General features: G+C 42.6%; 7 protein-coding genes across 14 annotated transcripts in view; 5 read left to right on the top strand and 2 right to left on the bottom strand.

Annotated features, from left to right (window-relative positions):
* LOC106593489 (saxiphilin-like) overlaps positions 1-313 on the top strand; it is a 1,959-nt gene extending 1,646 nt beyond the window's left edge. Inside the window, exons 4-5 of the mRNA XM_014184818.2 lie at positions 14-101; positions 177-313. Coding sequence (XP_014040293.1) covers positions 14-101; positions 177-189 — 101 coding nt within the window. The 3' untranslated portion in view covers positions 190-313. The remainder of the gene's footprint in view (positions 1-13; positions 102-176) is intronic.
* An 11,622-nt stretch (positions 314-11,935) lies between these two features.
* Positions 11,936-54,193, top strand: LOC106578178 (equistatin-like). Of its 4 annotated transcripts, none has more exons than XM_045701667.1 (5): positions 11,936-12,044; positions 52,175-52,238; positions 52,931-53,053; positions 53,145-53,240; positions 53,960-54,193. In XM_045701667.1, exons 2-4 carry the CDS (start codon positions 52,187-52,189, stop codon positions 53,222-53,224), a joined length of 255 nt encoding a protein of 84 aa, XP_045557623.1. In that variant the 5' UTR covers positions 11,936-12,044; positions 52,175-52,186; the 3' UTR covers positions 53,225-53,240; positions 53,960-54,193. The 4 variants fall into 4 exon arrangements, 3 of the variants coding, with proteins under 3 accessions (XP_045557623.1, XP_045557624.1, XP_014012288.1); XM_045701668.1 differs by lacking the exon at positions 11,936-12,044 and adding an exon at positions 47,980-48,098; XR_006760561.1 differs by lacking the exons at positions 11,936-12,044; positions 53,960-54,193 and adding exons at positions 48,080-48,098; positions 53,368-53,435.
* On the top strand, positions 13,273-16,546 carry LOC106593063 (equistatin-like). 2 transcript variants are annotated; one of them, XM_045701666.1, is made up of 5 exons: positions 13,273-13,322; positions 14,627-14,690; positions 15,366-15,488; positions 15,578-15,673; positions 15,800-15,852. In XM_045701666.1, the coding sequence occupies exons 2-4, from the start codon at positions 14,639-14,641 to the stop codon at positions 15,655-15,657; spliced, it is 255 nt and encodes an 84-aa protein (XP_045557622.1). In that variant the 5' UTR covers positions 13,273-13,322; positions 14,627-14,638; the 3' UTR covers positions 15,658-15,673; positions 15,800-15,852. The 2 variants fall into 2 exon arrangements, with proteins under 2 accessions (XP_045557622.1, XP_045557621.1); XM_045701665.1 differs by lacking the exon at positions 15,800-15,852 and adding an exon at positions 16,369-16,546 and having other exon boundaries at positions 13,274-13,322.
* Positions 19,926-22,704, bottom strand: LOC106593060 (ladderlectin-like). 2 transcript variants are annotated; one of them, XM_014184406.1, is made up of 6 exons: positions 22,625-22,704; positions 21,922-21,987; positions 21,691-21,791; positions 21,091-21,267; positions 20,299-20,407; positions 19,926-20,151 (listed from the first exon to the last, which is right to left on the bottom strand). In XM_014184406.1, exons 1-6 carry the CDS (start codon positions 22,626-22,628, stop codon positions 20,060-20,062), a joined length of 549 nt encoding a protein of 182 aa, XP_014039881.1. In that variant the 5' UTR covers positions 22,629-22,704; the 3' UTR covers positions 19,926-20,059. The 2 variants fall into 2 exon arrangements, with proteins under 2 accessions (XP_014039881.1, XP_014039880.1); XM_014184405.2 differs by having other exon boundaries at positions 22,513-22,692.
* Positions 27,167-29,176, top strand: LOC106593062 (saxiphilin-like). Its single transcript, XM_014184407.2, has 5 exons — positions 27,167-27,286; positions 27,843-27,907; positions 28,538-28,669; positions 28,872-28,959; positions 29,035-29,176. Exons 2-5 carry the CDS (start codon positions 27,856-27,858, stop codon positions 29,045-29,047), a joined length of 285 nt encoding a protein of 94 aa, XP_014039882.1. The 5' UTR covers positions 27,167-27,286; positions 27,843-27,855; the 3' UTR covers positions 29,048-29,176.
* LOC123723957 (saxiphilin-like) lies at positions 41,352-43,348 on the top strand. The gene is made up of 5 exons (XM_045701664.1): positions 41,352-41,474; positions 42,002-42,066; positions 42,697-42,828; positions 43,031-43,118; positions 43,193-43,348. The coding sequence occupies exons 2-5, from the start codon at positions 42,015-42,017 to the stop codon at positions 43,203-43,205; spliced, it is 285 nt and encodes a 94-aa protein (XP_045557620.1). The 5' UTR covers positions 41,352-41,474; positions 42,002-42,014; the 3' UTR covers positions 43,206-43,348.
* A 3,303-nt stretch (positions 54,194-57,496) lies between the features above and the next one.
* Positions 57,497-60,759, bottom strand: LOC106578173 (ladderlectin). Of its 3 annotated transcripts, none has more exons than XM_014156803.2 (6): positions 60,660-60,759; positions 59,255-59,322; positions 59,036-59,136; positions 58,484-58,666; positions 57,967-58,080; positions 57,497-57,833 (listed from the first exon to the last, which is right to left on the bottom strand). In XM_014156803.2, exons 2-6 carry the CDS (start codon positions 59,310-59,312, stop codon positions 57,774-57,776), a joined length of 516 nt encoding a protein of 171 aa, XP_014012278.1. In that variant the 5' UTR covers positions 59,313-59,322; positions 60,660-60,759; the 3' UTR covers positions 57,497-57,773. The 3 variants fall into 3 exon arrangements, with proteins under 3 accessions (XP_014012278.1, XP_014012277.1, XP_014012279.1); XM_014156802.2 differs by having other exon boundaries at positions 57,972-58,080; XM_014156804.2 differs by lacking the exon at positions 59,255-59,322 and having other exon boundaries at positions 57,972-58,080; positions 60,660-60,757.
* Positions 60,760-69,457: the final 8,698 nt, after the last annotated feature.

Here is a 69,457-nt window from a genome sequence, read left to right as displayed (position 1 = left end):
CCACTTCTGGTAGGTTCCTCTTGGTGTGTTACCAGAACTGGACAAAAGATCCCGGGTACTGAGACTCCACCAGGCACTGCTTCTGTCAAATGTGCATGCAGGTACACTCATTCACTAAATGTTCATTCTTTGCAGCTTGTTCTGAGTGTTAATATTTGTTTTTTGTTTAATTATAGTGGCGCTCGCTGATGAGAGGCATTGGAACCAAGACGTTGAGAAGACTTTGCAAAAACATTGGAATTACTTTGATGCTTGTCTTTACAGTACTATGGGCGTTGATTCACATTCTATATGAATAAATCCAGAGCTAAAATTGTTGCTTCACTTCCTTTATTGTTGGTGTGATATGCTGAACCAGTCCATTTCTGGGAAATGGAAGGAATAAGGCTATGGTGACCGTATTACCACCACACCTGTGGTCATGAAGGCAGTCAATTCCATGTGACCACTTAGTCATGGTAATTAGGCTTTTCCAAGCTATGATGCTGCTGATGGTCATTAGTAGCCTACTATACTTGATAACTGCCTGGTACTCAGCACTTCATTGCACTCTAATCAATGTAATTGCAAATCAACTATTGGTCACATACACGTGATTAGCAGATGTGGGTGGGCTTCTAGCTAAGACAGTGCAGTAATATCTAAAAAGGAATAAATTAAGACTATGGAAGAGAAGTCAGAGCAGAATGGCTCAAGATACAGTGTACATGTGAGATGAGGAATGGCAGATATGTAAATTATATGGAAGTGGCCAGTGATTCCTAGTCGCTGCCTATAGGCAGCAGCCTCTAAAGTGCTAGTGATGGCTGTTTAACAGTGTGAAGGCCTTGAGAGGGTAGCTATTAAATCTCTCGGTCCTGGCTTTGATGCACCTGTACTGACTGCCTTCTAGATGATAACGGGGTGAACAGGCAGTGGCTCGGGTGGTTGTCCCTGATCTTTTTGGCCTGCCGGTGACATTGGGTGCTGTAGGTTTCCTGGAGGGGGGATAGTTTGCCCCCGGTAATTCCTGGGGCAGACCGCACCACCCTCTGACGAGTGTTGGCGGCAATACAGCCTGACAGGATGCTTTCAACTGCATCTGTAAAAAGCCACATTTCTTTAGCCAGAAGGTTGACGAAGCTCTGTTGTACCTTCACCACACTGTGTGGGTGGTCCATTTCAGTTTGTCAGTGACGTGTACGCCAAGGAACTTGAAGCTTTCAACCTTCTCCACTGCGTTCCCGTCAATGTAGATAAGGGGGTGTACCCTCTGCTGTTTCCAGTCCACGATCATGTCCTTTTGTTGACATTGAGTGAGAGGTTGTTTTCCAGGCACCACACTCCCAGAGCCCTCCTCCCTGTAGGCTGTCTCATCGTTGGCAATCAAGCCTTTTAGTGTTGTCTGCAAACTTGATTGTGTTGGAGGCGTGCTTGGTCATGGTTGTACAGGCTGGGGCCCCAGTGTTGAGAATCAGCAGAGTGGAGGTGATGTTTCCTACCTTCACCACCTGGGGCGGCCCGTCAGGAAGTCCAGGACCCAGTTGCACAGGGCGGGGTTCAGACCCTGGGCCTCGAGCTTAATGATGAGCTTGGAGGGTACTATGGAGGTTGAATGATGAGCTATAGTCAATAAACAGCATTCTTACATAGGTATTCCACTTGTCCAGATGGGATAGTGCAGAGTGATGGCGATTGCATCGTATGTGGATCTATTGGGGCGATAAGCAAATTGAAGTGGGTGTAGGGTGGCAGGTAAGTTAGAGGTGACATGATCCTTGACTAGTCTCTCAAAGCTCTTCATGATGATCGAGGTGAGTGCTACGGGTCAGTAGTCATTAAGTTCAGTTACCTTTGCCTTCTTGGCTACAGGAACAATGGTAGCCATCTTGAAGCATGTGGGGACAGCAGACTGGGATAGGGAGAGATTGAATATGCCCGTAAATACACCAGCCAGCTGGTCTGCGCATGCTCTGAGTACGCGGCTTGGGATGTCATCTGGACCGGCAGCCTTGCGAGGGGTTAACACGTTTAAGTTTAAATGTTTTACTCACGTCGGGCATGGCGGAGATCCCACAGTCCTTGGTAGCGGGCCGTGTCGGTGGCACTGTTATCCTCAAAGCGTGCAAAGAATGTGTTTAGCCTGTCCGGAATCAAGATGTTGATCTCGGCAACTTGGCTGGTTTTCCTTTTGTAGTCCGTCATCGTCTGTAGTCCCCGCCACATGCGTCTCGTGTCTGAGCCGTTGAATTTCGATTCCACTTTATCTCTACTGAAGTTTAGCTTGTTTGATTGTCTTGAGGAGTGAATAACTATGCTGTTTATATTCTGCCATATTACCAGTTACCTTGCCATTGTTATATGAGGTGGTTCGTGCTTTCAGTTTCACACGAATGATACCATCTGTCCACGGTTTCTGGTCAGGGTAGGTTTTAATAGTCAGTGGGTACTACATCTCCTACACACTTCCTTATGAACTCAGTCACTGTATCTGTGTATGCATCTAGATGATGATTATTTTATTTTTTTGGAACATGTCCACGTGATCAAAACAATACTGAAGCGTGGATTCCAATCGGTCAGACCAGCGATGAACAGTACGAAGCACGGGCACTTCCAGTTTGAGTTTCTACCTATAGGATGGCAGGATCAAGATGGATTGTGGTCAGAATTGCCGAAAGGAGGGCGGGGAGGGCCTTTTAAGCATCCCGGAAGTTTAAATAGCAATGGCCGACTGTCTTATTTGCGCGAGTTGGACAGTCAATATGTTGATAGAATTTTGGCAGCCTAGTCCTCAGATTTGCTTTGTTAAAGTCCCCAGCTACAATAAATACAGCCTCAGGATATGTGGTTTCCATTTCGCATAAAGTCCAATGGAGTTCTGAGGGCCGTTGAGGTTTCGGCTTGAGGTGGGATGGAATCGGCCGTGGCGATGATGGAGGAGAATTCTCTTGGGAGATAATATGGTTGGCAATTAATTGTGACGTATTCTAGGTCGGGTGAACAAAACGACTTGAGTTCCTGTATGTTCCTAGAATTACACCATGAGTCATTAATCATGAAACACCCCCTTCTGCTTCCCCGAGAGATATTTATTCCTGTCTGTGCAATGTACTGAGAATCCTGCTGGCTTTACTGACTCCGACAGAGTATCCCGAGAGGCATGTTTCCGTGAAACAAAGTATGTTACAGGCCCCGATTTCTCGCTGGAAAGAAATCCTTGCTCTAAGCTCATCAACTTTCTTAACCAAAGACTGAACATTGGCGAGTAATATACTCGGAAGCGGTGGGTGGTGTGTCCGCCTCCTAAGTCGAACCAGCAGGCCGCCTCGAGTGCCTCTCCTCCGCCGGTGACGTTTTGGGTCGGCCTCTGGAATAAATTAAATTGCTCTGGGGAGAGTGAACAAAGGATCTGCTCCAGGGAAGTCATTTTCCTGGTCGTAATGTTGCTAGTTCTGCTGAGTTACCGCCACTCTAATATGCAATAGTTCTTCCCGGCTGTATGTAATGACACAAAACATTTCCTGAACTAATAATGTAAAAAATAGTACACAAAGAAACAAAATACTGCAAAGTTTTCTAAGAGCTAGTTGTGATTCTGTCATCTGTCGTCATCATCTTCTTTTTTTATTAGATTTTTTTTATTGAATATTCGAAACATACAATATACTTGCAGTGAAGCCGCTCAACAACTACATCATACCAGTCATCCAACAGATTCCCATTCAGAGCGACACACAGAATCATCCAGGGTCAATTACCTGTTCAAGGGCATGTTGACCGATCTACCACCAGGCCAAAAAACGTGAACCCTGAACCCTCCAAGATCCCCCCACAGTCCCCCAATAGCTGTCCCTCAACCATTCGAGACCCCTCCCACAGTCCCCCCAAGGATGAAAAATAAAAAATACAATTAATTCCATTCACCAGCCCCAAGAACCCCCCAATGCACCAACAACCAAGAGAATGAAAGAGAAAAAAGGAAGACAGGAGAAAACAGCAAAAACAATGCAAATATAAAACAAAGGACATCAAGGACAACTAAAATTATAACAGCAATTCCAACTGTATATGTTTGTGTGCATGTCTGGCACTATTACATCTATGTGTGTGTTCTTATATGTGTTTATTTGAATGAGAGTGTGTGTATATGCATGTGTACAAACACCTGCACGGCGTCAGCCTCAGCAAACAGGCATTAGTTGGAAAAACACTGCCACTTAGTGTCATTCAAATGTACTTTTTATGATGTTTTATCTGGACTTTTTAAATATTTTTTTTTGTACTTGTTTCTTTGACCATCATTCTATCTCTCACACAGCAACTCCACTCCCACTTGTCTCCAGTTCCACATACCAACCCTCAGCTTCCCTCAGCGCATCCCATCTATCTCTGTTGGCCACCTACTTCGGGTGTATTTTATTTATATATTTATTTATTTTATTTCACCTTTATTTAACCAGGTAGGCAAGTTGAGAACAAGTTCTCATTTACAATTGCGACCTGGCCAAGATAAAGCAAAGCAGTTCGACAACATACAAAAACACAGAGTTACACATGTAGTAAAACAACATACAATCAATGATACAGTAGAAAAAATAAGACTATATACAATGTGAGCAAATGATGTGAGATAAGGGAGGTAAAGGCAAAAAATATATATAATAATAAAATAAAAAAGGCCATGGTGGCAGAGTAAATACAGTATAGCAAGTAAAACACTGGAATGGTAGATTTGTTATTTGAAGAAAGTTCAAAGTTAAAATATAAATAATATGGTGCAAAGGAGCAAAATAAATTAAATAAATAAATACAGTGGGGAAGAGGTAGTAGTTTGGGCTAAATTATAGATGGGCTATGTACAGGTGCAGTGATCTGTGAGCTGCTCTGACAGCTGGTGCTTAAAGCTAGTGAGGGAGATAAGTGTTTCCAGTTTCAGAGATTTTTGTAGTTCGTTCCAGTCATTGGCAGCAGAGAACTGGAAGGAGAGACGACCAAAGGAGGAGTTGGCTTTAGGGGTGACCAGAGAGATATACCTGCTGGAGCGCGTGCTACAGGTGGGTGCTGCTATGGTGACCAGTGAGCGGAGATAAAGGGGGACTTTACCTAGCAGGGTCTTGTAAATGACCTGGAGCCAATGTGTTTGGCGACGATTATGAAGCGAAGGCCAGCCAACGAGAGCGTACAGGTCGCAATGGTGGGTAGTATATGGGGCTTTGGTGACAAAACAGATGGCACTGTGATAGACTGCATCCAGCTCGTTGAGTAGGGTATTGGATGCTATTTTGTAAATGACATCGCCGAAGTCGAGGATTGGTAGGATGGTCAGTTTTACGAGGGTATGTTTGGCAGCATGAGTGAAGGATGCTTTGTTGCGAAATAGGAAGCCAATTCTAGATTTAACTTTGGATTGGAGATGTTTGATGTGAGTCTGGAAGGAGATTTTACAGTCTAACCAGACACCTAGGTATTTGTAGTTGTCCACAAATTCTAAGACAGAACCGTCCAGAGAAGTGATGCTGGACAGGCGGGCAGGTGCAGGCAGCGATCGGTTGAAGAGCATGCATTTAGTTTTACTTGTATTTAGGAGCAGTTGGAGACCACGGAAGGAGAGTTGTATGGCATTGAAGCTCGTCTGGAGGGTTGTTAACACAGTGTCCAAAGAAGGGCCAGAAGTATACAGAATGGTGTCGTCTGCGTAGAGGTGGATCAGAGATTCACCAGCAGCAAGAGCGACATCATTGATGTATACAGAGAAAAGAGTTGGCCCAAGAATTGAACCCTGTGGTACCCCCATAGAGACTGCCAGAGGTCCGGACAGCAGGCCCTCCGATTTGACACACTGAACTCTATCAGAGAAGTAGTTGGTGAACCAAGCGAAGCAATCGTTTGAGAAGCCAAGGCTACTAAGTCTGCCGATGAGGATGTGGTGATTAAAAGTCGTGCTATAAATTCTCAGACAACCCAAAGATTCCTTGATGCCCTTCCAGACTGCCTCTGCCTACCCAAGGACGTCAGAGGACAAAAATCAGTTAACCACCTAACCGAGGAACTCAATTTAACCTTGCGCAATACCCTAGATGCAGTTGCACCCCTAAAAACTAAAAACATCTGTCATAAGAAACTAGCTCCCTGGTATACAGAAAATACACGAGGTCTGAAGCAAGCTTCCAGAAAATTGGAACGGAAATGGCGCCACACCAAACTGGAAGTCTTCCGACTAGCTTGGAAAGACAGTACCGTGCAGTATCGAAGAGCCCTCACTGCTGCTCGATCATCCTATTTTTCCAACTTAATTGAGGAAAATAAGAACAATCCGAAATTTATTTTTGATACTGTCGCAAAGCTAACTAAAAAGCAGCCTTTGCAAATGGAGGATGGCTTTCACTTCAGCAGTAATAAATGTATGAACTTCTTTGAGGAAAAGATCATGATCATTAGAAAGCAAATTACAGACTCCTCTTTAAATCTGGGTATTCCTCCAAAGCTCCATTGTCCTGAGTCTACACAACTCTGCCAGGACCTAGGATCAAGGGAGATACTAAAGTGTTTTAGTACTATATCTCTTGACACAATGATGAAAATAATCATGGCCTCCAAACCCTCAAGCTGCATACTGGACCCTATTCCAACTAAACTACTGAAAGAGCTGCTTCCTGTGCTTGGCCCCCCTATGTTGAACATAATAAACGGCTCTCTATCCACCGGATGTGCACCAAGCTCACTAAAAGTGGCAGTAATAAAGCCTCTCTTGAAAAAGCCGAATCTTGATCCAGAAATTATAAAAAACTATCGGCCTATATAGAATCTTCCATTCCTCTCAAAAATTTTAGAAAAAGCTGTTGCACAGCAACTCAATGCCTTCGTGAAGACAAACAATGTATATGAAACGCTTCAGTCTGGTTTTAGGCCCCATCATAGCACTGAGGCTGCACTTGTGAAGGTGGTAAATGACTTTTTAATGACGTCAGACCGAGGCTCTGCATCTGTCCTCGTGCTCCTAGATCTTAGTGCCGCTTTTGATACCATCGATCACCACATTCTTTTGGAGAGATTGGAAACCCAAATTGGTCTACATGGACAAGTTCTGGCCTGGTTTAGATCTTATCTGTCGGAAAGATATCAGTTTGTCTCTGTGAATGGTTTGTCCTCTGACAAATCAATTGTACATTTCGGTGTTCCTCAAGGTTCCGTTTTAGGACCACTATTGTTTTCACTATATATTTTACCTCTAGGGGATGTCATTCGAAAACATAATGTTAAATTTCACTGCTATGCGGACGACACACAGCTGTACATTTCAATGAAACATGGTGAAGCCCCAAAATTGCCCTCGCTAGAAGCCTGTGTTTCAGACATAAAGAAGTGGATGGCTGCAAACTTTCTACTTTTAAACTCGGACAAAACAGAGATGCTTGTTCTAGGTCCCAAGAAACAAAGAGATCTTCTGTTGAATCTGACAATTAATCTGGATGGTTGTACAGTCGTCTCAAATAAAACTGTGAAGGACCTCGGCGTTACTCTGGACCCTGATCTCTCTTTTGAAGAACATATCAAGACTGTTTCAAGGACAGCTTTTTTCCATCTACGTAATATTGCAAAAATCTGAAACTTTCTGTCCAAAAATGACGCAGAAAAATTGATCCATGCTTTTGTTACTTCTAGGCTGGGCTACTGCAATGCTCTACTTTCCGGCTACCCGGATAAAGCACTAAACAAACTTCAGTTAGTGCTAAATACGGCTGCTAGAATCCTGACTAGAACCCAAAAATGTGATCATATTACTCCAGTGCTAGCCTCCCTTCCTGTTAAGGCAAGGGCTGATTTCAAGGTTTTACTGCTAACCTACAAAGCATTACATGGGCTTGCTCCTACCTATCTTCCCGATTTGGTCCTGCCGTACACGTACGCTACGGTCACAAGACGCAGGCCTCCTAATTGTCCCTAGAATTTCTAAGCAAACGGCTGGAGGTAGGGCTTTCTCCTATAGAGCTCAATTTTTATGGAATGGTCTGCCTACCAATGTGAGAGACGCAGACTCAGTCTCAACCTTTAAGTCTTTACTGAAGACTTATCTCTTCAGTAGGTCCTATGATTAAGTATAGTCTGGCCCAGGGGTGTGAAGGTGAACGGAAAGGCTGGAGCAACGAACCGCCCTTGCTGTCTCTGCCTTGCCGGTTCCCCTATTTCCACTGGGATTCTCTGCCTCTAACCCTTTTACAGGGGCTGAGTCACTGGCTTACTGGTGTTCTTCCATGCCGTCCATGGGAGGGGTGCGTCACTTGAGTGGGTTGAGTCACTGACGTGGTCTTCCTGTCTGGGTTGGCGCCCCCCCTTGGGTTGTGCCATGGCGGTGATTGTTGTGGGCTATACTCGGCCTTGTCTTAGGACGGTAAGTTGGTGGTTGGAGACATCCCTCTAGTGGTGTGGGGGCTGTGCTTTGGCAAAGTGGGTGGGGTTATATCCTGCCTGTTTGGCCCTGTCCGGGGGTATCATCGGATGGGGCCACAGTGTCTTCTGATCCCTCCTGTCTCAGCCTCCAGTATTTATGCTGCAGTAGTTTATGTGTCGGGCGGCTAGGGTCAGTCTGTTACATCTGGAGTATTTCTCTTGTCTTATCCGGTGTCCTGTGTGAATTTAAATATGCTATGGAACCCTGACCTGTTCACTGGACGTGCTTGTTGCACCCTCGACAACTACTATAATTATTATTTGACCATGCTGGTCATTTATGAACATTTTAACATTTTAACATCTTGACCATGTTCTGTTATAATATCCACCCTGCACAGCCAGAAGAGGACTGGCCACCCCTCATAGCCTGGTTCCTCTCTAGGTTTCTTCCTAGGTTTTTGGCCTTTCTAGGGAGGTTTTCCTAGGGAGTTTTTCCTAGCCACCGTGCTTCTTTCACATGCTTTGCTTGCTGTTTGGGGTTTTAAGCTGGGTTTCTGTACAGCACTTTGAGATATCAGCTGATGTACGAAGGGCTATATAAATACATTTGATTTGATATGCTAGCTTGAAAAATGGGTGTCTGATTATTTCTGGCTGGGTACTCTGCTGACATAATCTAATGTTTTGCTTTTGTCGTAAAGCCTTTTTGAAATCGGACAGTGTGGTTAGATTAACGAGAGTCTTGTCTTTAAAATGCTGTAAAATAGTCATATGTTTGAGTAATTGAAGTAATAGCATTTCTAAGGTATTTGAATAACGCGCCACGTGATTCCACTGGCTGTTGAGTAGGTGGGACGCAAGCGTCCCACCTAGCCCATAGAGGTTAAATTTAAGGTCTAACACTGGGCTAGCAACACCATAACGCTACACAAGCTAGGATGAACAGGATATTATGCCACTATGCAGGAAATTAAAACCCTGTAAATGTTTCAATAGCAGGAACGTACTTTAGCCAACCAACAACAATACCAGTAAAGGAACTGGGACAGCACAAATGCAGAACAAACCCAGGTAGAACAAGCTGCTTTTATACCAGAAGAACGGAAGAGGAATTGATGATTAGCAGAGTGAGTTCAGGTGTGGTGAGTTAGCAGGAGAGGGGCGTGTCCAGAGGGTAATTGGGAGTTTGTGGAATTAGCATTAGCCTTTAAAACAAGTGCACTACATTTGTCCAGGGCAACATATTCACTATGGGCTCTGGTCAAAAGTAGTGAATTTCATAGGGAATAGAGGGCTATTTGGGATACAATCACATGTCAGTATTCTGCCATGGCCAGCGAAGAGCCGGGTCTCAATCCTATTGAGCACGTCTGGGACCTGTTGGATCGGAGGGTGAGGTCTAGGGCCATTCCCCCCAGAAATGTCCGGAATCTTGCGAGTGCTTTGGTGGGGTAACATCTCACAGCAAGAACGAGCAAATCTGCTGCAGTCCATGAGGAGGAGATGCACTGCATTTCTTAATGCAGCTGGTGGCCACACCAGATACTGACTGTTTCTTTTGACCCCCCCTTTGTTCAGGGACACATTATTCCATTTCTGCTAGTCACATGTCTGTGGAACTTGTTCCGTTTATGTCTCTGTTGCTGAATCTTATGTTCATACAAATATTTACACATGTTGAGTTTGCTGAAAATAAACCGCATTTGACAGTGAGCGGACGTTTCTTTTTTTGCTGAGTTTATATGTAACATGTTTTTAACGTGTCCATTTCTGGTAGGTTACTGTTGGTGTGTGACCGCTACTGGACAGAAGATCCAGGGTACTAATACTCCACCAAGATCAACTGTTTCACCTAAGTACACACACACATTCACTCATTCACTAAATGTTAATTCTTTACAGCAGATTCTGAATGCTGTTTCTGTCTGTAATTGTAGATGTGAGCGTAGATGAAAACCGTTGGAAAGAAGATGTTGAAAAGACTGACAGTTGTCTTTACTGTACTACAGGAACTGATTCACATTCCATAAAAATAAATGAAGAAATCCAGAGATTAAACTGTCCATTTTATCACGACCGTCGTAGATAGTGGACCAGTGGGTTGAGTGCTCATTTTTACAAAAAACCGTATGGACAAACAGGATTGCAGGCTAAACACAAAGCTATGCAACCACAACTACCCACAATACCCCATTCTAAATTACCCCTATACATAGGACCTTCAATCAGAGGCAATGAGGAACAGCTGCCTCTAATTGAAGGTCAAATCAAAACTGCACATAGAACTATATCACCTAGATCTAACCTACACACAACCCGACAACACCGAAACACTCTAAACAAATACCCTCTCTACTTTGACACATAAACCACCAAACCCCGAAACACTCTAAACAAATACCCTCTACATAAACACATAATCTAATAAACCCCTAAACACTCTAAACAAATACCCTCTGCCACGTCCTGACCAAACTACAATAACAAATAACCCCTTTACTGGTCAGGACGTGACATCTTTATTGTCGGTTTGATATGCTGAACAATTTATCTGAACCCATCCATTTCTGGGAAATGAAGGAAGGAGTAGGACTCTTTTAAATTACATTTTTAAGACAACATATTTTGCCACAGGGGTACAATAAGAACCATCTTACACAATAATCCTATTGCAAGATATACCCTACATAGTACACTTCTTTTGACCAGGGCCTATAGGGTCACAACTAGTCCACTATGTAGGGAACAGGGTTCTATTTGGGACATAACTCATCCATTGTCGTGTTCTTCCAGAAATACAGAAAGTCACCTTGATGACAAGGTTTGGTGAAAGAGAGGCTTGACCCTCACAAAGGAAAGGCACGCTAGCTATTCACCCTCTCCCACCCTCACAAAGGAATGCTGCTGGTCCTACGGCATTTCAGGAATCACAGAAGCAAGTATCCCTGGTGCACTGTTGAAATATTTAGCCATTTTAAACTATTTGTTTTTCAATGAAAACTCTACCTTTTTGTAATCATCTCAATGGATTTCATGTGTTTTAAACATGAGCTTGTCCAAGGTGTTGACACTTGACGACAGTGCTATTCATTGGAGCTCTACGATCAGATGCCCAACATTCTGGGGCAAAAGGTCAATAAGACAGACAGCAGGGTTGGCAGTTAATTAAAATGAATGTAACATTCCAGAGCTTATAGTTAAAGTTGCATCTAAAGTCTATCTGGTGACATCACAATGATGACAAAAGGTTTTCCTGCTCATTATTTATCTCATTCTGAAATGTCATTGTGTTTCCAAGACATTATAATGCACTTCAGACTACATCTTCCTCAGCTTCAATTAGGTAGAATTAAGTATCTTCATAACCATATTGTGACCCAATATGCAACACATGAATGTGTTACAAAAGTTGAATACCTTCACTTTGAATTGACCCCAACCCTGTCAAACAGGTAGATATCGGACATGTCTAGCAGGTTTTGGGCTGCACAGAAAGTATGCGGAGGTTTGAAGGATGAGAGATAGATTGAGAAAAATAGAGGGAGGAGTCTGACTGGACGGGTCCTTAAAAAGGAGAGGAGGGAGAGGTAGAACTCAACTCACAAGCAGGACAGAGAGAGACCCAGTGGAGACCTTTGAAGAAGTGAAGCTACAACTGAAGACTTCAGGAGGTGAGATTTTTACATCTCTTCATCTAATACTGTCCTTGTCTGCGTCCCAACTGACCTCCTATTCCCTATGTAGTGAGCTACTTTAGACAAGGGTCCATATTACCTTTGTGGCCCTGAGCTATTCTCTATTTAGTTCACTGTGGGTCCCGGTCCAAAGTAGTGCACTACATAGGGGATAAGAAGCCATTTGGGAAGCATCCATGTGTCTGTGTGCTAGGAGAATCTATTGTCTGTGGTTGAAGAGATGATACCTGGGATGACCAGGACCGAGTTGAGAAAATGCTGCCTTAACAGTTGCATCATTTTTGCAGCTAACACAGGGTTTCCTTAACCTCTCTGTCACGGATCCCTCCGGTACTGTTGCTCTTTCTGTGCACCAGTTTCGGAGTTCTACATCACCGGCCTCTAGGAACTGAACTGTCATTACTCACACCTGGTCCCCATATTCTCCCCTGATTAGTAATTGTATAAGTTTGCCCTTTGTTCTCAATTGATTTATTGTTCCAATGTCCATTGGTAGTTGGTCGTGTGAGTACCTGTGCCTTGTTGTGTTAGCTTTGTGCATAGATGATTACGAGTCTCGTCCCGTGTATTTATTCGAGGTACTCAGGTTTCAGCCCTGTGTTTTGTATACGTGTTTGTTTGGATATAAAAAAAAATATTGCATGCAGTGGGCATAATAAAAGTTAAAATAAAACACTTTGCTTTTATAATTAAAGGGTTGAATCTTTATAGTTATGTGATGACATCACGTACCCCAACAAACAACGACTAATCAGACTCAATTCTCGCTAACTGTACTCAATCTGCTTTCAACTTCAAACGACACTTTTGTTTCCGCCATCTCCACCATCCTCCGCACAAAAATTGAGAGGGAGGGGTCTGACTGGATGGGTCCTTAAAAAGGAGAGGAGGGAGACTTAGAACTCAACTCACAGGCAGGATTTCAGAAAGTGAGATTTCAACATCTGTTCATCTAATACTGTATGTGACCGTATCTCGAATAGCCCTCAATTGCCTATGAAGTGCACTACTTTTGACCAGAGCCCATAGTGAATATGTGGCCCTGCACTTGTTTTGAAGGATAATGCTAATTCCACAAACTCCCAATTACCCTCTGGACACGCCCCTCTCCTGCTAACTCACCACACCTGAACTCACTCTGCTAATCACCAATTCCTCTTCCATTCCTTTGGTATATAAGCAGCTTGTTTTGTCTGGGGTTGCTCAGAGTTTGTGGTGTCCCCGTTCCTTTATTGGGCCTGTTGGTTGGCTAAAGTAAGTTCCTGCTATTGAAACGGCTCTATGATTTTCATTTCCTGCATTGTGGCATAATATCCTGTTCATCCTAACTTGTGTATTGTTATGGTGTTGCTAGTCCAGTATTAAACCTTTAATTTAAGTGTAAGGAAATTGTTACAGCTTGTGAGATGAGACAAGATACAATGATGTTACCTGCTAGCAGAATGTGTCTTACATCTATAATCCTGTAGACTGTTCTGATTGGTTGCCATTTGCACTGCGTCTCAGTGAACTAGAAACGATGAAATGCTATTTTTACTTTCAAATCAAAAATGGATTCCATGTTGTACTCAGTTATCTAGCCAATCCACCTCACCATATGGGCACCGTGCTGGGCCAGAACGGAAGTAGAGGAAACATGGATGTGCAAAGCCAGAACAAAACATTGGCAGCCATATTTGGATGGGTAGTGTATAAACTAGATTTAGTTATTGATCAGTGCTGTAAATGGTGACTTACTAGAACCATCTAGTGCATTATGGATGGCTCTTCAGAGGTGGGACCCATGCTGCTAGCAGGTACCTCATTGAAAATAATGTAAAGTGAAAGTTGTCAAAAATATAAATAGTAAAGAGACACCCAAAAAATGACTTAAGTACTACTTTAAAGTATTTTTAAATAAGTTCTTTACACCACTAACTAACGGCCCGACAACGGGACCGCTCATTGGGTTAATGAGGCAACTAGTCACACCTGTGACAGGTCCTGTTGGAAGAAGTAGACCGTAACTCAGAGACACCCAGTGAATCCCTTGTGAGAGTGCATCGTTATTTAATAGACGATCTGCATCTCAAATTCTACCTTAATGTTTGTTATGTGGCCCTTGTCAAAAGTAGTGCACTATATAGTTGTGCCATTTTGTGGAGCGGCCCCCTGAATTTAAGAGCATAGACTTATCCGTACCTTTGCAGTAAATGGGTAGTCTCTGACAATATCTATAATGCTTCCCATTCCCTATGTAGTGCATTGTAGGCCCTCATCAAAGGTAGTTCACTACATAAGGAGTGAGGAGCCATTTGGGAAGGATGCATATTCCTGTGTGCCAGGCTAATCTATTGTGTGGTTGAAGAAATGATACATGCGTTTTGGCAGAAGACTAGTAGCACCGTGTTGCCCGTACTTGGTTCTTGGGGTCCTCAGTACTGGGTTTAGAAAATTCTGCTTTGGCAGTTGATTAAGTTTTGACAGTAACAGTGGGTTTCCTTAACCTCTCCTCTAGTACCCACAGCCATTCCAGATTTAAAATGCTCAACTAATCTCGCTCTTGGTCTCTCTCTCAGGAGACTATCACCATGGCGATATTGACCATCATTGTGCTTGTCAGCACAGCTTTTGCTCTGGGAGGTAAGAGTGACGTAGCTCACACCTACTCACCACATTTTAATATAAACATTAGTTGGTGTTGCTCTGTCCTACTTCACACACATGTAGGTATTAATACGCAGGTGTGAATTGGAAATGCGTTAATATTCATAACCGGTTCTCCATGGGACACCCTATGAGGGGTCAGCCATTATCAACCTTGACACTGGAGAAATGAAGGTTGTGCCTTGCTGAAGGGAACATAGACGGATATATGAACTTGTCAGCTCACTGACTTGACCTACTGGCCCAACTCTCTAACTGCTAGGCTACCTGCCACTCCTCTACTTCCAGAGATGTATATTGGCGTCTAGATGCTGGACTGAGGTATACTGATATGAATGGTTTGATCATTCAACTGGATTTACGATAGGTTTGTTTAGCAACTATCAGGAAATAACACTGATACAATTTCCAGTCTTAGTATCATCAGCTGTTATATGGAACACAGAAACAGAATTGACTGCACAGGGCTTTTAAACAAGTAGCAGAACTTCAATATTTAGGTTGCATCTGAAACGGAACCCTATTCCGTATGAACTTCTTCTGACCAGGGCCCATATGGGACGCAACCCAAGATTCCAGAAATGTATATTCTGTCCGTACATTTTCCTGTAATGTGATGTCTACATTACAATGTATGTTACCTGTGTCCAGATGCTATGATACGACCCTGTGAGGATGCTAGAGATGCCGCTAAACATGGCCCACCTGGAGCCTACGTCCCCACGTGTGACGACAATGGACAATACACCCCTGAGCAATGTTCGGGCTCTACAGGTTAACAGTGACGCACATGCACACGAAATTCACTTGAATGTGATAATTCAATGTGTATATATTGTATATGCAACATGTCTTTCTGGTAGGTTACTGTTGGTGTGTGACCAGCTACGGACAGAAGATCCAGGGTACAGAGACCCCACCAGGCACTGCTATCAACTGCTAGCAACTGTTCCACCAAGGTGTGTGTATATAATCATTCACTAAATGTTACTTCTTGCAGCTGGTTCTTGATGTGTCTAATTGTAGATGAAAGGTGTTGGAACTAAAGATGTAGAAGACTGACAGTTGTCTTTACTGTTCTACAGGAACTGATTCACATTCCATACAAATAAATACATGACGGAATCCAGAGATTAAACTGTATTTACTTACTTTATTGTTGGTGTGATATGCTGAACAATTTATCTGAACCAGTCCATTTCTGGGAAATAGAGGAAGGAGTAGGACTGTATTACCACCACACCGGCGGTTACAGGACATGAAGACAGTCAAATTCCACGTGACCATGTAGTAGTTAGGCTTCTCCAAGCTCTGATGCTGGTGATGGTCATTAGTAGCCTGGTACTCAGCACTCTATTGTCCCTCTAATCACTCTGACAAAAGTTGGACAGCCGTTAAGGGGGTTGTGGGGTTAGGTTACACAGGCAAGGCCTTTTTAACGCCTATGGCTCTTGGGTCCATGATATGGGGCATCAGCTTACTCAGTGACACCCACAGAACACAATTGAAAGAGTTGACAGATATTAGCATCTTAACTCTGATTGGAGGACTTGGACTGTGGAATCAAATCTGTCAGTATTTCCTTTGTGGATTTGTCTTTATATGGCAGCTTTCATTCTCTATAGACATCAACATGTCATTCCAATATATACAGGAGTTCAGCAGAGTCCACAATCAGAACCATGCTACTCTGAGGCTGAAGAATTGTTCCAGGCCACTGACGGATGAAAGACCCTTTTACTGAATCTACATCTTCACATTTCACTAAATCATTGCGTTGTTTGCTTCATGCATTCTATCATCCTGTAAAATAAATGACATGCTCTTCGTCATTTGCTGCCATCTGATCTTTTAGGGCCAGACTATGATCTATTAATGGTTAGGGTACGTCATGCCAATATTTGGAGGCAGGGAAGTAACTTGTATGAAAATGGTGGCTCAGTTGGTAGAGGATGGTGTTTGCAACACCAGCTTGGTGTTTGCAACGCCAGGGTTGTTGTGGGTTCGATTCCCACGGGGGGCCAGTATGAGAAGAAAAGAAATGTATGCATTCACTACTGTAAGTCGCTCTGGATAAGAGTGTCTGCTAAATGACTAAAATGTACAGTATTAGCTAGCATTAAAGTATCGGTTATTCACGTCATTGCCCTATATGAACAGGACATCCAAGAAGTGAAATGAATAACTTCAGAGGGTTAAGTAAATGTTCAGCCTATAATTTTGTAACTAGTTTATTTTATAACTAAAACACACATGACCAGAACAATGTGGGCACCTGCTCGTCAAACATCTCATTCCAAAATCATGGAGTTGGTCCCCTTTTGCTATTACAGCCTCCACTCTTCTGGGAAGGCTTTGCACTAGATGTCGGAACATTGCTGTGGGGACGTGCTTCCATTCAGCCACAAGAGCATTAGTGAGGTCGGGCACTGATTTTAGGCAATTAGGCCTGGCTTGTAGTTGGCGGTCCAATTAATCCCAAAATGTATTCGATGGGGTTGAGTCAAGTTCTTCTACACCAATCTCGACAAACCATTTATGTATAAACCTGCACGGGGGGGGACTGTCATGCTGAAACAGGAAAGGGCCTTCCCCAAACTGATGCCACAAAGTTGGAAGCACAGAATCGTCTACAATGTCATTGTATGCAGCAGAAGACCATTGTTCCTCCACCAAACTTTACAGTTGGCACTATGCATTCAGGCAGGTAGCATTCTCCTGGCATCTGCCAAATCAAGATGTGTCCGTCGGACTGCCAGATGGTGACGCGTGACTCATCACTCCAGAGAACGCGTTTCCACTGCTCCAGAGTCCAATTGCGGTGAGATACACACCGCTCCAGTCGACTGTTGCCGTTGCGCATGGTGATCTAAGGGTTGTGTGCGGCTGCTCGGCCATGGAAACCCATTTCGTGAAGCTCCCGACAAACAGTTCTTGCGCTGACATTGCTTCTAGCGGGCTGTTCTAAACTCGGTAGTGAGCGTTGCAACCGAGGACAGACGATTTTTACTTAGGCGTTACGCGCTTCAGCACTCGACGGTCCAATTCTGTGAGCTTGTGTGACTTACCACTTCGTGGCTGAGCCGTTGTTGGTCCTAGACTTTTCCACTTCACAATAACAGCACTTACATTTACAAACTAACTTGTTGAAAAGGTGGCTTCCTATGACGGTGCCACATTGAAAGTCACTGAGCTCTTCTGTAAGGCAATTCTACTGCCAATGTTTGTCTATGGAGATTGCATGGCTGGGTGCTCGATTTTATACACCTGTCAGGAAGGGGAATGTTGCGACAAACAAAAAACATCCAATCAGTGGCAGTACTTTAGGGCGAAAACAGCAAGTTGATGAAAGAGAATGTCAGGTATCATGCAAGCTGGACAATTGAGTGGAAAAAACAGCCTGGCCCGATGAATCTCTAAGCAGCATCAGTCCACAGCCACATCCTGCCTGGTGTCAACGGTACAGGCTGGTGGCGGAGGTGTAATGTTTCCCTGGTACACGTTAAGTCCCTTGATAGTTTCCAAGCCCTGAAGAACTCAAGCTTTTCTGGAGGCAATGGGGGGGATCCAACCCAGTATTAGATGGGTGTACATGTCTTTTCATTATTTAAACTGGTCTACCTTCAGATGAGTCTTGTGAGGCTTGTGTGAAAAGCAAAACAACCGCCATTTTATATTTTGATGGTGGGGTCATATCAATGTCTTTTGAAGAATGTTTAGGGATTTTCACTCTCATTATTCCCAAAAGGTCTTAATGATGAAATGCCTATTTATGTTTTAAATGTGAACATGAATTAATGCTGCCACTTTAGTTTACTCATGTTTTATTCTTGTACGGAAACTTACTTGATAGGTCTATGTCCTCTCTGTGATTTTAGTCTTGTTTGACACGTTATGTTCACACTTTATTAGAATACTCATGAAACGCACAGTTATTTTTGGGTAACACTTATTTTCTCTCATACTCCAACCCCATTGGATGCATTGAACGGATGTGGTTGGAGCAATGTCTACATAGAGGTGCAGGTTGTGAACACTGAAAGCTCTGACAAGGGCGATACGTACAGCTTTAGAGCAGTCAGACTAGCATAGTGTTCGGTGTTCTTTCTCGTCTTATTCAAAACCATGCACCTGCAAATAGATGTGCGAGTGCCTTTTGAATCCTAGTCAGAGTACAATAAAAATGTGGGGTTTAACTGGAGTTCTAAGGTCCGCAGTTCTTTGAACAACCTTACGGTTCTTGGCACTGAAAGTAGCCCCAGAAAGGTTTGTCCAAGAACCCCATAGAAGGTGGGGTTCAAAGAACCTCCTTAGCTGTGTGGGGGGGTTTGCAGGAACCTACCTGCCCAACAAACATTTTGATTTAATGGACAGTAGCAGGCGCTTAACTGAAAAATGGAAAGATCAAGGTGAGCTTTGTCCCTTGTATGATCTAAATATAGTTTGATACCATTTTCCTTTGTGTTCATCTTAAACAGAGATTGGACACAATTCAATGGATAATCATGAGGTAAGATAAGGTTAGCTGTATTGCGTGCAGAAGACTGAACTGCTCACTTGTCTGCAGGTATACAGATGAGGCATGTCAAATGGTATGTTATTCAGATCACATTTACCATCCTTCCACTCAAATATCATGTAGGACTCCACGTTATGGACAAGGTATGAAAACAATAAACAAAAGTTCTGTCACCACAAAAATCAAGGCATGAATTCTGTCATGTGCTTGTGAGTCTGTATAATAAATGCTCAGACTTCGACCTCACTACACCGCTGAATATAACAGTAATCCTGTTCTGCAGTGCACGGTGAGCATTCTGGCTATGGATAGAGAACAGCAACACCCCAGATATCAAATTTTGGACTTGCATGTCACCTCATGATTTTATTTTCTCTCCAAGGATCACTTACAAGGGGTTCTTTGAACATAGGGTTTCTTCAAATTGTAACCAGGGGGAACTCCTAAACGATACTCCAGGAACCTGCACCCGAGTGGCACTGCTGAGTGGTGACAAAGGACAGGCATAACACTTAATGACCTTCTCAGTTCTTTAACACACAACTTAAGAAACATTTATAATCAAAAGAACTTGGCGCAGTCAAGCATGGCACTTGCCAGGGTTGTGAGTTTGAGTCCCACAGGTGACCAGTAAGAAAAGGTACTAACTACAACGAATCAATCATTCATGTTCAATAACTCATGAGACAAAATAGTGTACACATTTTATTGGCTGCAGACAACTCCAACATTTGTGTAGTAACTGAAACTTCATTTAGCAGCAACAATATTTGACTTTACCATGAAGTATTAAGGATGCAGACACTACGGAATAGCATTGCTGCTTTTAATGTATAGTCTGGCGAAGCGGCAGGAGTCTCAGGGAGCACACCGAGGGCAGGCTCCTTCCACATAAAGCATTGTTCCAGCGCTTTTGACCTGAAGATGAAACACAGAACCAAAATAGTCAGCTGTACACAGACACACAACAGTAGGAAAGTCTACATGAGATTCAATTGTTGAATGAACTGGGAATAAAGTTTAATTTGATGACTGGATCAATGAATGATACTGGGATTACTGTACCTCCAAAGTTGATATGAATACAGGCCTCTCTGGCACCAGCATCAGGCCTTCCTTTTGCCCAGTTCTGGTGATCAAAGTCGGAGCCATCGCTCCAGAACCACCGCCTGTCCTGAGGGGGGGAAAGTGGGATTTCAGAATACAAACTAAATGTAGTCCTTCCTCTACCACCTGAAACAACAAAACAGTTAAAGCTACCACTACTTCAAAACCCTCCGACTGGGACTGTTGCTTGTGTAACGAACAACGTGGAGCCTAATCCTCACATCCGCAATCATCCCAATGCATTTCAAAGACCACACACATGTTTACAAGAAGACTGTCTGGAATTGATCACATTTATACTTAACTAGAACCGTTTCACATGTGTATAAAAGCCTCCTACTGAAGTTGACAGTTAAATGTAATTTAGTAGAGTCTCATCTAGAAGGACTTACAGGATCAATTAGGTTAAGGGCGTTGCTCAAGGGCACATCAGATTTCACGGAGTGAGCTCTGGGATTCAAACTAGCAGCCTTGCCTTTATTGGCCCCATGGTCTTAACGGCTACTCTTGATATTTTGTATGGAACCCATTACAGTAGCTGTTAACAAGCAGCAGCTCCTCTTCCTGGGGTCCACACAAAATAGCATTAAACAACTAACACAGAACTACGAAAAATAATTACAGGTGCCTACATGCCACACCTCACGTTTATTTTTTGAATCCAGGTTTGCTCTTCACTTGAGCAATATGAGATGGAACGGAGTTCCTTGCAGTAATGGCTCTATATAACACTGTGCTTAATGGTCCCACCTTAACAGAATAAAATCCGCCAATCCAGGTAGGAGGGAAACCAACAGTCTTGACCAAGACCAACGCCTGTAGAAACTCATCCTCCTCGGAGCTGTGCACAGATGCCAGGTTTGCGCCAAGGTACTTCACAACATTGGGTACAGACACCAGTTTATCACCAAGGGACACACAGTGCCGCTAGAGAAGAAAGTATTTATTTAACGAGGCAAGTCAATTAAGAAAATTATCTACAATGACAGCCAAGCAGTAGATGGGAAGAAAGACATTTCATGTATCAGTCAGTGGGCATTGCTGACAATTTGTCCTCTGGACTCTCAACCAAATATTGATCACCAAAACTAATTCCCTTTTAAAACATTCTTAAAGATAACAGTTTATCGCCGCCTCAGGCCATGTCCTGTGGGTTCCAAAATAAAGGAGGCACGACTCCACATTAAAATATTTAAAATGTATAGAAAACACCCATCTTAAAGGGATGTTCAGTATTTCACATCAGTCATGTGTTGCCATTTAAGGAAGTATTACCATTAAGGTAATGTCAAAGAGCTAATTTCAACTACACTTCCCCTTCAAATTCACAGTAGATAGTAAGGGTTATACCTCCGCTTCAGGCCAGCTCCTTGTAGTCTTTACAAACATTAAGCAGCGGGATCCATATTTGGTCCAACCGGAAGGACACAAGTCTTCTTCTAGAATTGAATCTGTACGGAGAAGTTACATGTGGCTTTAAACGCCAGTGTACAAATCACAGGTACAATATTATTTGTAGATCAGTCAGTCACCTATGCTACAAGAGAAATACAGAATGAGTTAAGAAAAGTGGACTCTTACTTGCATCTCCTAGAGCAAAGGTAGCACTGAGAATCAGAAGACTAGTCAACATGGTCATGGAGTCTCCTGAGAGAAACAAAGAGTGAAGTCATCAAAACCACAGATTCAACTCCACATACAGTAGATTAGAACAGGAATATGTCTGCTTTTCTAAATGCCAACCTATTCCCTAAGCAGGGCTGAGGAGAATTTCTGAGCAGGTATTTCTCTCCACTCATACTGGAGTAATAGAGGCCTAGATCCCAAATGTAGAAATGCCCTGCAGCTTTGGCCATTGCCAAATCTGTCAGAATGCAGGCATTATGGTTGAACCATATTCAATTCTGGTTCTTTTATTTTTCAACGAAAAAGTAAAAGCACAATACAAAAGGCTGGCAGCTAAGGCTTAGTGGCTTGTAACACCAGTAGGTAGGGTCAAATGGCCATCAGGAAAGGCTGTGATAACATGTGTTGCTGGATGGAATACTCCACATTAACATACGACTGACCAGTAAGTTACACCACAGCCCAATATTAGACCTATTAATTAATGAAGCAAGGTCTAAGGACATTCCATAGCAACCGCTTGCTAGACATGGTTCAATGAGGTACCTGCTAGCAGCATGGGTCCCACCTCTGAAGAGCCATCCATAATGCACTAGATGGTTCTAGTAAGTCACCATTTACAGCACTGATCAATAAGTAAATCTAGTTTATACACTACCCATCCAAATATGGCTGCCAATGTTTTGTTCTGGCTTTGCACATCCATGTTTCCTCTACTTCCGTTCTGGCCCAGCCCGGTGCCCATATGGTGAGGTGGATTAGCTAGACAGCTGAGCACAACATGGAATCCAAGTTTTTTTTTTTTTTTTTTTGGGGGGGGTTCAGGTGTGGTGAGCAGAGTGAGTTCAGGTGTGGTGAGTTAGCAGGAGAGGGGCGTGTCCAGAGGGTAATTGGGAGTTTGTGGAATTAGCATTATCCTTCAAAACAATTGCAGGGCCACATATTCACTATGGGCTCTGGTCAAAAGTAGTGCACTTCATAGGGAATAGAGGGTTATTTGGGATACATTCACATACAGTATTAGATGAACAGATGTTGAAATCTCACTTTCTGAAATCCTGACTGTGAGTTGAGTTCTAACTCGCCCTTTGGCTGAAACTGAGTTCTATCTCTCCCACCTCTCTATTTTATGGACAGATCCAGTCAGACCCCTCCCTTTCGAGTTTTGTGAGGAGGTCGGTGGAGATTGCGGAAGCAAAAGTGTCGTTTGAAGTTGAAAGTATGTTGTGTACAGTTAGCGAGAAAGATGAGTGGACAACAGTGAAGTCCAAGAATGGAACAAAAAGGGGTTCAAATTGTTGTGGAAAATGAGTCTGATTAACCTGTTATGGCTAGGGGTAGTATTTTCACGGCTGGATAAAAAACGTACCCGATTCAATCTGGTTCCTACTCCTGCCCAGTAACTAGAATATGCATTTAATTATTGGCTTTGGATAGAAAACACTCCAAAGTTTCTAAAACTGTTTGAATGGTGTCTGTGAGTATAACAGAACTCAAATGGCAGGTCAAAACCTGAGAGATTCCTTTACGGGAAGTGGCCTGTCTGACCATTTCTTGAACTTCTTTGCCATCTCTATCTTTTACAAAGGATCTCTGCTCTAACGTGACACTTCCTACGTCTTCCATGGGCGCTCAGAGCCCGGGAAAAACCTGAATGTCGTCATCCCAGCCCCAGGCTGAAACACATTATCGCCTTTCTCAAGTGGCCGATCAAGGGATTGTGGGCTTAGGCGCGTGCCCTGGCCGCCCCCCGTCTTTGTGATTTTTCCTCTGTTTGCCGAAAAGGAGATTCCCGGTCGGAATATTATCGCTTTTTTTACGAGATAAACTGCATAAAAATTGATTTTAAACAGCGGTTTGACATGCTTCGAAGTACGGTAATGGAATATTTAGACATTTTTTGTCACGAATTGCGCCATGCGCGCGACCCTGATTTACCATTTCGGATAGTTTCTGGAACGCACGAACAAAACGCCGCTATTCGGATAAAACGATGGATTATTTGGGACCAAACCAACATTTGTTATTGAAGTAGCAGTCCTGGGAGTGCATTCTGACGAAGACAACAAAGGTAATAACATTTTTGTTATAGTAAATCTGATTTTGGTGAAGGCTAAACTTGCTGGGTGTCTAAATAGCTAGCCCGTGATGGCTGGGCTATGTACTTAGAATATTGCAAAATGTGCTTTCACCAAAAAGCTATTTTAAAATCGGACATATCGAGTGCATAGAGGAGTTCTGTATCTATAATTCTTAAAATAATTGTTATGCTTTTTGTGAACGTTTATCGTGAGTAATTTAGTAAATTGTTAGTAAATTCCCCGGAAGTTTGCGGGGGGTATGCTAGTTCTGAACGTCACATGCTAATGTAAAAAGCTGTTTTTTGATGTAAATATGAACTTGATTGAACAAAACATGCAAGTATTGTATAACATAATGTCCTAGGTGTGTCATCTGATGAAGATCATCAAAGGTTAGTGCTGCATTTAGCTGTCTTCTGGGTTTTTGTGACATTATATGCTAGCTTGAAAAATGGGTGTCTGATTATTTCTGGCTGGGTACTCTGCTGACATAATCTAATGTTTTGCTTTCGCTGTAAAGCCTTTTTGAAATCGGACAGTGTGGTTAGATAAAGGAGAGTCTTGTCTTTAAAATGCTGTGAAATAGTCATATGTTTGAAAAATTGAAGTTTTTGTATTTTTGAGGAATTTGTAATTCGCGCCACGCCTATCATTGGATATTGGAGCAGGTGTTCCGCTAGCGGAACGTCTAGATGTAAGAGGTTAATCGTTGTTTGTTGGGGTACGTGATGTTATCACGTAACAATAAAGATTCAATCCTTTAACCTCTATGGGCTAGGTGGGACGCTTGCTACTCTACAGCCAGTGTAATCCCGTGGCGCGTTATTCAAATTCCTCAAAAATGCAAAACCTTCAATTTTTCAAACATATGACTATTTTACACCATTTTAAAGATAAGACTCTGGTTAATCTAACCACACTGTCCGATTTCAAAAAGGCTTTTTTTTTATTATTGAACACAGAGTGAGTCCATGCAACTTATAATGTGACTATATAAGAAAATCATTACTCCTGAACTTGTTTCGGTTTGCCGTAACAAAGAGGTTGAATACTTATTGACTCAAGACTTTTCAGCTTTTCATTTAGCTTTTTTTATCAAGCTGCATTTTTATAGTGAAAATTATTTTCCCCAAATGAGAAACTCACGCGCTGCAAATGTATTCCAGTTAGGCTCTACACCCATTGTAAAGGGGATTAATATGCTTAATTTTTAAGAAAGTATTTGGCCACTTTAGTTGTGACACAAACCTTATGAAAACATATCGGGCGGCAGGGTAGCCTAGTGGTTAGAGCATTGGACTAGTAACCGAAAGGTTGCAAGATCGAATCCACGAGCTGACAAGGTACAAATCTGTCATTCTCCCCCTGAACAAGGCAGTTAACCCACTGTTCCTAGGCCATCATTGAAAATAAGAATTTGTTCTTAACTGACTTGCCTAGTTAAATAAAAACATTACATTACGCTTTGATTTGAAAAAGTAGCAAAAAAAAAGTTATGTGCTGTTTCTTGAATTACACTGGGCATAAGTGATAATATATCATTCACAATTTATAGGGTAATATTGTCACCCATCAGACTATTCTTGATTTAATCTTGTCTTTACATGTACTAAATGTGTGAAATTTGTTTTGATTTAGAATGGACAATTATAATACACCTGTCTCAAATCAGGGGCCATAATGTATTATTCCAGCCAGGTGAATTTAGATTTTGGCTAGATGGGAGCAGTGTATGTGCAAAGTTTTACGCTGATCCAATGAACCATTTAATTTCTGTTCAAAATGTTGCATCAACAAACATGTTTATTAATGAAGATTATCTGACTTAGGACTCTAGGCGCAATTTATATTTTGGCTACTAGATGGCAAGTTTTGCATTTCTATTCAAAATGTTGTATCAAGTCTGCTCGAATGTGCCTAATTGATCAATATATACATTTTCAAGTAGATAACTGTACACTCTCCTCAAACAATAGCATGACATTTTTTCACTGTAACAGCTACTGTAAATTGGACAGTGCAATTTGATTAACAAGAAGTTAAGCTTTCTGACCGAAAAAAGACATGTCTATGTCCTGGGAAATGTTCTTGTTACTTACAAACTCATGCTAATCACATAAGCCTACGTTAGCTCAACCGTCCTGCATGGGGCACACCGATCCCGAGGTTAACTAAAATTGGAGAATTTAGTATGTGTGTGTGTGTGTGTGTGTGTGTGATTGTGTGCGCCGACTCGTGCTGGTGTGTGATCCTAGACCCATCAAAACCTCCCCACTATTCCACTACTTGGCCCAATCTGATCCTACAGAAGGCCGGCAGCCTGGGAGAACGGGACACTATCGTTCATTACACCTTGTAACTATTCTGCAGTAAAATCTCATAATCCAATGAGTTCTCTGCAGCTACCACCACAACATCTATTTTCAGTGATTTATGTTCCATTTCTGTTGTACAGTTGATAACCATGGCTATGAATGCTAAGAAACCAACCTTACTGAAACACATGTTATTCCTATCACTCTCTATTGGCAACGGCATACTCACAGGGAGCCTCTCTGGATCCCTCGAAACTGGACCCATCTTCCTCTACTACTCTCTTCACTGCCTATGAAGATTCCTTCAATGAAAATGACTGAAGTAAAAGTGAAAGTCACCCAGTAAAATATTACTTGAGAAAAGGTCTAAAAGTATTAGGTTTTAAATATACTGAAGTATCAAATTCCTTATACTAAGCAAAGCAGACGGCACCATTTTATTGTTGTTTTTCATTTAATTACGGATAGCCAGTGTCACACTCCAACACTCAGACATAATTTACAAAGAAAGCATTTGTGTTTAGGGAGTCTGCCAGATCAGAGGCAGTATGGATGACCAGGGATGTTCTCTTGATAAGTGTGTGAATTGGACCATTTTTCTGTTCTGCTAATCATTCAAAATGTAACGAGTACTTTTGGCTGTCAGGGAAAATGTACGGAGTAAAAATAACATTATTTCCTTTAGGAATGTAGTGAAGTGAAAGTTGTCAAAAACATAAATAGTAAAGTAAAGATACCCCAAAAAAACGAATTAGTACTTTACACCACTGGCTATGGCCGACATCGGGATCTCTCGTTGGGTTAATGAGGCAACTAGTCACACCTGTGACAGGTCCTTTAAAAGGAGAGGTAGAAGAGGTAGACCATAACTCACAGACAACAAAGAGAGAGACTCACAGTGAATCCCTTGGAAGAGTGCAGAAGGTGAGATTGTGTCATTATTTAATAGACTATCTGCATCTCAAATGGCACCTTAATCTTATATGGCCCTGGTCAAATGTAGTGCACTATATAGGGTGCCATTTTGTGGAGTGACCCCCTGCATTTAAGAGCGTAGACTAATAGTTACCTTTGCTGTAAATGGGTAGTCTCTGACTAGATCTAGGCTGCTTCGCAATCCCTATGTACTTCATTATGGGCCCTCGTCAAAGATGGTTCACTACATAAGAAATGAGGAGCCATTTGTGAAGAATACATATTCCTGTGTGCCAGGCTTATCTATTGTATGTGGTTGAAGAGCTGATACCTGAGTTTTGGCAGAAGACTAGTAGCACCGTGTTGCCAATACTCGGTTCTTGGGGTCCTCAGGACTGGATTTAGGAAAGGCTGCCTTAGCAGTTGCTTAAGTGTTATAATTAACAGAGGGTTTCCTTAACCTCTCCTCTAGTTCCACCAGCCATTCCACTGACTTGGAATATTCCAGTACTATCACAGCTGATTAAAATTCTCAACTAATCCTCTCTCTCTCTCTCTCTCTCAGGAGACCTATCATCATGGCGACATTGACCATCATTCTGCTTGTCAGCACGGTTTTTGCTCTGGGAGGTAGGAGTTACATACCTCACACCTGCATTTTAATAAACATTAGTGGGTGTTGCTCTGCCCTATTTCACACATGCAGGTGTGACTTGGAAATGTTTTCATAACCGGTTCTCCATGGGACACCCTCTGACACTGGAATAATCAAGGTTGTGCCTTGCTGAAGGGAACATGGATGGATATATCAACTTGTCAGTACACTGATATGAACTACTGGCCCAACGCTCTAACGGCAAGGCTACCTGCCACTCCTCTAGTTCCAGAGATGTATATCGGTGTCTAGATGCTGGACTGAGGTGTTCTGATATGATTGGTTTAATCATTCAACTGTATGTATGACTGGCTTGTCTAGCAAGTATCCGTGTCACTTCTTGATAGAATTTACCCCCACTTTTACAGTCTTTTTTTTTTTCATCAGCAGTTATACAATATGATACAAACACAGGAACTGAATTGACTGTGGGCCCTTTAAACAAGTAGCAGAATTTCCATTTTTAGCCAGGAAGTCCCTAGGTTGCATCTGAAATGGAACTCTATTCCGTATAAACTACTTCTGAGTAGGGTCCCACACGGGAGGCAACCCAAGCTTCCAGAATGTTATGTCTACGTTACAATGTATGTTACCTGTGTGTCCAGATGCTATGAAACGACCCAAGACCCCTTGTGAGCGTGCTAGAGATGCTGTGATAAATGGCCCGCCTGGAGTCTACGTCCCCACGTGTGACTGCCAGGGAGAATACACCCCTGAGCAACACTGGGGATCTACAGGTTAATGCTCACCCAGTCTTGTACAGCTAACCTTGTGGGGACACACAATTCAGTCCCATTTAAAATCCTATTTCCCCTACCCTTAACACAAAAACCGTACTGTAATTCTAACCTTAACCCCCTTGGAAATAGCATTTGACCTCATGGGGACTAACAAAATAAGACTTATGCAACAGCTTTTTAACATGTCCACTTCTGGTAGGTTCCTCTTGGTGTGTTACCAGAACTGGACAAAAGATCCTGGGTACTGAGACTCCACCAGGCACTGCTTCTGTCAAATGTGCATGCAGGTACACTCATTCACTAAATGTTCATTCTTTGCAGCTTGTTCTGAGTGTTAATATTTGTTTTTTGTTTAATTATAGTGGCGCTCGCTGATGAGAGGCATTGGAACCAAGACGTTGAGAAGACTTTGCAAAAACATTGGAATTACTTTGATGCTTGTCTTTACAGTACTATGGGTGTTGATTCACATTCTATATGAATAAATCCAGAGCTAAAATTGTTGCTTCACTTGCTTTATTGTTGGTGTTATATGCTGAACCAGTCCATTTCTGGGAAATGGAAGGAATAAGGCTATGGTGACCGTATTACCACCACACCTGTGGTCATGAAGGCAGTCAATTCCATGTGACTGGGCTTTTCCAAGCTATGCTGATGGTCATAAGTAGCCTACTATACTTGATAACTGCCTGGTACTCAGCACTTTATTGCCCTCTAATCACTGACATCAATGCAAATGTAATTGCAAATCAACTATTGGTCACATGCAGGTTATTAGCAGATGTTGTGGGTGTAGCAAAATGCTTGCGCTTCTAGCTCCGACAGCGCAGTAATATCTAACAAATTACACAACGTGTATACACTTAAGTAGGAATGAATTAAGACTATAAACCTATGGAAGAAGTTACAGTATATACATATGAGATGAGGAATGGCAGATCTGTAAATACTTTTGACGTGGCCAGTGATTCCTAGCCGCTTCCTATAGGCAGCAGCCTCTAAAGTGCTAGTGATGGCCTTGCGAGAGTAGCTATTAAGTCTCTCGGTTCTGGCTTTGATGCACCTGTACTGACTGCCTTCTAGATGATAGCGGGGTGAACATGCAGTTGCTCGGGAGGTTGTCCTTGATCTTTTTGGCCTGCCGGTGACATTGGGTGCTGTAAGTTTCCTGGAGGGGGGATAATTTGCTCCCGGTAATTCCTTGGCCAGACCGCACCACCCTCTGACGAGCGTTGGCGGCAATACAGCCTGACAGGATGCTTTCAACTGCATCTGCAATGTGTGGGTTTTAGGTGACAAGCCAAATTTCTTTAGCCACAAGGTTGACGAGGCTCTGTTGTGCCTTACCACACTGTGTGGGTGGTTCATTTGTCTGTCAGTGACGTGTACGCCAAGGAACTTGAAGCTTTCCACCTTCCCCACTGTGGTCCCGTCAATGTAGATAAGGGGGTGCACCCTCTGCTGTTTCCTGAAGTGCACGATCATCTCCTTTTGTTGACATTGAGTGAGAGGTTGTTTCCCAGGCACTACACTCCCAGAGCCGCCCTCCCTGTAGGCTGTCTCATCGTTGGTAATCAAGCCTTTTAGTGTTGTCTGCAAACTTGTGTTGGAGGCGTGCTTGGCCACGCGGTCATGGGTGAAAAGGGAGTACAGGAGGGGATGAGCACTCACCCTTGTGCGACCGCAGTGTTGAGAATCAGCGGAGTGGAGGTGATGTTTCCTACCTTCAGCACCTGGGGGCGGCCTGTAACTAAGTCCAAGACCCAGTTGCACAGGGCGTGGTTCAGGTCCTCGAGCTTAACCAACACAAAAATATCCTGTGGCGTTCTGCATTAGCATCGAACTGCCCCCGCGATGTGCAACTTTTCAGGGAAGTTAGAAACCAATACACACAGGCAGTTATAAACGCCAAGGCTAGCTTTTTCAAACAGAAATTTGCTTCCTGCAACTCAAACTCTAAAAAGTTCTGGGACATTGTAAAGTCCATGGAGAATAAGAACACCTCCTCTCAACTGCCCACTGCACTGAGGATAGGAAACTCTGTCACCACCGATAAGCCCACTATAATTGAGAATATCTATCATATCTTTCAACTATGCTGTGATGTTTAACGTACAATTTCAATCTATTTAATCGAATAGATTCCACAGATTGCGAGTTGAAGATAAATAATTTTACTAAGAGTATTAGTATGTTAGTAATTGACTGACCTGGTCTCTCCAGATCTCCTAACAGTACTATATCTAGGGTCAATTTTAGATCAATGCTATGCATTTTCAGCCATTCCTGAACCTGAACCCAGAAACAGGCTACCTGAGGGCAATACCAAAATAAATGGTCTATTGATTCTGTATCCTCACAACAAAATCTGCAGAGCTTCGATGATTTTATGCCCAAAATATTCAACATTTTGTTGGTAGCAAGACTTCTATATAATAATTTCTGCTGAAAAGCACAAAGTCTTGAATCATGCGTTGTTTTATATATCAACTCATACGCCCTGTACCATGGAATAGGTACATCATAAATCTCTTCCCAACTATTTTGCAATCTGTATGGCACAGTTGTCAACATCCTGGTCCTCTAATGAAACTGGTATACTTTCCTATTTATGCTATTTTTATTCCTCCGCAAGGTTTGATCCTTTATGTTGGGCAGACAGACCAGTTCCCTACCTCCTCCTGCTGCCACCTGCCTCCTCCTTTTTTGGAGTAATGCTGTAATCAATTGGTTGTACTCTTGGATTGAGCAGACCTTTCCTTACAATTCTGATAACTCCATGAAGGACATAACTATACCATTCCAATTTACAATATCATTTAAGAACAAAATACCCTTTTCAAACATCTTTCCCATAAATACAGGTATTTTATCAACCAGCACAGTTGAGTTCAGCCATAATGTGTTGTAATATTTGTTGTATCTTTTCAGGGGATGAAATTGAAATTGTAGCCAGCTCTGCAATGCTTGTTTGAAAAAGAGAGCTACTTTGAAAAAAAGTATCATTTTCAATTCATTGAAAAGGAGACATGGCAATCTGCACAAAGGCAAAAAGGCCATTTTTAAACAATGGATTTGCTTTTCTTAGTAATCTACTTGAGGACCATTTAGGGTTCAAATAAAACTTTTGAATGAGTGAAGCTTTGAGAGAGAGGTTTAGTGCTTTTATGTTTAATAATCGCAACCCACCCAATTCATATTCAATATATAGATATGCACGTTTTATTTTGTCTGGTTAATGCGTCCCAGATAAAGCAAAATATATTTTGCTAATATGATTTGGGAAAAAAATCATCAGGAGTGGGCAGCGCAATAAGTAAGTGAGTAAACTGACATATGACTAAGGAGTTAATCAGGGCCATTTTTTCATAAGACGTATTTACCTCTCCATGGTTGCAGGATCTTGTCTATTTTTACAAGTTTTCTATTGAAATTCATTGTGTAGAGCTTATTTTTATCTTTTGTGATATGAATACCGGAATACCGAGTACGTCTACTTCACCATCAGCCCATTTTATAGGTAAACATGCAGGGTAATGTAAAAGTTGTATTTTTTAAGGATCCAATACGTAATATTGAACACTTATCATAATTAGGTTTTAGTCCAGAGAGTACAGAAAAGTTATCTAGATCTTCAATGAGACAATGCAGGGATCTAGCTTGCGGACTTAATTTAAAAGTTGAGTCATTGGCATACATTTTTTTTTTATTTTACCTTTATTTAACTAGGCAAGTTAAGAACAAATTCTTATTTTCAATGACGGCCTAGGAACAGTGGGTTAACTGCCTGTTCAGAACAACAGATTTGTACCTCGTCAGCTCGGGGATTTGAACTTGCAACCTTTCGGTTACTAGTCCAATGCTCTAACCACTAGGCTACCCTTCCACCCCATACATGGACAGCCTTTGTTTTAAACCTTGGATATCTAATCCTCTAATGCTGTTATTGGATCTGATTTTCATTGCTAGCATTTCGATGGCCATAACGAATAGATATGGTGACCTCAGACACCCTTGTTTAACTCTTCTTGACATTGCAAAACTCTCTGAGAAGTAGCTGTTATTTACTATTTTACACCTGGGGTTGCTATACATTATTTTCACCTATTTCATAAGAGAATTACCGAAATTAAAAAAACCCAGGCATTTATAAATGAAATCCAGTCTTACTTTATCAAATGCCTTTTCGAAATCCGCTATAAATACCATTCCTGGCTTCTTATATGTTTCATGATGTTCTATTATTTCTAGTAGTTGTCGTATATTATCTCCAATGTATCGTCCATGTCAAAAACCTGTCATTAAACCCTTTTAATTTTGATTGCTTTGGATTTTGCTAGTATTTAAGCATCACAACATTGAAGTGTAAGGGGCCTCCAGTTTTTTAGATAGACTGGGTCTTTATATTTGCCATCTGGGTCTTGTTTTAATAATAGAGAAATCAGACCTTCCTGCTGAGTACCTGACAGACTACCATTTCTGTAGGAGAAGCTAAAACAATCTAACAATGGAGCTTTTAGTATATCAATGTAACGGCTGTCTACGGAAGAAGTGGACCAAAATGCGGCGGAGTTAGGGTTCGTCATTTTTAATGTTACGAACACCATACAATTCACAAAACAACAAAACTGACAGCCAACACAGTCCTGTCAGGTGCAACAACAGTGACAAGAACAATTACCCACCCCACACAACGGAAACGTAGGCAACTTATGTGTGACTCCCAATCAACCACAACCCTCTACAGCTGTGCTTGATTGGAAGTCACACGGCCAAAATTAAATGAAATAATAAAACACTCACTCCCTTCTGCCACGTCCTGACCCAACTACACCCTCTACTGGTCAGGACGTGACAGTACCCCCCCCTCAAGGTGCAGACCCCAGGATGCACCTAAAAAAAGGAAAACACAAAAAAAATCCAACAAAAAAGGAACACCTAAACAATAAGGGAGGGAAGGGAGGGTGGCTGCTGTCACCGACGGCACTGTGCTACACCCTCCCTCCCCAACCCACCTATCCTGGAGGTGGCTCAGGTGCAGGACGTGGACCTCGCTCCACCTTCGGCGTCGCCCACTCTGTTGGCGCCGATCGCTGCGCCGGGCAGACGGGCCACTCGGGCTGGGTCGGAAGACATGCGGGCCACTCGGGCTGGGCCGGAGGGCATGCGGGCCACTCGGGCTGGGCCGGAGGGCAGGAGGACCACTCGGGCTGGGCCGGAGGGCAGGAGGACCACTCGGGCTGGGCCGGAGGGCAGGAGGACCACTCGGGCTGGGCCGGAGGGCAGGAGGGCCACTCGGGCTGGGCCGGAGGGCAGGAGGGCCACTCGGGCTGGGCCGGAAGGCATGCGGGCCACTCGGGCTGGGCCGGAAGGCATGCGGGCCACTCGGGCTGGGCCGGAAGGCATGCGGGCCACTCGGGCTGGGCCGGAAGGCATGCGGGCCACTCGGGCTGGGCCGGAAGGCATGCGGGCCACTCGGGCTGATCCTAACAGGGCAGTCCGGCCACTCTGGCAGAACAGGGCAGTCCGGCCACTCTGGCAGAACAGGGCAGTCCGGCCACTCTGGCAGAACAGGGCAGTCCGGCCACTCTGGCAGAACAGGGCAGTCCGGCCACTCTGGCAGAACAGGGCAGTCCGGCCACTCTGGCAGAACAGGGCAGTCCGGCCACTCTGGCAGAACAGGGCAGTCCGGCCACTCTGGCAGAACAGGGCAGTCCGGCCACTCTGGCAGAACAGGGCAGTCCGGCCACTCTGGCAGAACAGGGCAGTCCGGCCACTCTGGCAGAACAGGGCAGTCCGGCCACTCTGGCAGAACAGGGCAGTCCGGCCACTGTTGACTGGCGGGCAGCTCCGACTCAGGATTCACCAGGCTGGGGAGACATAACGGAGGCCTGGCTCTGGGCGCAGGCCCTGGACTCACCAGTCTGGGAAGGCCCGCTGGAGGCCTGGTTTGAGGAGGTGGCACAGGAGAGACCAGGGTGGAGAGACCCACTGGAGGACCGGTCCGTGGAGGAGACACGGGCTTGACCAGGATAGGGAGATCCACTGGAGGACTGGTCCATTGAGGAGACACGGGCTTGACCAGGATAGGGAGACCCACTGGAGGACTGGTCTGTGGAGGAGACACGGGTTTGACCAGGATAGGGAGACCCACTGGAGGACTGGTCCGTGGAGGAGACACGGGCTTGACCAGGATAGGGAGACCCACTGGAGGACTGGTCCGTGGAGGAGGCACGGGCTTGACCAGGATGGGAAGACATGCAGGAGGCTTGGTTCTGGGCGTAGGTACAGGATGTGCAGGGCTGGGAAGACATGCAGGAGGCCTGTTTCTGGGCGCAGGCACAGTCTTTACCAGACAACCAGAACGCACCTCAGGACGAGTATGGAGAGCTGCCTCAGGTGACATCATACCCACGACACGCTCATTAGGGCGAATGCCGTACTTTATGCACCACACTAGCAGCTCTCTCATCTCTCTCTCTCCTAATTTTCCCATTAACCCCGTCACAGTCTCTGTCTCATAACCCTCGCTCACCTCCAATGTCATCCCGACTGACTCTGGTTCCGACCTCAGCTCCACCGACTGTCCCGTGTGCCCCCCCCAAAAAAATTATTGGGGCTGCCTCTCGCGCTCGTTGCGCTCTCTCTCCTCGTAGTATCGCCTCTCCGCTTCAATCTCCCACTGCGGGAGGCGATAATCCCCAGCCTGAGTCCATGGTCCCTCTCCGTCCAGGATCTGTTCCCACGTCCATTTGTCCATAACGCAGTAGTCCTGCTGCTCCTTCCTCTTCCGCCGCTTGGTCCTGGTTTGGTGGGTAATTCTGTAACGGCTGTCTACGGAAGAAGTGGACCAAAATGCGGCGGAGTTAGGGTTCGTCATTTTTAATGTTACGAACACCATACAATTCACAAAACAACAAAACTGACAGCCAACACAGTTCTGTCAGGTGCAACAACAGTGACAAGAACAATTACCCACCCCACACAACGGAAACGTAGGCAACTTATGTGTGACTCCCAATCAACCACAACCCTCTACAGCTGTGCTTGATTGGAAGTCACACGGCCAAAATTAAATGAAACAATAAAACACTCACTCCCTTCTGCCACGTCCTGACCCAACTACACCCTCTACTGGTCAGGACGTGACAATCAAGAAATACCTGATATACCTCTACCGGTATGCCATCAAGCCCTGGGGTTTTTCCAGACTGAAAGGATTTAAGTCTCAAAAAGTTATTCCTCTGTAATTTGGCCTTCACACTGATCTTTCTGTACATTTGTTAATTTTCCATTTGTTATATTATTTGGAAAGAATTCCTTACCATAATCTTCATTCAGTGGGAAAGGATGAGACGGAAAAGTGAACATCTGCCTAAAATAATTACCTTCCTCTTTTAAAAGATAATTCGGAGAATCATAGACGACTCCGTCTTCAGTAACGAGTTTCTGCAAATTATTTTTGTTAGCGTTCCTGTATTGGAGATTCAGGAAGAACTTGGTGCATTTTTCTCCATATTCCATCCAGTTTGCTTTATTTTTGTAATAGATAACATTAGATCGTTCTTGAATAAGTTCCTCAAGTTCTTTTTGTTTTTCCTCTAACTTATTTTGTATCTCTGCAGTATCATTTTTATTGCTATCTACCTGTACTATTAGTTCATGGATTTCCCTTGTTAGTCTTGTCTCTTTAGCCAGAAACTGTTTTTTTAATGTGTTGTGGTCCCCAGCATCAAGATATGTGTCGTCCCAAGTCCTCCTGGCCGTGCTGAAGCTCCAGTTTCAACTGTTCTGCCTGCGGCTATGGAGCCTTGACCTGTTCACCGCACGTGCTACCTGTCCCAGACCTGCTGTTTTCAACTCTCTAGAGACAGCAGGAGCGATAGAGATACTCGGAATGATCGGCTATGAAAAGCCAGCTGACATTTACTGACTTGTTGACCTGTTGCACCCTCGACAACCACTGGGATTATTATTATTTGACCCTGCTGGTCATCTATGAACATTTGAACATCTTGGCCATGTTCTGTTATAATCTCCACCCGGCACAGCCAGAAGAGGACTGGCCACCCCTCATAGCCTGGTTCCTCTCTAGGTTTCTTCCTTGGTTCTGGCCTTTCTAGGGAGTTGTTCCTATCCACCGTGCTTCTACACCTGCATTGCTTGCTGTTTGGGGTTTTAGACTGGGTTTCTGTACATCACTTTGTTGCATCAGCTGATGTAAGAAGGGTTTTAAAAATACATTTGATTGATTTGATTGATTGCAAGTGATGCACAATCCAGCTACGCTCTGAAGATGCAAGTCTACATGGGCTGAGATGCAAGTTTACGTGGACTGAGTTATAACGTGTGGGCTGTGTCCTGTTCTGGAGAGTGAATTCATGACATTTTGTGACACAAAATAGGGGAGGGTATAAAAGAATGGGGAAATGGATAGAAAAAAACTGAAAACAAAAATTGCCCTACCAACTAACCATACACACATTAAAACATCACCACTATTCCACTACCTGACCCTGTCTGAACATAGACCCATTAAAACCTCACTACTATTCCACTACCTGAACCTATCTGACTATAGACCCATTAAAACCTCCCACTATTCCACTACTTGACCCTATCTGACCTTAGACCCGTTATATATAATGCCATACAACTCTCCTTCCGTGGTCTCCAACTGCTCCTAAATACAAGTAAAACTAAATGCATGTTCTTCAACCGATCGCTGCCTGCACCTGCCCGCCTGTCCAGCATCACTTCTCTGGACGGTTCTGACTTAGAATTTGTGGACAACTACAAATACCTAGGTGTCTGGTTAGACTGTAAACTCTCCTTCCAGACTCACATCAATAATCTCCAATCCAAAGTTAAATCCAGAATTGGCTTCCTATTTTGCAACAAAGCATCCTTCACTCATGCTGCCAAACATACCCTCGTAAAACTGACCATCCTACCAATCCTCGACTTCGGCGATGTCATTTACAAAATAGCCTCCAATACCCTACTCAACAAGCTGGATGCAGTCTATCACAGTGCCATCCGTTTTGTCACCAAAGCCCCATATACTACCCACCACTGCGACCTGTACGCTCTCGTTGGCAGGCCTTCGCTTCATAATCGTCGCCAAACACATTGGCTCCAGGTCATCTACAAGACCCTGCTAGGTAAAGTCCCCCCTTATCTCCGCTCACTGGTCACCATAGCAGCACCCACCTGTAGCAAGCGCTCCAGCAGGTATATCTCTCTGGTCACCCCTAAAGCCAACTCCTCCTTTGGTCGTCTCTCCTTCCAGTTCTCTGCTGCCAATGACTGGAACGAACTACAAAAATCTCTGAAACTGGAAACACTTATCTCCCTCACTAGCTTTAAGCACCAGCTATCAGAGCAGGTCCCAGGTCACTGCACCTGTACATAGCCCATCTATAATTTAGCCCAAACTACTACCTCTTCCCCTACTGTTTTTATTTATTTTATTTATTTTGCTCCTTTGCACCATATTATTTATATTTTAACTTTGAACTTTCTTCAAATAACAAATCTACCATTCCAGTGTTTTACTTGCTATACTTTATTTACTTTGCCACCATGGCCTTTTTTGCCCTTACCTCCCTTATCTCACATCATTTGCTCACATTGTATATAGTCTTATTTTTTTCTACTGTATCATTGATTGTATGTTGTTTTACTCCATGTGTAACTCTGTGTTTTTGTATGTTGTCGAACTGCTTTGCTTTATCTTGGCCAGGTCGCAATTGTAAATGAGAGCTTGTTCTCAACTTGCCTACCTGGTTAAATAAAGGTGAAATAAAATAAAAAATAAAAATAACCTCACCACTACTCCACTACTTGACCCTATCTGATACTAGACCCATTATAAACTCACCACTATTCCACTACATGACACTATCTGATACTAGACCCATTATACAGTGGGGGGAAAAAGTATTTGATCCCCTGCTGATTTTGTACGTTTGCCCACTGATGAAGAAAGGATCAGTCTATAATTTTAATGGTAGGTTTATTTGAACAGCGAGAGACAGAATAACAACAAAAATATCCAGAAAAACGCATGTCAAAAATGTTATAAATTGATTTGCATTTTAATGAGGGAAATAAGTATTTGACCACCCTCTCAATCAGAAAGATTTCTGGCTTCCAGGTGTCTTTTATACAGGTAACGAGCTGAGATTAGGAGCACACTCTTAAATGGAGTGCTCCTAACCGCAGCTTGTTACCTGTAAAAAGACACCTGTCCACAGAAGCAATCAATCAATCAGATTCCAAACTCTCCACCATGGCCAAGACCAAAGAGCTCTCCAAGGATGTCAGAGACAAGATTGTAGACCTACACAAGGCTGGAATGGGCTACAAGACCATCGCCAAGCAGCTTGGTGAGAAGGTGACAACATTTGTTGCGATTATTCGCAAATGGAAGAAACACAAAAGAACTGTCAATATCCCTATGCCTGGAGTTCCATGCAAGATCTCACCTCGTGGGGTTGCAATGATCATGAGAACGGTGAGGAATCAGCCCAGAACTACAAGGGAGGATCTTGTCAATGATCTCAAGGCAGCTGGGACCATAGTCACCAAGAAAACAATTGGTAACACACTACGCCGTGAAGGACTGAAATCCTGCAGCGCCCGCAAGGTCCCCCTGCTCAAGAATACATATACATGCCGGTCTGAAGTTTGCCAATGAACATCTGAATGATTCAGACGACAACTGGTGAAAGTGTTATGGTCAGATGAGACCAAAATGGAGCTCTTTGGCATCAACTCAACTCGCCGTGTTTGGAGGAGGAGGAATGCTGCCTATGACCCCAAGAACACCATCTCCACCGTCAAACATGGAGGTGGAAACATTATGCTTTGGGGGTGTTTTTCTGCTAAGGGGACAGGACAACTTCACCGCAACAAAGGGACGATGGACGGGGCCATGTACCATCAAATCTTGGGTGAGAACATCCTTCCCTCAGCCAGGGCATTGAAAATGGGTCGTGGATGGGTATTCCAGCATGACAATGACCCAAAACACACGGCCAAGGCAACAAAGGAGTGGCTCAAGAAGAAGCACATTAATGTCCTGAAGTGGCCTAGCCAGTCTCCAGACCTTAATCCCATAGAAAATCTGTGGAGGGAGCTGAAGGTTCGAGTTGCCAAACGTCAGCCTCGAAACCTTAATGACTTGGAGAAGATCTGCAAAAAGGAGTGGGACAAAATCCATCCTGAGATGTGTGCAAACCTGGTGGCCAACTACAAGAAACATCTGACCTCTGTGATTGCCAACAAGGGTTTTGCCACCAAGTACTAAGTCATGTTTTGCAGAGGGGTCAAATACTTATTTCCCTCATTAAAATACAAATCATTTTATAACATTTTTGACATGCGTTTTTCTGGATTTTTTTGTTGTTATTCTGTCTCTCACTGTTCAAATAAACCTACCATTAAAATTCTAGACTGGTCATTTCTTTGTAAGTGGGCAAACGTACAAAATCAGCAGGGGATCAAATACTTTTTTCCCCCACTGTAAACTCACCACTATTCCACGACATGACCCTATCTGATACTAGACCCATTATAACCTCACCACTATTCCACTACTTGGCCCTATCTGATTCTAGACCCATTAAAACCTCACCACTATTCCACTACTTGGCTCTATCTGATTCTAGACCCATTAAAACCTCACCACTATTCCACTACATGACCCTATCTGGTCCTAGACCCATTATAACCTCACCAGTATTCCACTACTTGGGTCTATCTTATCCTACAGCAGGCCGGCAGCCTGGGAGAACGGGACACTATCGTTCATCAAACCTTGTAACACTTCTGCTGTAAAATCTCATAACCCAACGAGTTTTCTGCAGCTGCCACCACAACATCTATTTTCAGTGATTTATGTTCCATTTCTGTGGTACAGTTGATCACCATGGCTATGAATGCTAAGAAACCAACCTTACTGAAACACATGTTATTCCTATCACTCTCTATTGGCAATGGCATACTCACAGGGAGCCTCTCAGGATCCCTCGATACTGGAGCCATCTTCCTCTACTACTCTCTTCACTGCCTATGAAGATACCTTCAAAGAAAATGACTCAAGTAAAAGCGAAAGTCACCCAGTAAAATATTACTTGAGTAAAGGTTTAAAATTATTCGGTTTTAAATATACTGAAGTATCAACATTAAATGTAATTCATCAATTATACTTAAGTATCAATGCAAAAGTATAAATCATTTCAAATTCCTTACATTAAGCAAACCAGACCGCACCATTTTCTTGTTTTTTTTAAATATAATTACGGAAAGCCAGGGGCATACTCCAACACTCATTCACAATTTACAAACAAAGCATTTGTGTTTAGTGAGTCTGACAGGTCAGAGGCAGCAGGGATGACCATGGACATTCTATTGATAAGTGCGTGAATTGGACCATTTTTCTGTCCTGCTAATCATTCAAAATGTAACGAGTACTTTTGGCTGTCAGGGAAAATGTATGGAGTAAAAAGTACATTATTTTCTTTAGGAATGTAGTTAAGTGAAAGTTGTCAAAAATATAAATAGTAAGGTAAAGATACCCCCCAAAAAAACGACTTAAGTACTACTTTAAAGTATTTCTACTTAAGTTGTTTACACCACCGGCTAATGGCCCGACATCGGGATCTCTCGTTGGGTTAATGAGGCAACTAGTCACACCTGTGACAGGTCCTTTAAAATGAGAGGTAGAAGAGGTAGACCATAACTCACAGACAACAAAGAGAGAGACTCCCAGTGAATCCTTGGAAGAGTGTAGAAGGTGAGATTGTGTCATTATTTAATAGACTATCTGCATCTCAAATGGCACCTTAATCTTATGTGGCCCTGGTCAAATGTAGTGCACTATATAGGGTGCCATTTTGTGGAGTGACCCCCTGCATTTAAGAGCATAGCCTAATAGGTACCTTTGCAGTAAATGGGTTGTCAAAGATGGTTCACTACATAAGAAATGAGGAGCCATTTGTGAAGAATACATATTCCTGTGTGCCAGGCTTATCTATTGTATGTGGTTGAAGAGCTGATACCTGAGTTTTGGCAGAAGACTAGTAGCACCGTGTTGCCAATACTCGGTTCTTGGGGTCCTCAGGACTGGATTTAGGAAAGGCTGCCTTAGCAGTTGCTTAAGTGTTGTAATTAACAGAGGGTTTCCTTAACCTCTCCTCTAGTTCCACCAGCCATTCCACTGACTTGGAATATTCCAGTACTATCACAGCTGATTAAAATTCTCAACTAATCCTCTCTCTCTCTCTCTCTCTCTCTCTCTCTCTCTCTCTCTCTCTCTCTCAGGAGACCTATCATCATGGCGACATTGACCATCATTCTGCTTGTCAGCACGGTTTTTGCTCAGGGAGGTAGGAGTTACATACCTCACACCTGCATTTTAATAAACATTAGTGGGTGTTGCTCTGCCCTATTTCACACATGCAGGTGTGACTTGGAAATGTTTTCATAACGGTTCTCCATGGGACACCCTCTGACACTGGAATAATCAAGGTTGTGCCTTGCTGAAGGGAACATGGATGGATATATCAACTTGTCAGTACACTGATATGAACTACTGGCCCAACGCTCTAACGGCAAGGCTACCTGCCACTCCTCTAGTTCCAGAGATGTATATCGGTGTCTAGATGCTGGACTGAGGTGTTCTGATATGATTGGTTTAATCATTCAACTGTATGTATGACTGGCTTGTCTAGCAAGTATCAGTGTCACTTCTTGATAGAATTTACCCCCACTTTTACAGTCTTTTTTTTTTTTCATCAGCAGTTATACAATATGATAAAAACACAGGAACTGAATTGACTGTGGGCCCTTTAAACAAGTAGCAGAATTTCCATTTTTAGCCAGGAAGTCCCTAGGTTGCATCTGAAATGGAACTCTATTCCGTATAAACTACTTCTGAGTAGGGTCCCACACGGGAGGCAACCCAAGATTCCAGAATGTTATGTCTACGTTACAATGTATGTTACCTGTGTGTCCAGATGCTATGAAACGACCCAAGACCCCTTGTGAGCGTGCTAGAGATGCTGTGATAAATGGCCCGCCTGGAGTCTACGTCCCCACGTGTGACTGCCAGGGAGAATACACCCCTGAGCAACACTGGGGATCTACAGGTTAATGCTCACCCAGTCTTGTACAGCTAACCTTGTGGGGACACACAATTCAGTCCCATTTAAAATCCTATTTCCCCTACCCTTAACACAAAAACCGTACCTTAATTCTAACCTTAACCCCCTTGGAAATAGCATTTGACCTCATGGGGACTAACAAAATAAGACTTATGGAACAGCTTTTTAACATGTCCACTTCTGGTAGGTTCCTCTTGGTGTGTTACCAGAACTGGACAAAAGATCCCGGGTACTGAGACTCCACCAGGCACTGCTTCTGTCAAATGTGCATGCAGGTACACTCATTCACTAAATGTTCATTCTTTGCAGCTTGTTCTGAGTGTTAATATTTGTTTTTGTTTAATTATAGTGGAGCTCGCTGATGAGAGGCATTGGAACCAAGACGTTGAGAAGACTTTGCAAAAACATTGGAATTACTTTGATGCTTGTCTTTACAGTACTATGGGCGTTGATTCACATTCTATATGAATAAATCCAGAGCTAAAATTGTTGCTTCACTTCCTTTATTGTTGGTGTTATATGCTGAACCAGACCATTTCTGGGAAATGGAAGGAATAAGGCTATGGTGACCGTATTACCACCACACCTGTGGTCATGAAGGCAGTCAATTCCATGTGACCACTTGGTCATGGTAATTAGGCTTTTCCAAGCTATGATGCTGCTGATGGTCATTAGTAGCCTACTATACTTAGCACTTTATTGCCCTCTAATCACTGACATCAATGCAAATGTAATTGCAGATCAACTATTGGTCACATGCAGATGTTGTGGGTGTAGCAAAATGCTTGTGCTTCTAGCTCCGACAGCGCAGTAATATCTAACAAATTACACAACGTGTATACACTTAACCTGTTAGGGCTAGGGGGCTGTATTTTCACGGCTGGATAAAAAAAGTACCCAATTTAATCTGGTTACTACTCCTGCCCAGTAACTAGAATATGCGTATAATTATTGGCTTTGGATAGAAAACACCCTAAAATTTCTAAAACTGTTTGAATGGTGTCTGAGTATAACAGAACTCAAATGGCAGGCCAAAACCTGAGAAGATTCCATGCAGGAAGTGGTGTGTCTGAGAAGTTGTGTTTCATCTTGGCTCTTTTATTGAAGACTGAGGATCTTTGCTCTAACGTGACACTTCCTACGGCTCCCATAGGCTCTCAGAGCCTGGGAAAAAGCTGAACGATATCGAGGCAGCCTCTGGCTGAAACACATTATCGCTTTTGGCAAGTGGCCGATCAGAGTACTATGGGCTTAGGCGCGTGCCCGAGTCGACCGAATGCTTTATTTTCTTTCGTCTGTTTACCTAAACGCAGATTCCCGGTCGGAATATTATCACTTTATGAGAAAAATGGCATAAATTGATTTTAAACAGCGTTTGACATGCTTCGAAGTATGGTAATAAAATATTTCGAATTTTTTTGTCACGAAACGCGTCGGGCGCGTGACCCTTATTTACCCTTCGGATAGTGTCTTGAACGCACGAACAAAACGCCGCTATTTGGATATAACTATGGATTATTTGGGACCAAACCAACATTTGTTATTGAAGTAGAAGTCCTGGGAGTGCATTCTGACGAAGAACACCAAAGGTAATCAAACTTTCTAATAGTAAATCGGAGTTTGGTGAGGGCTAAACTTGGTTGGTGTCGAAATAGCTAGCCTGTGATGGCTGGGCTATCTACTTAGAATATTGCAAAATGTGCTTTCACCAAAAAGCTATTTTAAAATCGGACATAGCGAGTGCATAAAGGAGTTCTGTATCTATAATTCTTAAAATAATTTGTTTTTTGTGAACGTTTATCGTGAGTAATTTAGTAAATTCACCAGAAGTGTTCGGTGGGAATGCTAGTCACATGCTAATGTAAAAAGCTGGTTTTTGATATAAATATGAACTTGATTGAACAAAACATGCATGTATTGTATAATAATGTCCGAAAGATTGTCATCTGATGAAGATCATCAAAGGTTATTGCTGCATTTAGCTGTGGTTTGGGTTTATGTGACATTATATGCTAGCTTGAAAAATGGGTGTCTGATTATTTCTGGCTGGGTACTCTGCTGACATAATCTAATGTTTTGCTTTCGTTGTAAAGCCTTTTTGAAATCGGACAGTGTGGTTAGATTAACGAGAGTCTTGTCTTTAAAATGCTGTAAAATAGTCATATGTTTGAGTAATTGAAGTAATAGCATTTCTAAGGTATTTGAATAACGCGCCACGGGATTCCACTGGCTGTTGAGTAGCCCATAGAGGTTAAATTTAAGGTCTAATACTGGGCTAGCAACACCATAATGCTACACAAGCCAGGATGAACAGGATATTATGCCACTATGCAGGAAATTAAAACCCTTTAAATGTTTCAATAGCAGGAACGTACTTTAGCCAACCAACAACAATACCAGTAAAGGAACTGGGACAGCACAAATGCAGAACAAACCCAGGTAGAACAAGCTGCTTTTATACCAGAAGAACGGAAGAGGAATTGGTGATTAGCAGAGTGAGTTCAGGTGTGGTGAGTTAGCAGGAGAGGGGCGTGTCCAGAGGGTAATTGGGAGTTTGTGGAATTAGCATTAGCCTTTAAAACAAGTGCACTACATTTGTCCAGGGCAACATATTCACTATGGGCTCTGGTCAAAAGTAGTGAATTTCATAGGGAATAGAGGGCTATTTGGGATACAATCACATGTCAGTATTCTGCCATGGCCAGCGAAGAGCCGGGTCTCAATCCTATTGAGCACGTCTGGGACCTGTTGGATCGGAGGGTGAGGGCTAGGGCCATTCCCCACAGAAATGTCCGGAATCTTGCAAGTGCTTTGGTGGAAGAGAGGGGTAACATCTCACAGCAAGAACGAGCAAATCTGGTGCAGTCCATGAGGAGGAGATGCACTGCATTTCTTAATGCAGCTGGTGGCCACACCAGATACTGACTGTTTCTTTTGATTTTGACCCCCCCCCTTTGTTCAGGGACACATTATTCCATTTCTGCTAGTCACATGTCTGTGGAACTTGTTCCGTTTATGTCTCTGTTGTTGAATCTTATGTTCATACAAATATTTACACATGTTGAGTTTGCTGAAAATAAACGCATTTGACAGTGAGAGGACGTTTCTTTTTTTTGCTGAGTTTATATGTAACATGTTTTTAACATGTCCATTTCTGGTAGGTTACTGTTGGTGTGTGACCGCTACTGGACAGAAGATCCAGGGTACTAATACTCCACCAAGATCAACTGTTTCACCTAAGTACACACACACATTCACTAAATGTTAAATCTTTACATCAGATTCTGAATGCTGTTTCTGTCTGTAATTGTAGATGTGAGCGTAGATGAAAACCGTTGGAAAGAAGATGTTGAAAAGACTGACAGTTGTCTTTACTGTACTACAGGAACTGATTCACATTCCATTAAAATAAATGAAGAAATCCAGAGATTAAAGTGTCCATTTTATCACGACCGTCGTAGATAGTGGACCAGCGGGTTGAGTGCTCATTTTTACGTTTTATTACAAAAAATCACAAACACTTTACAAAACAAGAAACCGTATGGACAAACAGGATTGCAGGCTAAACACAAAGCTATGCAACCACAACTACCCACAATACCCCATTCTAAATTACCCCTATACATAGGACCTTCAATCAGAGGCAATGAGGAACAGCTGCCTCTAATTGAAGGTCAAATCAAAACTGCACATAGAATATATCACCTAGATCTAACCTACACACAACCCGACAACACCGAAACACTCTAAACCAATACCCTCTCTACTTAGACACATAAACCACCAAACCCCGAAACACTCTAAACAAATACCCTCTACATAAACACATAATCTAATAAACCCCTAAACACTCTAAACAAATACCCTCTGCCACGTCCTGACCAAACTACAATAACAAATAACCCCTTTACTGGTCAGGACGTGACATCTTTATTGTCGGTTTGATATGCTGAACAATTTATCTGAACCCATCCATTTCTAGGAAATGAAGGAAGGAGTAGGACTCTTTTAAATAAAATTTTTAAGACAACATATTTTGCCACAGGGGTACAATAAGAACCATCTTACACAAGAATCCTATTGCAAGATATACCCTACATAGTACACTTCTTTTGACCAGGGCCTATAGGGTCACAACTAGTCCACTATGTAGGGAACAGGGTTCTATTTGGGACATAACTCATCCATTGTCGTGTTCTTCCAGAAATACACAAAGTCACCTTGATGACAAGGTTTGGTGAAAGAGAGGCTTGACCCTCACAAAGGAAAGGCACGCTAGCTATTCACCCTCTCCCACCTTCTCACAAAGGAATGCTGCTGGTCCTACGTCATTTCGGGAATCACAGAAGTAAGTATTTAGCCATTTTGAACTATTTGTTTTTCAATGAAAACTCTACCTTTTTGTAATCATCTCAATGGATTTCATGTGTTTTAAACATGAGCTTGTCCAAGGTGTTGGACTTGACGACAGTTGCTATTCATTGGAGCTCTACGATCAGATGCCCAACATTCTGGGGCAAAAGGTCAATAAGACAGACAGCAGGGTTGGCAGTTAATTAAAATGAATGTAACATTCCAGAGCTTATAGTTAAAGTTGCATCTAAAGTCTATCTGGTGACATCACAACGATGACAAAAGGTTTTCCTGCTCATTATTTATCTCATTCTGAAATGTCATTGTGTTTCCAAGACATTATAATGCACTTCAGACTACATCTTCCTCAGCTTCAATTAGGTAGAATTAAGTATCTTCATAACCATATTGTGACCCAATATGCAACACATGAATGTGTTACAAAAGTTGAATACCTTCACTTTGAATTGACCCCAACCCTGTCAAACCGGTAGATGTTGGACAGGTCCAGCAGGTGTTGGGCTGGACAGAAAGTATGCAGAGGTTTGAAGGATGAGAGATAGATTGAGAAAAAAAGAGGGAGGAGTCTGACTGGACGGGTCCTTAAAAAGGAGAGGAGGGAGAGGTAGAACTCAACTCACAGGCAGGACAGAGAGAGAGAGAGAGAGAGAGAGAGAGAGAGAGAGAGAGAGAGAGAGAGAGAGAGAGAGAGAGAGAGAGAGAGAGAGAGAGAGAGAGAGAGAGAGAGAGAGAGAGAGAGAGAGAGAGAGAGAGAGAGAGAGAGAGAGAGAGAGAGAGAGAGAGAGAGAGAGAGAGAGAGAGACTAGAACAGAACTCAACTCAACGGCAGGACAGAGAGAGACCCAGTGAAGAAGTGAAGCTACAACTGAAGACTTCAGAAGGTGAGATTTTTACATCTTTTCATCTAATACTGTCCCTGTCTGCGTCCCAACTGACCTCCTATTCCCTATGTAGTGAGCTACTTTAGACAAGGGTCCATATTACCTTTGTGGCCCTGAGCTATTCTCTATTTAGTTCACTGTGGGTCCTGGTCCAAAGTAGTGCACTACATGGGGGATAAGAAGCCATTTGGGAAGCATCCATGTTCCTGTGTGCTAGGAGAATCTATTGTCTGTGGTTGAAGAGATGATACCTGGGATGACCAGGACCGAGTTGAGAAAATGCTGCCTTACCAGTTGCATCATTTTTGCAGCTAACACAGGGTTTCCTTAACCTCTCTGTCACGGATCCCTCCGGTACTGTTGCTCTTTCTGTGCACCAGTTTCGGAGTTCTACATCACCGGCCTCTAGGAACTGAACTGTCATTACTCACACCTGGTCCCATATTCTCCCCTGATTAGTAATTGTATAAGTTTGCCCTTTGTTCTCAATTGATTTATTGTTCCAATGTCCATTGGTAGTTGGTCGTGTGAGTACCTGTGCCTTGTTGTGTTAGCTTTCGTGTCGCTTGTATTGTGCATAGATGATTACAAGTCTCGTCCCGTGTATTTATTCGAGGTACTCAGGTTTCAGCCCTGTGTTTTGTATACGTGTTTGTTTGGATATAAAAAAAATATTGCATGCAGTGGGCATAATAAAAGTTAAAATAAAACACTTTGCTTTTATAATTAAAGGGTTGAATCTTTATAGTTATGTGATGACATCACGTACCCCAACAAACAACGACTAATCAGACTCAATTCTCGCTAACTGTACTCAATCTGCTTTCAACTTCAAACGACACTTTTGTTTCCGCCATCTCCACCAACCTCCTCACATAACTCGAGGGAGGGGTATGACTGGATGGGTCCTTAAAAAGGAGAGGAGGGAGACTTAGAACTCAACTCACAGGCAGGATTTCAGAAAGTGAGATTTCAACATCTGTTCATCTAATACTGTATCTCGAATAGCCCTCAATTGCCTATGAAGTGCACTACTTTTGACCAGAGCCCATAGTGAATATGTGGCCCTGCACTTGTTTTGAAGGATAATGCTAATTCCACAAACTCCCAATTACCCTCTGGACACGCCCCTCTCCTGCTAACTCACCACACCTGAACTCACTCTGCTAATCACCAATTCCTCTTCCATTCCTTTGGTATACAAGCAGCTTGTTTTGTCTGGGGTTGTTCAGAGTTTGTGGTGTTCCCGTTCCTTTATTGGGCCTGTTGTTGGTTGGCTAAAGTAAGTTCCTGCTATTGAAACGGCTCTATGATTTTCATTTCCTGCATTGTGGCATAATATCCTGTTCATCCTAACTTGGGTATTGTTATGGTGTTGCTAGTCCAGTATTAACCTCTCTGGGCTAGGCGGGACGAATTCGTCCCACCTACGTAACAGCCACTTGCAGCCTGTGGCGCGATTTTCAAAACCTTAAAAATCCTATTACTTCAATTTCTCAAACATATGACTATTTTACAGCTATTTAAAGACAAGACTCTCGTTAATCTAACCACACTGTCCGATTTCAAAAAGGCTTTACAACGAAAGCAAAACATTAGATTATGTCAGCAGAGTACCAAGCCAGAAATAATCAGACACCCATTTTTCAAGCCAGCATATAATGTCACCAAAACCCAGAAGACAGCTAAATGCAGCACTCACCTTTGATGATCTTCATCAGATGACAACCCTAGGACATTATGTTATACAATACATGCATGTTTTGTTCAATCAAGTTCATATTTATATCAAAAACCAGCTTTTTACATTAGCATGTGACGTTCAGAACTAGCATACTAGCAAACTTCCGGGGAATTCGCTAACATTTTACTAAATTACTCACGATAAACGTTCACAAAAAGCATAACAATTATTTTAAGAATTATAGATACAGACCTCCTCTATGCACTCGATATGTCCGATTTTAAAATAGCTTTTTGGTGAAAGCACATTTTGCAATATTCTAAGTACATAGCCCAGGCATCACGGGCTCGCTATTTAGACACCCGGCAAGTTTAGCACTCACCATAATCATATTTACTATTATAAAAGTTTCATTACCTTTTTGTTGTCTTCGTCAGAATGCACTCCCAGGACGTCTACTTCAATAACAAATGTTGGTTTGGTCCAAAATAATCCATCGTTATATCCGAATAGCGCCGTTTTGTTCGTGCGTTCCAGACACTATCCGAAATGGTAAAGAAGTGTCGCGCGCATGGCGCAATTCGTGACAATAAAATTCTAAATATTCCATTACCGTACTTCGAAGCATGTCAACCGCTGTTTAAAATCAATTTTTACGCCATTTTTCTCGTAGAAAAGCGATAATATTCCGACAGGGAATCTCCTTTATGGCAAACAGAGGAAAAAATCACAAAGGCGGGGGCGGTCGGGTCACGCGCATAAGCCCAGAGTCCCTTGATCGGCCACTTGAGAAAGGCGATAATGTGTTTCAGCCTGGGGCTGGAATGACGACATTCTGTTTTTTCCCGGGCTCTGAGAGCCTATGGAAGACGTGGGAAGTGTCACGTTAGAGCAGAGATCCTTAGTAAAAGATAAAGATGGAAAAGAAGTTCAAAAATGGTCACAGGCCACTTCCTGTAAAGGAATCTCTCAGGTTTTGACCTGCCATTTGAGTTCTGTTATACTCACAGACACCATTCAAACAGTTTTAGAAACTTTAGGGTGTTTTCTATCCATATGTAATAAGTATATGCATATTCTAGTTACTGGGTAGGAGTGTTAACCAGATTAAATCGGGTATGTTTTTTTATCCAGCCGTGTCAATACTGCCCCCTAGCCCTAACAGGGTATTAAACCTTTAATTTAAGTGTAAGGAAATTGTTACAGCTTGTGAGATGAGACATGGTCCAATGATGTTACCTGCTAGCAGAATGTGTCTTACATCTATAATCCTGTTCTGATTGGTTGCCATTTGCACTGCGTCTCAGTGAACAAGAAACTATGAAATGCTATTTTTACTTTCACCCCCCCCAAATCAAAAATGGATTCCATGTTGTGCTCAGCTGTCTAGCCAATCCACCTCACCATATGGGCACCGTGCTGGGCCAGAACGGAAGTAGAGGAAACATGGATGTGCAAAGCCAGAACAAAACATTGGCAGCCATATTTGGATGGGTAGTGTTTAAACTAGATTTACTTATTGATCAGTGCTGTAAATGGTGACTTACTAGAACCATCTAGTGCATTATGGATGGCTCTTCAGAGGTGGGACCCATGCTGCTAGCAGGTACCTCATTGAAAATAATGTAAAGTGAAAGTTGTCAAAAATATAAATAGTAAAGAGACACCCAAAAAATGACTTAAGTACTACTTTAAAGTATTTTTAAATAAGTTCTTTACACCACTAACTAACGGCCCGACAACGGGACCTCTCATTGGGTTAATGAGGCAACTAGTCACACCTGTGACAGGTCCTTTTAAAAGAAGAGTTGGAAGAAGTAGACCATAACTCACAGAGACACCCAGTGAATCCCTTGGAAGAGTGCAGAAGGTGAGAGTGCATCGTTATTTAATAGACGATCTGCATCTCAAATTCTACCTTAATGTTATGTGGCCCTTGTCAAACGTAGTGCACTATATAGTTGTGCCATTTTGTGGAGCGGCCCCCTGAATTTAAGAGCATAGACTTATCCGTACCTTTGCAGTAAATGGGTAGTCTCTGACAATATCTATAATGCTTCCCATTCCCTATGTAGTGCATTGTAGGCCCTCGTCAAAGGTAGTTCACTACATAAGGAGTGAGGAGCCATTTGGGAAGGATACATATTCCTGTGTGCCAGGCTAATCCATTGTATGTGGTTGAAGAAATGATACCTGAGTTTTGGCAGAAGACTAGTAGCACCGTGTTGCCCATACTTGGTTCTTGGGGTCCTCAGTACTGAGTTTAGAAAATTCTGCTTTGGCAGTTGATTAAGTTTTGACCGTAACAGTGGGTTTCCTTAACCTCTCTAGTACCCACAGCCATTCCAGATTTAAAATGCTCAACTAATCTCGCTCTTGGTCTCTCTCCCAGGAGACTATCACCATGGCGATATTGACCATCATTCTGCTTGTCAGCACAGCTTTTGCTCTGGGAGGTAAGAGTGACGTACCTCACACCTACTCACCACATTTAAATAAAAACATTAGTTGGTGTTGCTTTGTCCTACTTCACACACATGTAGGTATTAATACGCAGGTGTGAATTGGAAATGCGTTAATATTCATAACTGGTTCTCCATGGGACACCCTATGAGGGGTCAGCCATTATCAACCTTGACACTGGAGAAATGAAGGTTGTGCCTTGCTGAAGGGAACATAGACGGATATATCAACTTGTCAGCTCACTGACTTGAACTACTGGCCCAACTCTCTAACTGCTAGGCTACCTGCCACTCCTCTACTTCCAGCGATGTATATTGGCGTCTAGATGCTGGACTGAGGTATTCTGATATGAGTGGTTTGATCATTCAACTGGATTTACGATTGGTTTGTTTAGCAACTATCAGGAAATAACACTGATACAATTTCCAGTCTTAGTATCATCAGCTGTTATACGGAACACAGAAACATAATTTTGACTGCACAGGGCTTTTAAACAAGTAGCAGAACTTCAATATTTAGCCAGGAAGTACCTAGGTTGCATCTGAAACGGAACCCTATTCCGTATGAACTTCTTCTGACCAGGGCCCATATGGGACGCAACCCGAGATTCCAGAAATGTATATTCTGTCCGTACATTTTCCTGTAATGTGATGTCCACATTACAATGTATGTTACCTGTGTCCAGATGCTATGATACGACCCTGTGAGGATGCTAGAGATGCCGCTAAACATGGCCCACCTGGAGCCTACGTCCCCACGTGTGACGACAATGGACAATACACCCCTGAGCAATGTTCGGGCTCTACAGGTTAACAGTGACGCACATACACACTAAATTCACTTGAATGTGATAATTCAATGTGTATATATTGTATATGCAACATGTCTATTTCTGGTAGGTTACTGTTGGTGTGTGACCAGCTACGGACAGAAGATCCAGGGTACAGAGACTCCACCAGGCACTGCTATCAACTGCTAGCAACTGTTCCACCAAGGTGTGTGTATATAATCATTCACTAAATGTTACTTCTTTGCAGCTGGTTCTTCATGTGTCTAATTGTAGATGAAAGGTGTTGGAACTAAAGATGTAGAAGACTGACAGTTGTCTTTACTGTTCTACAGGAACTGATTCACATTCCATACAAATAAATGCATGATGGAATCCAGAGATTAAACTGTTGATTTACTTACTTTATTGTTGGTGTGATATGCTGAACAATTTATCTGAACCAGTCCATTTCTGGGAAATAGAGGAAGGAGTAGGACTGTATTACCACCACACCGGCGGTTACAGGACATGAAGACAGTCAAATTCCACGTGACCATGTAGTAGTTAGGCTTCTCCAAGCTCTGATGCTGGTGATGGTCATTAGTAGCCTACCACACTTGCTAACTGCCTGGTACTCAGCACTCTACTGTCCCTCTAATCACTCTGACAAAAGTTGGACAGCCGTTAAGGGGGTTGTGAGGTTAGTCATGTACACAGGCAAGGCCTTTTTAATGCCTATGGCTCTTGGGTCCATGATATGGGGCATCAGCTTACTCAGTGACACCCACAACACAACTGAAAGAGTTTACAAATATTAGCATCCTAACTCTGATTGGAGGACTTGGACTGTGGAATCAAATCTGTCAGTATTTCCTTTGTGGATTTCTCTTTATATGGCAGCTTTCATTCTCTATAGACATCAACATGTCATTCCAATATATACAGGAGTTCAGCAGAGTCCACAATCAGAACCATGCTACTCTGAGGCTGAAGAATTGTTCCAGGCCACTGAGGGATGAAAGACCCCTTTACTGAATCTACATCTTCACATTTCACTAAATCATTCCATTGTTTGCTTCATGCATTCTATCCTGTAAAATGAAGTATATGTTCTTGGTCTTTACATGAGTGAATGTTGTATTTGCAATTGTAGGATGACTTGATGAATGATGATTCTTATCTCCTTGTTTTTTTACATTTGCTTCCTTCTGATCTTTTAGGGCCAGACTATAATCTATTCATGGTTAGGGTACTTGGCGGAAACTTGCCAGAAAATGAACATGGTTAGTACAGTATTAGCTAGCATGAAAGTATGGGTGATCCACATCATTGCCCTAGGTGAAGGGGAAATAATAACTTGAGAGGGGTAAGGAAATGTTCAGCCTATAATTTGCTAACTACGCAATTTTATAACTAAAACACACACCACATGACCAGAAGTTTGTGGACACCTGCTCGTCAAACATCTCATTCCAAAATCATGGAGTTGGTCTCCTTTTGTTATAACAGCCTCCACTCTTCTAGGAAGGCTTTGCACTAGATGTTGGAACATTGCTGTGGGGGACGTGCTTCAATTCTGCCACGCGCATTAGAGGTCGGGCACTGATTTTAGGTGATTAGGCCTGGCTCACAGTTGGAGTTACAATTCATCCCAAAAGTATTGAATGGGGTTGAGGTCAGGGCTCTGTGCAGGCCAGTCGAGTTCTTCCACACCAATCTCGATAAACATGCACGGGGGGATTGTCATGCTGAAACAGGAAAAGGCCTTCCCCAAACCTATTCCACAAGTTGGAAGCACAGAATCGTCTACAATGTCATTGTATGCAGCACCGGTAAGATTGTTCTTCACTGGAATTAACTTCTTTGGGCTAGTGGGCAGTATTTTCACATCCGGATAAAAAAACGTACCCGATTTAATCTGGTTACTACTCCTGCCCAGTAACTAGAATATGCATATAATTATTGGCTTTGGATAGAAAACACCCTAAAGTTTCTAAAACTGTTTGAATGGTGTCTGTGAGTATAACAGAACTCATTTGGCAGGCAAAAACCTGAGAAGGTTTCATGCAGGAAGTGGCCTGTCTGACAAGGTGTTGTTGTTCTTGCTTCTGTTTATTGAAGAGTCAGGATCTTAGCTGTAACGTGACATTTCCTTCGGCTCCAATAGGCTCTCAGAGCCCGGGAAAAACCTGAACGATGACGAGGCAGCCTCAGGCTGAAATACATTATCGCCTTTGCCAAGTGGCCCATCAGAGGACAATGGAATTAGGCGCGTGCCCGATTCGACCCAGTGATATATTTTCCTTCGGCTGTTTACCTAATTGCAGATTCCCGGTCGGAATATTATCGCTTTTTTTACGAGAAAAATGGCATAAAAATTGATTTTAAACAGCGGTTGACATGCTTCGAAGTACGGTAATGAAATATTTAGAAATCTTTTGTCACGAAATGCGCCGTGCGCGCGACCGTTATTTACCATTGGGATAATGTCTAGAACGCACGAACAAAATGACGCTGTTGGAACATAACTATGGATTATTTTGGACCAAACCTACATTTGTTATTGAGGTAGAAGTCCTGGGAGTGCATTCTGACGAAGAACAGGAAAGGTAATCAAACTTTTCTAATAGTAAATGTGATTTTGCTGAAGGCTAAACTTGGTGGGTGTCTAAATAGCTAGCCCTGTGATGCCGGGCTATCTACTCAGAATATTGCAAAATGTGCTTCATCTGAAAAGCTATTTTAAAATCGGACATATCGAGTGCATAGCGGAGTTCTGTATCTATAATTCTTAAAATAATTGTTATGCTTTTTGTTAATGTTTATCGTGAGTAATTTAGTAAATTGTTAGTAAATTCCCCGGAAGTTTGCGGGGGGGGTATGCTAGTTCTGAACGTCACATGCTAATGTAAAAAGCTGTTTTTTGATATAAATATGAACTTGATTGAACAAAACATGCATGTATTGTATAACAATGTCCTAGGAGTGTCATCTGATGACGATCAAAGGTTAGTGCTGCATTTAGCTGTGGTTTGGGTTTTTGTGACATATGCTTGCTTTGAAAATGGCTGTGTGATTATTTTTGGCAGGGTACTATCCTGACAATCTTTTTTGCTTTCGCTGTAAAGCCTTTTTGAAATTGGACAATGTGGTTGGATTAACGAGTCTTCTTTCACATGGTGTAAAATAGTCATATGTTTGAGAAATTCAAGTTATAGCATTTGAGGTTTTTCTATTTCGCACCACGCGATTCCACTGCCTGTTGAATAGAGTGGGACGCTAACGTCCCACCTAGCCCATAGAGGTTAACTGAAAAATGGAAAGATCAAGTTGAGGTTTGTCCCATATGATACCATCTATTTTCAAATGTGTCAAACAGAAAATGGACCCAATTCAACGGATAAGAGGCAAGGTAATGTTAGCTGTATTGCGTGCAGAAGACTGAACTGCTCCCTTGTCTGCAGCTATAGACGAGGCATGTTATGCAGATCACATTTACCATCCTGTAACTCAATGAATACCATGTAGGCCTCTACATTATGGACAAGGTATGAAAACTATTAGCAAATGATCTGTCACCAGAAAAACCAAGGTATGATTGTCGTGAGCTTGTTGTTAATCTGTATAATAAAAATGTTCAGTGTTCAACCTCCCTACACCGCTAATGAATATAACCAAAATCCTGTTTTGCAGTGCAGCAACACCCCAGATATTAAACACTGGACTTGAAGGGCTGCTGTCATTTCACCTCATGATTTTATTTTCTCTTCAAGGATACTTAAAAAGGGGTTCTTTTAACATAGGGGTTCCCCCTAGATACAATTTGAAGAAACACTAAAGGATACTGCAGGAACCTGCGCAGCACAGCAGTCAAAGGCACTGCATATCAATGCAAGAGGAGTCATTACAGTACCTGGTTCAGCGCCAGGCTGTAGCACATTCAGCCATGATTTGGAGTCCTATAGGACGGCGCACAGTTTGCCCAGCACCGTCCGGAGTAGTTTGTCATGGTAAACAACAAAGTGGACTTGCTTAGGTGAATAAAACCACCTCTTTTTAGAGTGGTGACAAAGGACAGGCATAACACAGGCTTGACGCTTAATGACCTCAGTTCTTTAACACACAACTTAAGAAGTAGCCTTCCCTGTGGCTCAGTTGGTAGAGCATGGTGTGTGCAACGCCAGGGTTGTGGGTTCGATTCCCACGGGGGGCCAGTACAACAAAAAAAAAAATGCATGAAATGAAAATGAAATGTATGTATTCACTACTGTAAGTCGCTCTGGATAAGAGCGTCTGCTAAATGACTAAAAATGTAAGTATTTATAATCAAAAGAACATCACGACAGGTTAAACATGTCTTTTGAACCTTCAGTATCCTAAACATACTGCGTCATTTCAAGGTCTACATTTACATAAAATTAGGCACAATGACAGTTATATGTCTGCTAAATGACTTAAATGTAAATGTAAATATGTCTGGTGGCACAGTCAAGCATGGCACTTGCAACATTGGGGTTGCGGGTTTGAGTCCCACAAGGGACCAGTAAGAAAAAGTACTAACTACAACGTATCATTCATGTTCAATAACTCATGAGACAAACAGTGTACACATTTTATTGGCTGCAAACAATTGTGTAGTAACTGTTGCTGCTAAATGAAGTTTCAAAGTATTTGACTTTACCATGAAGTATTGAGGGAGCAGACACTACGGAATAGCATTGCTGCTTTTAATGTATAGTCTGGCGAAGCGGCAGGAGTCTCAGGGAGCACACCGAGGGCAAGCTCCTTCCACATAAAGCATTGTTCCAGCGCTGTTGACCTGAAGACAAAACACAGAAATATTTCAGCTTTACAGACTCAACAGTAGGACAGTCTACGTGAGATTAAATAGTTAAATTAACTAGAATATGGTATAATTTGATGACTGGATCAGTGAATGATAATGGGCTTACCGTACCTCCAAAGTTCATATGAATACATGTCTCTCTGGCACCAGCATCGGGCCGTCCTTTTGCCAAGTTCCGGTGATCAAAGTTAGAACCGTCGCTCCAGAGCCATAGCCTGTCCTGATGGGAAAAAAGGTGAGGTTTCAGAATAAAACCAAAGTATTGTATTTCTATCACCGGAAATACCAAACCAGTTTAAGCTACCATCAAAACCCTCATACTGGAACTGTTGCTTGTAAAGAAAAATGTAGGCACCACCTCCTCACATTTGCAATCATTCCAATGAGCAACAAATGTGCTTCTACACCTGCATTGCTTGCTGTTTGGGGTTTTAAGCTGGGTTTCTTTACAGCACTTTGATATATCAACTGATGTAAGAAGGGCTTCATAAATAAATGTGATTGAATGACCATAACTAGTCTACAACTGTTGAAGCTAGAAACAACATGACAGAACAGAGTCCCATGAAAACAATCCCATAAAGGAACTGCTCTATATAGTAATGCAGGCTTCCTTGTCCCACCTTAGACTGAACAGCATCAAATCCACCAATCCAGGTAAGAGGGAAACCACCAGTGTTGACCAAGACCATCATCTGTAGAAATTGCTCCTCAGCGAAGCTGTGTACAGATGCCAGGTTTGCGCCAAGGTACTTCACAACGTTGGGTACAGACACCAGTTTATCACCAAGGGACACGCAGTGCCGCTAGAGGAAGCAGTAGACAGGTACAAAGACAATGTATTACTCAGTCTGCCAGCCTGTGTGACAGTTTATCTTCTGGATTCAACCAAATATTGACCGTCAACGAATTCCCTTTTAAAATATGCTCTTAAAGCTATTTGTTTACCTCCGTCTTAAGCTATGCCCTGTGGTTTCCAATATAGAGGAGGCACAACTCAATATTAAATATTCAAAGCTTATAGAAAATGCCAATTAGACAATCTTAAGGGGAAGTTCAGTATTTTACATGAACCATGTGTTGCCGGTTTAAGTTATCACCTTTAAGGTAATGTAAAAAAGTTGACTTCAAGTCAACTTCCCCTTTAGATTCACAGTAGATGGAAAGCGTGATACCTCTGCTTCAGGCCAGGTCCTTGTAGTCTTGACAAACATGAAGCAGCGTGGTCCATATTTGGTCCAACCGGAAGGACACAAGTCTTCCTCTAGCAATGAAGCTGTGAGAAGTTACATGTGGCTTTAAAGGCTATTGGAGACAGATCTATTATTTGTAGACCAGTCAGTCATCTCTGCTACAAGAAAATACAGAATGAGTCAAGAAAAGTGGACTCTTACTTGCATCTGCCAGAGCAAAGGCAGCACTAAGAAGCAGAAGACTAGTCAACATGCTCATGGAGAATCTCCTGAGAGAAACAGAGTAAAGCCATCCAAACCAATTCAGAGTACTTCAGTGTGTAGGAGAGTACCCCAGAATTCCACTTGTTAGAGGCATTCCAGTACTAGTCACAGCCCTTCATTAATTTAATCTAAGGAATACCAGGTATCATCCACATGCAGTAGATTAGAACAGGAATATGTCTGCTTTTCTAAATGCCATCCTATTACCTAAGCAAGGCTGAGGAGAATTTCTGGGCAGGTATTTCTCTCCACTCATACAGGAGTAATAAAGGCCTAGTTCCTAAATGTAGAAATGCCCTACAGCTTTGGCTATTGAACTATATTCAATTCTGGTTCTTTTATTGTCCAACAAAAAATAAAACCACAATACAAGAGACTGGCAGGTATCAAACAAAAATGTACAGGCACAGTACAAAAATCCAGCAAGGCTGAAAATCCAGCAGGTAAGCCTGAGTGTCTTGTCAGGCCAGGAGATAATATGATAATATGGCTGTCAGGAAAGGCTGTGACAGGATGTTGTGGTCCTGGAGGGAATTCACCACATTAACAGATGACTGACCAGTGCCTTAACTAATGACAGAAGCATCTTCAGTAGGCTACACCACAGTGCAATAGAGCCCTCAATTAATGAAGCAAAGTCTAAGGACATTCTATATCAACAGGTTGCTAGATGATCCATGGTTCAATGAGGTACCTGCTAGCAGCATAGGTACCACCTCTGAAGATCATTCATAATACGCTAGTCGGTTCTGATAAGTCACCATTTACAGCACTGATCAATAACTAAATCTAGTTTATACACTACCCAGCCAAATTTGGCTGCCAATGTTTTGTTCTGGCTTGGCATATACATGTTTCCTCTACTTCCAGTCTGACCCAACATGGTGTCCATATTGTGAGGTGGATTAACTAGACAGCTGAGCACAACATGGAATCCATGTAAAGTTTTGATTTTGGGGGGGGGGGGGGTGAAGGTAACTGGATTTAATAGGTTTTGTTCAAAGCTCCATAGTGCAAATGGCAACTCAGTACAGTCTATTTTATTTATTTAACCAGGTAGGCTAGTTGAGTACAAGTTCTCATTTACAACTGCAAACTGGCCACGAACGAAAAGCAGTGTGACAGTTTACCAGATTAGAGATGTAAACACATTCTGCTAGCAGGTACCATTATTGGACAATATCTCATCTCACAAAATGTAACAATTCCCAGACAGTTAAATGCAAAATGTATATTACTGGGCTAGATACACCATAACAATACACAAGCTGGGATGAACAAGATATTATGCCACAATGCAGGAAATTAAAACCCTATAAATGTTTCAATAGCAAGAACTTACTTTAGCCAACCTGTAAAGGAATTGGGACACCACAAATGCTGAACAACCCCAAACAAAACAAGCTGCTTATACCAAAGGAATGGAAGAGCAATTGGTGATTAGCAGAGTGAGTTCAGGTGTGGTGAGTTAGCAGGAGAGGGGCGTGTCCAGAGGGTAATTGGGAGTTTGTGGAATTAGCATTATCCTTCAAAACAAGTGCAGGGCCACATATTCACTATGGGCTCTGGTCAAAAGTAGTGCACTTCATAGGCAATTGAGGGCTATTTGGGATACATTCACATACAGTATTAGATGAACAGATGTTGAAATCTCACTTTCTGAAATTCTGACTGTGAGTTGAGTTCTAACTCTCCCTTTGGCTGAAACTGAGTTCTACCTCTCCCTCCTCTCTATTTTATGGATAGATCCAGTCAGACCCCTCCCTCTCGAGTTATGTGAGGAGGTTGGTGGAGATGGAGGAAGCAAAAGTGTTGTTTGAAGTTGAAAGCAAGTTGAGTACAGTTTGCGAAAAAGATGAGTGGACAACAGTGAAGTCCAAGAATGGAACAAAAATGGGTTGAAATTGTTGTGGAAAATGAGTCTGATTAATCGCTGTTTTGTTGTTTTGTTGGAGTATGTGATGTCATCACGTAACTATAAAGCTTAAATCCTTTAATTATAAAAGCTAAGTGTTTTATTTTGACATTTCTTAAGCCCACTGCATGCAAAAAAAAATTAATAATCAAATATGAAAATAGTTTTTTTGCAGGACAAGGATTATCGTGATTTTCAAGAATGTCGGAATTGCTTCAGCTTGCTTTTCTGGTAGGCTCGATGCAAGTTTCACCATACAATTATTTCAGACATACAATGCAAGTTCCACCATGGCACGGACCATGATGATACATTGGCACAGACCATGGCGGTACGTTGGCACAGACCGCTTGTTTATTCCACACTCTAGGTATGTTTCTTTTGGGGGGGGGTGAAGTTATTACGTCCAGTTGTTTTTATCGACACGACAGTTCAGCGGAATCTCACTGTAGCGGGCAATTGTCACATCTTTTTTCTATGCAAACTTTCTAAATGTCGACAAAATGTTTAAAGCTGAAGGTCTGGAGGAGGGAGAGTGAAAGTAGGACCAGGGTTTGTGCTAGGACAGGAGGAAGGGAGAGAGGTATGGGAGAGGGGAGAGGTTAGGGGAGGAGAGGAGGAGGGGAGAGAGGTATATGAGAGAGGAGTGGTTAGGGGAGGAGGGGAGAGAGGTATATGAGAGAGGAGTGGTTATGGGAGGAGGGGATACAGGAGGGGAGAGAGGTATATGAGAGAGGAGAGGTTAGGTGAGGAGAAGAGAGGAGGAAAGATGATGGGTCAATGTGTTAAAGGGATATTGTGAGATTTTGGCAATTTAGCACTCTTTCATTAGTTTGAAGGACGTTTTTTAATTAACTACTGTAGCTTCAGCACAATTGCTAACTATGAGAGCAGATCCCAAAGACTTCTAGTCATTGCGCTAACGCTAGTTAGCGATCGCTGGAAAAACTACCTTCAAAGTCCTTCAAATTGCATGCAGAGAAAAAATCTGACTCTGGGTTAGAAGAAAAAGGTTTTAATTGCCAAAATACTGCACTATCCCTTTAAATGACTTGCCTAGTTAAATAAAGGTAAAATATAGGCCTATGGGCTCAGCTACATGAGGTGTGGCACAATGTTTTGAAAAAGTAGCCAAAAAAAAGGTATGTGCTGTTTCTTGAATTACACTGTGCATCATTCACAACTGATGGGCTAATAGTGTCACCCACCAGACTATTCTTGATTTAATATTGTCTTTAAATGTACTAAATGTGTGAAATTTGTTTTGATTTAGAATGGACAATTATCATGCATCTGTCTCGAAACAGGGTCCATAATGTATTATTCCAGCCCAGGTGAATTTAGATTTTGGCTAGATGGGAGCAGTGTATGTGCAAAGTTTTAAGCTGATCCAATGAACCATTTCATTTCTGTTCAAAATGTTGTATCAACACTTCCCAAATGGGCCTAATTTGTGTATTAATGAACATTATCTGACTTAGGACTCTAGGCGCAATTTATATTTTGGCTACTAGATGGCAGCAGTGTATGTGCAACGTTTTGCATTTCTATTCAAAATGTTGTATAAAGTCTGCCCAAATGTGCCTAATTGGTCAATATATACATTTAAGTAGATAACTGTACACTCTCCTCAAACAATAGCATGGCATTTTTTCACTGTAACAGCTACTGTAAATTGGACAGTGCAGTTTGATTAACAATAAGTTAAGCTTTCTGCCCGAAAAAGACATTATGTCCTGGTAAATGTTCTTGTTACTTACAACCTCATGATAATCACATTAGCTCAACCATCCCGCAGGGGGGACACCGATCCCGAGGTTAACCTCTTACATCTAGACGTTCCGCTAGCGGAACACCTGCTCCAATATCCAATGATAGGCGTGGCGCGAATTACAAATTCCTCAAAAATACAAAAACTTCAATTTTTCAAACATATTACTATTTTACAGCATTTTAAAGACAAGACTCTCCTTTATCTAACCACACTGTCCGATTTCAAAAAGGCTTTACAGCGAAAGCAAAACATTAGATTATGTCAGCAGAGTACCCAGCCAGAAATAATCAGACACCCATTTTTCAAGCTAGCATATAATGTCACAAAAAACAAAACCACAGCTAAATGCAGCAGTGACCTTTGATGATCTTCATCAGATGACAACCCTAAGACATTATGTTATACAATGCATGCATGTTTTGTTCAATCAAGTTCATATTTATATCAAAAACCAGCTTTTTTACATTAGCATGTGACGTTCAGAACTAGCATACACCCCGCAAACATCCGGTGAATTTACTAAATTACTCACGATAAACGTTCACAAAAAACATAACAATTATTTTAAGAATTATAGATACAGAACTCCTCTATGCACTCGATATGTCCGATTTTAAAATAGCTTTTCGGTGAAAGCACATTTTGCAATATTCTCAGTAGATAGCCCAGCCATCACGCCTAGCCATTTAGACACCGACCAAGTTTAGCCCTGACCAAACTCCGATTTACTATTACAAAAGTTTGATTACCTTTGTTGTCTTCGTCAGAATGCACTCCCAGGACTGCTACTTCAATAACAAATGTTGGTTTGGTCCCAAATAATCCATCGTTATATCCAAACAGCGGCGTTTTGTTCGTGCGTTCTAGACACTATCCGAAATGGTAAATCAGGGTTACGAGCATGGCGCAATTCGTGACAAAAGATTTCTAAATATTCCATTACCGTACTTCGAAGCATGTCAACCGCTGTTTAAAATCAATTTTTATGCCATTTTTCTCATAAAAAAGCGATAATATTCCGACCGGGAATCTGCGTTTCGGTAAATAGAGGGAAAAACAGAAAGACGGGGGCGGCCAGTGCACGCGCCTAAACCCACTGTCCCCTGATCGGCCACTTGACAAACGCGATAATGTGTTTCAGCCAGGGCTTTGAATTACGTCATTCATCTTTTTCCCGGGCTCTGAGAGCCCATTGGAGCCGTAGGAAGTGTCACGTAACAGCAGAGATCCTTTGTAATGGATAGAGATGACAAAGAAGGCCAAGAAATGGTCAGACAGGGTACTTCCTGTACAGAATCTTCTCAGGTTTTGGCCTGCCAAATGAGTTATGTTATACTCACAGACACCATTCAAACAGTTTTAGAAACTTTGGAGTGTTTTCTATCCAAAGCTAATAATTATATGCATATTCTAGTTTCTGGGCAGGAGTAATAATCAGATTAAATCGGGTACGTTTTTTATCCAGCCGTGAAAATACTGCCCCCTAGCCATAACAGGTTAACTTCTCTGGGGTATGTGGGACGCTATCCCATTTTAAAGATACACTTCTTGTTAACCTCTCTAGGGTAGGGGGCAGTATTTTCACGGCCGGATTAAAAACGTACCCGATTTAAACTGGTTACTACTCTTTTCCAGAAACGAGAATATGCATATAATTGGTAGATTTGGATAGAAAACACTCTAAAGTGTCTGTGAGTATAACAGAACTCATATGGCAGGCCAAAACCTGAGAAGATTCCATACAGGAAGTGCCCTCTCTGACCATTTCTTGTGCTTCTGTGGCATTTCTGTCGAAAATACAGGATATCTGCTATAACGTGACAATTTCTAAGACTCCCATAGGCTCTCTGAAGGCGCCAGAAAGTTGAATGAGATCTCTGTACAAATACTGCCCCCTATCCCCAAAAGGTTAAAGCTCTCGACCCGCACCACTACAGCCCCGTCCATGTGAATGGGGACGTGGTCGTCCCTCCTTTTCCTGTAGTCCACAATCAGCTCCTCAATTGGTCCCATTGATCACGTAATGATCATGCTGTTTAATCATCTTCTTGATGGATTAACTTGGCAAAGGAGAAATGTTCACTAACAGGGCCATAAACAAATGTGTGCAATTTTTGAGAAATAGGCTTTTTGTGCGAATGGAAAAGTTCTGGGATCTTTTATTTGAGCTCATGAAACATGGGACCAACACTTTACGTGATGCGTTTTATATTTTTGTTCAGTATATTTAGTCCTGCTGCCAATCAATCACTCTCCTCACCTGGGATCTGCCTGATCGAGGATCAGGCTGCCACTATTTCTGACGAGGTCACAATTTCTGACTAGGCCACTATTTCTGACGAGGTCACAATTTCTGACTAGGCCATAGGTGTGTCTCTCTCTCTCTCTCTCTCTCTCTCTCTCTCTCTCTCTCTCTCATCCTCTCTCTCTCTCTGTGTCTCTCTCTGTGTCTCTCTGTCTCTATGTCTCTTTCTGTCCCCTCTCTCTCTCTCTCTGTTCCCTATATAGTGCACCACTATTCCCTAAAGTAGCGCAGTAAATAAGGAATAGATTGCCATTTCTGACTGGGCCGTCCACTCCCACAAGAATTTAATCCAGTAAAGTATTTCTAGAGGAGGATAGACAGAAAGGGGGAAGGGAAGGATAGAGTACTGCAACCACAACAACTCATATCATCTGTCAGGCATGGCTCAGTCAATTAATTCAGGGTAAGTGGAGTTAGCCCTGAGTTAGCCTGCCCCAGAGCAGGTTAGTTCTGCTGGATTTGTTGCCATGGAAATTTACTTGGCTAAAAAGTGAGCCACTTTCGTATGATGCTAGCTAGCTTTGCATGTGTCTGCAAAGATGGTAGACCGTCTCTGGTGTTGTCAACATTGTAACATCCTCACTTCAAACATTCCATTCACTGTAAATACAACAATTCAACTTTTGGCACAAATCAGCAAAATGTCACCTCTTTGCCAACAACAAGGACTGCAAGTTAGAGTGTATGAAATATCCCTCTGCTTTTCAAATCTGAACTCGGGGAAAACAAAAATATCTTATAACAATCAAACGATACAGCTGTTGAATGAACCGCATCAAAGACATTTCCTCAAACTTTTTTTAAACAACATCAATTTTGACCATTTTCCCAACAAGTTTGACAAAATGTTAAAAATTAAGACATCTTCATCTATTTCTCTGCTAATCACATCTGTTATCGGAACAACATATGCTACGGATCTAACAATGCAACAATTTTAGTAAACACGTTTTTCCTCCAACTTTTCCCAAGCAAATGCCATTTTGACCACTCCCCCAATAAGTCAGACAAAAATGTTCCTCTACTTCTTTGCTTTTCAAAGGATTAGGAAAAGCTTTTACCAATCAATAAATATAGCTGTTTTAGTAACCCATTGTCACGTCCTGACCATAGAAAACTTTTATTTTCTATGGTAGAGTAGGTCAGGGCGTGACATGGGGTTTAGTCTAGTTTATTTATGTCTATGTTGGTTCTAGTTTCTTTTTTCTATGGTGGGGGTTTTGTCTAGTTTTGTATTTCTATGTGGGGTTTCTAGTTTCTGTATTTCTATGTTTTTTAGGGGGGAGGATGATCTCCAAATAGAGGCAGCTGGTCATCGTTGTCTCTAATTGGGGATCATATTTAAGTTGTTTTTCCCACTAGGTTTTGTGGGAGATTGTTTTGAGTTAGTGTATGGTGCAACCCTTTGTCACGGTTTGTTGTTGTGTTTATTTAGTTTATATATATGTCTTGCATAGTTTCACTGTTATAATAAAATGTGGAACGATATACCCGCTACGCCTACAGCCGTGACACCCTTCAACTGCTTTCTTTATAGATGCAGTAAGTCATGTCACAAGCTGTCAGATTCAATACTTACCAACAACAGCTGCAATTCCAATAAAACTACATCACATTCCTTGCTTTGTCTAAAACACTAACATGAATCTAGCAAATAGGTTTTGTGGGTCAGAGTGCATTATTTATTTAGTTTCGTAGCACAAACGTTTGTTAGCATGTTTCTGACACCGGGTTTTAGTCATGGAGAGAGCAGGGTTGCCAAGGCAACCGTTGCATAGCAACACATGCCTCGAAGCGAGACAACGTCTTCATAAGGCAGCAAATTCCCATGATTTGTGAATCTGTTTCTGACCAAACATTTAGATGTCTAATGTTTCCCCGGTCTAAATAAGTTGTATAATGCTCAATAGCTTCATTCTTCTTCTCGGGATCGTGCCCCATGCTAAATAACTAAACTGGCTATTTTGCCTGAAGGGCGGTCCTGGGTGTGGCTAGCGAGGTCTGGCTCACACTAGCTCTGGTCCTGGGCATGGCTAGCTAGAGCCTCTTGCCGCACGGATCCCGTAACCGGGATCAACAGCCAGCGAAAAAATCAGAGCGCCATATTCAAAACCAAATCTAATAATTTCTGTTTCTCAAACATAGGACTATTTTACACCATTTTATAGATACACTTCTCCTGAATCAAACCACGTTGTCCGATTTCAAAAAGGCTTTACAGCGAAAGCAAAACATTAGATTATGTTAGGAGAGTACATCGACAAAAACAACCACACAGCCATTTTCCTAGCAACTAGCATGCATCACAAATACCCAAAACACAGCTAAATGCACCACTAACCTTTGACGATTTTCATCAGATGACACTCCTAGGACATCATGTTACACAATACATGCATTTTTTGTTCGATAAAGTTCATATTTCTATATAAAAACAGCATTTTACATCGGCGTGTGACGTTCAGAAAATATTTTCCCTCAAATACTGCCGGTGATCAGCGCCACAATTTACAAAAATACTTGTCATAAACATTGATACAAAATTAAATTGTCATTCAAAGAATTATAGATGAACATCTCCTTTATGCAAACGCTATGAAAGATTTCGAAAAAGCTTCACGAGGAAAGCACTCTTTGCAATAATCTGAGTACTGAGCTCAGAAAAATGCACTAGGCTATACAGATAGCCGCCATCTTGGAGTCAACTAAAATCATACATTGCATTAGAAATATTCCCTTACCTTTGATCATCTTCATCAGAAGGCACTTCCAGGAATCCCAGGTCCACAACAAATGTTGTTTTGTTCGATAAAGTCCATGATTTATGTCCAAATAACTCCTTGTTGTTCGTGCATCCAGTAAGCTACTCCAAGTGTAGAAAGCGCGTGGACGATGTTGCGACGAAAAGTAAAAAAAAGTTGTATTTACGTTCGTTCAAACATGTCAAACGTTGTAAAACATCAATCTTTAGGGCCTTCAGAACGTGAAGATTCAATAATATTTCAACCGGATGGTTCCTGTGTCTTGAAAAAGGTTTTGGAACGGGAGGGATCCATCCTCATGAACGCGCTCCAAGAAGTGATGTCACCCCCTGCCTCAACAACTTCCCCTCCTTGTCATTCGGGCTCTGTTCATCGTAGAAGCTTCAAACAACTTTGTAAAGACTGTCGACATCTAGTGGAAGCTGTAGGAAGTGCTACATCACTGTGTATTCAATAGGAAACGACTTGAAGAGAGCCCATGCATCCAGATTTCCACTTCCTGGTAGGATTTCTCTCAGGTTTTTGCTTGCCATATGAGTTCTGTTATACTCACAGACACCATTCAAACGGTTTTAGAAACTTCAGAGTGTTTTCTATCCAAATCTACTAATAATATGCATATCCTAGCTTCTGAGTTTGAGTAGGAGGCAGTTTAATATGGGCACATATTTTTTCCGAAATGGTCAATACTGCCCCCTATCCTTAAGGAGCTGTAAGAGGCTAGGGTCTGGCTCACACTAGCTCTGGTCCTGGGCATGGCTAGCTAGGTCTGGCTCACACTAGCTCTGGTCCTGGGCATGGCTATCTAGGGTCTGGCTCACACTAGCGTTGGTCCTGGGCATGGCTAGCTAGCGTCTGGCTCACACTAGCTCTGGTCCTGGGTGTAGCTAGCAAGGTCTGGCTCACACTAGCTCTGGTCCTGGGCATGGCTAGCTAGGTCTGGCTCAAACTAGCTCTGGTCCTGGGCATGGCTAGCTAGGTCTGGCTCACACTAGCTCTGGTCCTGGGCGTGGCTAGTGAGGTCTGGCTCACACTAGCTCTGGTCCTGGGTGTGGCTAGCTAGGTTTGGCTCACACTAGCTCTGGTCCTGGGCGTGGCTAGCTAGGTCTGGCTCACACTAGCTCTGGTCCTGGGCGTGGCTAGCTAGGTCTGTCTCACACTAGCTCTGGTCCTGGGCATGGCTAGCTAGGGTCTGGCTCACACTAGCTCTGGTCCTGGGTGTGACTAGCTAGGTCTGTCTCACACTAGCTTTGGTCCTGGGCGTGGCTAGCTAGGGTCTGGCTCACACTAGCTCTGGTCCTGGGCATGGCTAGCTAGGTCTGGCTCACACTAGCTCTGGTCCTGGGCGTGGCTAGTGAGGTCTGGCTCACACTAGCTCTGGTCC

Source organism: Salmo salar, chromosome ssa18, assembly GCF_905237065.1.
Source record: "Salmo salar chromosome ssa18, Ssal_v3.1, whole genome shotgun sequence".
Lineage (NCBI taxonomy): Eukaryota > Metazoa > Chordata > Actinopteri > Salmoniformes > Salmonidae > Salmo > Salmo salar.
This window is presented reverse-complemented; position numbering and strand designations above follow the sequence as displayed.

Coding starts and splice junctions, on each gene's coding strand:
- LOC106593063 (XM_045701665.1), top strand. CDS start 14,639: ATGGCGATATTGACCATCATTGTGCTTGTCAGCACAGCTTTTGCTCTG. Junction 14,691..15,365: donor CACAGCTTTTGCTCTGGGAG/GTAAGAGTGACG, acceptor ACCTGTGTCCAG/ATGCTATGATACGACCCTGT. Junction 15,489..15,577: donor GCAATGTTCGGGCTCTACAG/GTTAACAGTGAC, acceptor TCTTTCTGGTAG/GTTACTGTTGGTGTGTGACC.
- LOC106593060 (XM_014184405.2), bottom strand. CDS start 22,552: ATGGATGGCTCTTCAGAGGTGGGACCCATGCTGCTAGCAG. Junction 21,988..22,512: donor GGGACCCATGCTGCTAGCAG/GTACCTCATTGA, acceptor TGTTTCTCTCAG/GAGACTCCATGACCATGTTG. Junction 20,152..20,298: donor TATTCATATCAACTTTGGAG/GTACAGTAATCC, acceptor TTTCATCTTCAG/GTCAAAAGCGCTGGAACAAT.
- LOC106593062 (XM_014184407.2), top strand. CDS start 27,856: ATGGCGACATTGACCATCATTCTGCTTGTCAGCACGGTTTTTGCTCTG. Junction 27,908..28,537: donor CACGGTTTTTGCTCTGGGAG/GTAGGAGTTACA, acceptor CTGTGTGTCCAG/ATGCTATGAAACGACCCAAG. Junction 28,670..28,871: donor GCAACACTGGGGATCTACAG/GTTAATGCTCAC, acceptor CACTTCTGGTAG/GTTCCTCTTGGTGTGTTACC.
- LOC123723957 (XM_045701664.1), top strand. CDS start 42,015: ATGGCGACATTGACCATCATTCTGCTTGTCAGCACGGTTTTTGCTCAG. Junction 42,067..42,696: donor CACGGTTTTTGCTCAGGGAG/GTAGGAGTTACA, acceptor CTGTGTGTCCAG/ATGCTATGAAACGACCCAAG. Junction 42,829..43,030: donor GCAACACTGGGGATCTACAG/GTTAATGCTCAC, acceptor CACTTCTGGTAG/GTTCCTCTTGGTGTGTTACC.
- LOC106578178 (XM_045701667.1), top strand. CDS start 52,187: ATGGCGATATTGACCATCATTCTGCTTGTCAGCACAGCTTTTGCTCTG. Junction 52,239..52,930: donor CACAGCTTTTGCTCTGGGAG/GTAAGAGTGACG, acceptor ACCTGTGTCCAG/ATGCTATGATACGACCCTGT. Junction 53,054..53,144: donor GCAATGTTCGGGCTCTACAG/GTTAACAGTGAC, acceptor TATTTCTGGTAG/GTTACTGTTGGTGTGTGACC.
- LOC106578173 (XM_014156802.2), bottom strand. CDS start 59,312: ATGAGCATGTTGACTAGTCTTCTGCTTCTTAGTGCTGCCTTTGCTCTG. Junction 58,667..59,035: donor GGACCTGGCCTGAAGCAGAG/GTATCACGCTTT, acceptor TGCTTCCTCTAG/CGGCACTGCGTGTCCCTTGG. Junction 57,834..57,971: donor TATTCATATGAACTTTGGAG/GTACGGTAAGCC, acceptor TTTTGTCTTCAG/GTCAACAGCGCTGGAACAAT.